The sequence below is a fragment of the Erythrolamprus reginae genome, chromosome 13 (assembly GCF_031021105.1).
Source record: "Erythrolamprus reginae isolate rEryReg1 chromosome 13, rEryReg1.hap1, whole genome shotgun sequence".
Taxonomy (NCBI): domain Eukaryota; kingdom Metazoa; phylum Chordata; class Lepidosauria; order Squamata; family Dipsadidae; genus Erythrolamprus; species Erythrolamprus reginae.
The window spans coordinates 1,456,193-1,526,413 of NC_091962.1; the positions used below are offsets into that span (position 1 = coordinate 1,456,193).

The 70,221-nt window shown below is 45.5% G+C and overlaps 3 protein-coding genes, 1 long non-coding RNA gene and 2 other non-coding genes across 7 annotated transcripts in view; 3 read left to right on the forward strand and 3 right to left on the reverse strand.

Annotated features, from left to right (window-relative positions):
* Positions 1-214: 214 nt before the first annotated feature.
* Positions 215-26,615, reverse strand: TM7SF2 (transmembrane 7 superfamily member 2). Its single transcript, XM_070766752.1, has 11 exons — positions 26,468-26,615; positions 21,011-21,190; positions 17,932-18,128; positions 16,152-16,206; positions 14,788-14,982; positions 9,984-10,087; positions 8,417-8,536; positions 7,899-8,067; positions 4,974-5,054; positions 1,463-1,585; positions 215-1,378 (listed from the first exon to the last, which is right to left on the reverse strand). Exons 2-11 carry the CDS (start codon positions 21,063-21,065, stop codon positions 1,218-1,220), a joined length of 1,260 nt encoding a protein of 419 aa, XP_070622853.1. The 5' UTR covers positions 21,066-21,190; positions 26,468-26,615; the 3' UTR covers positions 215-1,217.
* Positions 26,616-28,784: 2,169 nt separating this feature from the next.
* LOC139175548 (uncharacterized) lies at positions 28,785-39,634 on the forward strand. Its single transcript, XR_011560530.1, has 5 exons — positions 28,785-28,836; positions 30,190-30,307; positions 32,650-32,769; positions 34,721-34,782; positions 38,333-39,634. It is a non-coding gene; the product is annotated as an uncharacterized lncRNA (long non-coding RNA).
* Positions 32,847-32,924, forward strand: LOC139175622 (small nucleolar RNA SNORD126). Its single transcript, XR_011560544.1, has one exon. It is a non-coding gene; the product is annotated as a small nucleolar RNA SNORD126 (small nucleolar RNA).
* Positions 36,765-36,909, forward strand: LOC139175621 (small nucleolar RNA SNORA79). Its single transcript, XR_011560543.1, has one exon. It is a non-coding gene; the product is annotated as a small nucleolar RNA SNORA79 (small nucleolar RNA).
* A 1,102-nt stretch (positions 39,635-40,736) lies between the features above and the next one.
* Positions 40,737-48,575, reverse strand: LOC139175265 (toll-like receptor 5). Its single transcript, XM_070766270.1, has 2 exons — positions 48,489-48,575; positions 40,737-43,762 (listed from the first exon to the last, which is right to left on the reverse strand). Exons 1-2 carry the CDS (start codon positions 48,523-48,525, stop codon positions 41,838-41,840), a joined length of 1,962 nt encoding a protein of 653 aa, XP_070622371.1. The 5' UTR covers positions 48,526-48,575; the 3' UTR covers positions 40,737-41,837.
* A 10,402-nt stretch (positions 48,576-58,977) lies between these two features.
* The window catches only part of VPS51 (VPS51 subunit of GARP complex), a 31,787-nt gene continuing 20,543 nt past the window's right edge, over positions 58,978-70,221 (reverse strand). For both annotated transcript variants that reach the window (XM_070766271.1, XM_070766272.1), the window contains exons 7-10: positions 69,491-69,709; positions 67,779-67,891; positions 63,815-63,902; positions 58,978-59,629 (exon numbers count right to left, since the gene is read on the reverse strand). In XM_070766271.1, coding sequence (XP_070622372.1) covers positions 59,369-59,629; positions 63,815-63,902; positions 67,779-67,891; positions 69,491-69,709 — 681 coding nt within the window. In that variant the 3' untranslated portion in view covers positions 58,978-59,368. The remainder of the gene's footprint in view (positions 59,630-63,814; positions 63,903-67,778; positions 67,892-69,490; positions 69,710-70,221) is intronic.

Genomic DNA, 70,221 nt, shown 5'->3' on the forward strand with positions numbered 1-70,221 from the left:
CCTCGAGGTGATGAGGGCATGAGTGACCGTGAGCAATGACTCCCGGTCCAAATAGGGCCGCAACTGGCGCACCAGGCGAACCTGGGCAAACGCCCCCCTCGCCACAGCTGAAAGGTGTTTTTCTAATGTGAGCTGTGGATCGAGGAGGACGCCCAAGTTGCGGACCCTCTCTGAGGGGGTCAATAATTCCCCCCCCCAGGGTAATGGATGGACAGATAGAATTGTCCTTGGGAGGCAAGACCCACAGCCACTCCGTCTTGTCTGGGTTGAGTTTGAGTTTGTTGACACCCATCCAGGCCCCAACAGCCTCCAGGCACCGGCACATCACTTTAATAATAACATGTTGTTAAGGCTTGTTCTTAACTTGGAGGTTCAAGCTGAGACGGGTGTTGCTTCTGGAAGTTATGGCTGTTCCATTACTGGTGGTTTTAAGAAAAGGCAGACCACCATTTGTCCGAAAGGATACAGGGCAGTTTTGGCGAACCTTTTCGCGCAAAAACATTACGCGCATACTCATCAGGGCCGCCCTCCGGAAAAGTTGAACTTCTGGGTTCTAGTGTGCAATGCGCACCTGGCGATCAACCGAACAGCGCACATGCACAGGCTGGTTTTCGGCACTGCCGCTGATGCAAAGGGATCGTGCTTCGGTAAAGCCGAACTTCCGGGTTTTGGCGGGTATGTACACCTGACAATCAGCTGGCCGGAGCACATGCACACACCAGTTTTTGTCGCTGCCACATGTGTACGCACGCCAGAAACCTGGAAGACTAATAGGCAAGGTGCTTCGTGTGCCATTGCCAAAGGTTTGCCATCGTGGATATAGGGTCTCCTGTATGAGCATTGAGGTGGGCTAGAAAACCTCTCAGGGCCCTTCTACCTCTGTTATTCTGCACCCTAATAATCAGTTTATTGCGATAAAAACGATTCCAGATGTCTTTTTTTTCCTGTCTCCAACAAAATCTAGACAAATGGAAGACAAGCGATGCAGTCAATGGAAGACGATCTCCAGGCTACGTAAAAACCAAGAGAATGTCTATTGATAGAAAAATCCAGCCATCTCGGCGTCTTCGGAGAGGGGCAGCATACAAATCTAATAAATTATTATTATTATTATTATTATGAATGGCTGATATGTTTTCCCGGCTTCTTTCTGGCACTGGCACAAAGCCAGGAGTCCATTCCGCTCCGAGACCTTCTGGAAATGGGGATTTAAGAATTCAGTAGAGATACGGGAAAATCCGGTAGGGGACACGCCGGCAGTATTCATGCCACGCCAGTCCGTACTTCCTGAGACACTGGTGCTCGTCCCGGGCGTCCCGATGAGCCAGCAGCAAGGTGAAATAGATGATATAAAAATAAGGCAAGATGTGAGTGAACCCTGCAATGAAACCAAAAAGGAAGCCGGTTTAAGATTGGTGCGGAGAAACGAAACCGGAGCCTCTCCTAGACGGCTGACACTTACCGCAGGGCAAGGACCACGCAAAAGCCATGATGAGGTCTCCTAAATAGTTGGGGTGTCGCACAAAACCCCACCAGCCAGAGACCAGGAGGCGCCGACCGGTTGCTGTAGGGATTGTCCGGAGCCCTGGAGGGGGGGAGGAAGAGTGAAAGGGGGATATTTCATTAAATCCTATAATAATATACATGTATTAATTAATTACAGTAATATTCTTATTATTTCATACCATCACAAAATCTCTATTCAAACCATTCATATTTACATATTTATATTCTTTATTGATCTTTATGTATATTTTAATTCCTATTTCTTAACTCAATCCATCTGTGCCATCGTGCCCATATTTCATAATACTCGGAATCTTTTTGGCCCCTTAATTCCATCGTAGGTTTGTCAATTTCAGAACAATTACATATTTTATTACTGTTTTTTCTGAGGGGGATTCTGTATTTTTTCAATATTGGGCGAAGGTAATTCTGGCTGCAGTCGTGATATGTAATATTAGATATCTTTGGCTTTACTATATTGTTTTTTTATTATTCCCAATAAGAACAATTAATTAATATGTATATTACAGGATTTAATGAAATATCCAATGTAGTAATGCAGAAATGCTGAATGTTTGCTGATTTATTATTTATTTATTATTTATTACTTAGATTTGTATGCTGCCCCTCTCCGAAGACTCGGGGCGGCTCACAACACGTGGAAACAAATCATAAATAATTTGACAAATTTAAAAATATTTAAAGATTTAAAACAGACCCCATATACTAACAGACATACACACAAGCATACCATATATAAATTAAACATGCCCAGGGGGAGATGTTTCAGTTCCCCCATGCCTGACGGCAAAGGTGGGTTTTAAGGAGTTTACGGAAGGCAGGAAGAGTAGGGGCAGTTCTAATCTCCGGGGGGAGTTGGTTCCAGAGGGCCGGTGCCGCCACAGAGAAGGCTCTTCCCCTGGGGCCCGCCGACCAACATTGTTTAGTTGACGGGACCCGGAGAAGGCCCACTCGGTGGGACCTAATCGGTCGCTGGGATTCGTGCGGCAGGAGGCGGTCTCGGAGATATTCTGGTCCAGTGCCATGAAGGGCTTTAAAGGTCATAACCAACACTTTGAATTGTGACCGGAAACTGATCGGCAACCAATGCAGACTGCGGAGTGTTGGTGAAACATAGGCATACCTAGGTAAGCCCATGACTGCTCTCGCAGCTGCATTCTGCATGATCTGAAGTTTCCAAACACTTTTCAAAGGTAGCCCCATGTAGAGAGCATTACAGTAGTCGAACCTCGAGGTGATGAGGGCATGAGTGACTGTGAGCAATGAGTCCCGGTCCAGATAGGGCCGCAACTGGTGCACCAGGCGAACCTGGGCAAACGCCCCCCTCGCCACAGCTGAGAGATGTTTCTCTAATGTGAGCTGTGGATCGAGGAGGACGCCCAAGTTGCGGACCCTCTCTGAGGGGGTCAATAATTCCCCCCCCCAGGGTGATGGACGGACAGATGGGATTGTCCTTGGGAGGCAAAACCCATAGCCACTCCGTCTTATCCGGGTTGAGTTTGAGTCTGTTGACACCCATCCAGGCCCCAACAGCCTCCAGGCACCGGCACATCACTTCCACCACTTCGTTGACTGATATTATAATTTTGTTGTTGTTTTTGTTTGTTGTTTTGTTTGGTATTATTATTATTATTATTATTATTATTATTATTTATTGGATTTGTATTCCACCCCTCTCCATGAACTCGGGGCAGCTAACAACAGTGGTAAAAACAGCATGTGACAATCCAATACTAAAAACAGCTAAAACCCCTTATTTTTTCTTCATCGTTATTTATTTGTCTTTTTAAAAATATATTTGAAAACTAATACAACATTTTTTTTAAAAAAGAGTGAAAGCAGGGTCTCTGGTTTGAGCAGGGGGATGGACCAGACCAGTGGTCACCAATTGGTGGTCCACGAGCAAATTTTGGTGGTCCGCAGAAAAATTATTTGCATTTTTTATATTGCACTCAATCAATATGGATACATGCAATGGACGTGTGTGTTGCTGCACAGACTCTCCCCCTTCAGGGTCTTTTTGTGTGGGTCAGAGTGGGCAGAAATTCCAACTTGGGGTCTGCTTCGGCCTCCTGGTGGGGGGCTTTGGGCGAAGGCTGGAGGGAAGCACCACTAGCGGCGAAGAGGCAGGGGGCCTCGTTCCAGTGGGACTGCAACATGGCCTGGAACTGGCTGACCATCTCAGCCTGCTGAACCTCCAGGTGCCAGGACCTGGCCTTGCACTCCCTCAGGTCTTCCCTCTGCTTGAAAAGCCTATGCTCCTAGTCCTCAGTGAGGTGCTTTTGCTGAGCCTCCTTCTCAGTAGTCAGCTCCAATTTCAGCTGAGCTGTTTTGCCAACTCTTTCTTGTGGTGACTGCTTAGCACCAGCTTGGTGTTTATTTATTTATTTATTTATTAGATTTGTATGCCGCCCCTCTCCGCAGACTCGGGGCGGCTAACAACAATAAAAAGACAACGTAAGCAAATCTAATATTAAAAAAATCTAAAAAACCCAATTTAAGAGATCAGTCATACATACAGTCATACCATACATGAATTTTATAAACCTAGGGGGAAGGGAATATCTCAATTCCCCCATGCCTGATGACAGAGGTGGGTTTTTAAGAGCTTACGAAAGGCAAGGAGGGTGGGGGCAACTCTGATATCTGGGGGGAGTTGGTTCCATAGGGTCGGGGCCGCCACAGAGAAGGCTCTTCCCCTGGGTCCCGCCAAATGACATTGTTTAGTCGACGGGACCTGGAGAAGGCCAACTCTGTGGGACCTAACTGGTCGCTGGGATTCGTGCGGCAAAAGGCCGTCCTGGTGATATTCTGGTCTGGTGCCATGAAGGGCTTTATAGGTCATAACCAACACTTTGAATTGTGACCGGAAACCGATCGGCAACCAGTGCAGACTGCGGAGTGTTGGTGTGACATGGGCATATTTAGGAAAGCCCATGATAGCTCTCACAGCTGCATTCTGCATGATCTGGAGTTTCCGAACACTTTTCAAAGGTAGCCCCATGTAGAGAGCATTACAGTAGTCGAGCCTCGAGGTGATGAGGGCATGAGTGACTGTGAGCAGTGACTCCCGGTCCAAATAGGGTGTTGGGGACCTAAGGAGCCTGGGCGGGCAGGCGAGTAGTGGTTGGCAGAGGAAGGGCGAGTAGAGGCCAGCGAGCCACCCCTCGATGTGAATGCCATCAAGTTGGCCACGCTCACCCTGTCACATGACCACCTAGCCACGCCCACCCTGCCAATCATTAGGAAGATCATATTAGTGGTCCGCGAGATTTAAAATTATGAATTTAGTGGTCCCTGAGGTCCAAAAGGTTGGAGACCCCTGGTCTAGGTTAAACAGAAGCAAGCCCCACCATGTTGTGTGAATGCACTTGCCGAGTTTCGAACTGGGTTAAGTCTCTCTTGTGGACCCAGCCCCACAAAATGAAATGTGTGAAGCTACCTACCAGCCACTCTGGGATCAGTGGGATTCCGTCGGAAGGTGTTTTTCTGGGAATTGGCCCCGCGGAATATGGAATACCCCAGGCCTGCAAAACGAAAAAACGATACTGAGATGACCATGGTATCTTGAATCATGGCATCCTGGAGTTAGAAGGAACCTCTGAGGGAATCCAGCTCAACTTTTTTTTCTCCAGACAGGGTCCTTTAGATCAGTGATTTTCAACCTTTTTTTGAGCTGCGGCACATTTTTTACATTTACAAAATCCTGGAGCACACCACCAACCAAAATGACACTCTAAGATAGTACGTATTATACATGTTGTCCCCCCCCCCTGTGTGTGTGTGTATACACACTCTTGAACCATTTCCAAAAAGAGGTGAGGGCTGGGGGGGGGGGTTTCTCTCTTATTCTTTGGGTGCTTTTTATCATATGCTTTAAATCAAGGGTCACTTCTCTCTTTTGTTTCTCTCTCTTTCCTCTCATTCTCTGCCTCAATCATTTTCTCATTTCTCTTTTTTTCTCCCCTTTTTTCTCACATTTCTCTCTCTCCCTCTCCTTCTCTCTCTTTCTTTCTCTCTCACACACAAACTCTCTCTCTTGCTTGCTTGCTTGCTTTCTCTCTCTTTCTCTCTCCCCCTGCTCTCTCTTGCTTTCTCTCTCTCTCGCTTGCTTTCTTTTTCTCTCTCACTTTCTTTATCTCTCTCTTTCTTTCTCTTTTTTGTTTCTTTCTCTCTCACACTCACTCTTTCTCTCTCTCTCTTGCTTTCTTTCTCTTTCTCTCTCTCTTTCTCTCCCCTCTTGCAGCACACCTGACCATGTTCCACGGCACACTAGTCTGTCGCGGCACACTGGTTGAAAAACACTGCTTTAGATCAGTGTTTCCCAACCTTTTTTGAGCCGCGGCACATTATTCATATTTTCAAAATCCTGGGGAACATTGAAAGGGGGGGGGGGGCCTAAAGAAAAGTTTGGACAAAAAAACCCTCTCTCTTCCTCCCTTTCGCTCTATTTCTCCCTCTTTCTCTCTTTTCCTTCCTTCCCTTCTTTCTCTCTCTCCATCCGTCTTTCTTTCTTCCTCTCTTTTTTGCTCTCTTTCTCTCTCCCTCCTTCCCTTCCTCTGTCTTTCTCTCTCCCTTGCTCTCTCTCTCTGTCTCTCTTGCTATCTCTTTCTTGCTTTTTTCTCTCTCTCTTTCACTGTCTTGCTATATGTCTCTTTCTTTCTCTTTGCCTCTCTTGCTATCTCTCTTTCCTTCTCTTTCTCTCTCTCTCTGCCTCTCTTGCTAAGTCTCTCTTTTTCTCTTGCTATGTCTCTCTTTCTTTTTCTCTCTCTCTGCCTCTCTTGCTATGTCTCTCTTTCTCTCTCTCTTTCTCTGCCTCTCTTGCTGTCTCTCTTTCTTGCTATGTCTCTCTTTCTCTCTCTCTCTGCCTCTCTTATATGTCTTTCTTTCTTTCTCTCTCTCTCTCAATTGACCGCCACGTCAGAGCTCCCGCTTGCAGTCAGCTGAGAGAGAGAGAGAGCGCTCCCTCTCGCCGCCGCCTGGAGCTCCCTCTCGCCGCCGCCATCTCCCTGCGACTGCCTGCGGCCGCTGCAGCCCCCCCCTCCCACCGGGCCACAAAGGACATTTGCCGCCGACGCCAGTGAAGCTTCAGCTGGGCGGGGCGCTGCCGGTACTTCCCTCCTGGGACTCCCGCTCGCAGCTGTCCCCCGGCTTCTGCTCGATGCCGCGGTTTTCGGCGCTGTCCTGCTGTGCCCCAAAGAAGGAAGGCGGGAAAAAGGCGAGAAGAATGGAGCTCTCCTCCTTCCTGCCTTCCGTCTTTGGGGCCCAGCAGGACAGCGCCGAAAACCGTGGCATTGAGCAGGAGCCAGGGGACAGCTGCGAGCGGGAGCTCAGTGCAAGGAGCCGCTGACTGCGGGCCCCAATTTGCCTGGGGCCCGGTAGCGCGCTCCCTGTAGTACTCGTCTATCGGCGGCCCTGGCTTTGCGCCATGAAGAGAAAACGGCAGCAGGGAAAAGTCGGCCGTTTTCTCTTCATGGCGCAAAGCCACACAGTCCCGGACTCTCGGATTCCTCGCCCCAAGGCAGGAGGCGGTGGCGGAGAAGAGTGGGCGGATCGGGCAGGCAATGGGGCAGGACGGAGAAGCCAGGGGCGCGTTTGGCCGGAGGCACCGTGGGGAGCAGGGGCAGGGTGGTGCGGCAGTAGGAGTAAAGGGAGCCACGGCTGCCCCTGCCTCCCCACGGTGCCTCCGGCCAAACGCGCCCCTGGCTTCTCCGCCCTGCCCCATTGCCCGCCCGATCCGCCCACTCTCCTCCGCCGCCTCTCGCCGCGGCACACCTGACAGTGTCTCGCGGCACACCGGTTGGGAAACGCTGCTTTAGATCAATGCTTCCCAAAAATTGGCAACTTCCAGCTATATGGACTTCAACTCCCAGAATGCTGATCAATGACCACGTTGACTGGAATTCCGGGATTTGAAGTTCACATGGACAAACTGTTCAGGTTGGGAAACCCTGAGTTAAATACTGCATAGAGAGGGGATGAGAGAGGGAAAGGGAGGGAGAGCGATAGAGGCAGAAAGACACCGGGGAGCAGGAGGTGATAGGTGGGGAGAGAGAGAGTGAATGGTTTTCTGGCTGGGTAGGCGTGGCTAAGGGGTCATGTGGCTGGGCGGGAGTGATTGACATCGAGTTGGCCACACCCACCCAGATTTTGTGGCTCCCGGTGTGGTTTTTTTCTGTGGGAAATGGGTCCAAGTGGCTCTTTCAGTGTTTCAAGGTTGCTGACCCCCTGGGATAGGATAATAAAAGTGGTAAGGGACCTTAGAGACCTAGTCCAAATCCCTCTCTTTCCCCCCCCCCACTTCACTCAAAGCAAGAGACGACAAAAGTATTCTGCACATGCTCAGAGGGCCCGTTTGCAGCCTCACTCACCATTTAGCAGCACGATGCCCCCCGCCAGGGGCAGGCTCAGCTTCTGGGGGTGAGTTACGAGGAAGCAGGACTGCAGGCTGTATAGGAATGGCACCCAGGCCAGGTCCCCGTAAGCGAGCATGAAACCGAAGCCGTCGTGGATGATATCCATTGTGGTGAGAACGGCTTCCTGCAAAATATTCACAAACATCAGCCACCAAATTGCTTTCTCAACTTTTAAGAATGGGAATCCAGCTGGGGAATTCTGGGAGTTGCAGTCCACCCATCTTCAAGTGGTCAAGGTTGAGAAAGACCGCTCTGGCTTCATCCAGCCGTGTGCATACGGGTGTCGATCACTCAAAGTAGTGAGTCAAGCCAGATTGCGCGACCAGCCTTTATACCTCTAAAACTATTGGCTAGCCTAATGATTTGGGAGTTGACGAGTTGGGGAAATAATATTTCTTTCTCCCACGTTGCAAGGGTAACGTTAAAAAAAAATTACCCCCTCCCCTTCCCCTGCTGGCCACGGTTTAACCTACCTCATGCCAGAAGGCATCCACCACGTAGAGAAGTTGGAAGGCATTAACCAGGATCATGGCCAGAGACGGGCTGCCTCTCAGCTCCGTCTCTTTAACCAACATTGCCATGTTGATCAGGGCCTGTGAGAGGGAGGAGAAAGAAACATTTATTTTGTTTATTTATTCGGATTTGTATGCCACAAAACTTATTGATCCTCCTTCCTTCCTTCCTTCCTTCCTTCCTTCCCTCCTTCCCTCCCTCCCTCCCTCCTTCCTTTCTTACTTACTTACTTATCTGAGTTATTCACTTTCTGGGTTGTGCCAACAGATTCTTGCGGATATGAAGACAGTGTATGGCTGATGAAGCTTGTCAAAGTTTCCAAATCCCAAGCAAAACACAGAATATCAAATAAGGGGCCCCTTTGAGGTCTTCTAGTCCAGCCCCCTATGTAGGATACCCCTGGACAAATGGCTGTCTTGTGAGTTTCTCCTTGGGCAGCCACAAGTTCTGGAGGCAAGTGTTAGCAAGAGCTAGACAGCTTGGAGGTTTTGGCCTGCCACATTATTATTATTATTGTTGTTATTGTTATATTTATTTATTATTTTTTAGACTTGTATGCTGCCCTTCTCTGAAGACTCGGGGCGGCTCACAGGGTACAATATAAAACAATGTGTACACAAATCTAATTAATTAAAACTATAGGCTAAGATCCCACTACCGTATATTAAAAACAGTCAACCAACTCAGTCAGAACCACAGATCAAATTGGTAGTCAGGGGGGGCTTGATCTAATTGCCCCATGTTTGGTGACATAAATAAGTCTTAAGACTCTTGCGAAAGGCAAGGAGGGTGGGGGCAGTGGGAATCTCCAGGGGGAGCTGATTCCAGAGCCAGGGCCATCACAGAGAAGGCTCTTCCCCTAGGCCCCGTGAAGCGACATTGTCTGGTCGACGGGACCTGGAGAAGCCCAACTCTGTGGAACCTAACTGGCCGCTGGGATTATTGTATTGTATTGTATTTATTAGATTTGTATGCCGCCCCTCTCCGAAGACTCGGGGCGGCTAACAACAATATAAAAAGACAATGTAAATAAATCTAATATTAAAAACAATCTAAAAACCCCAATTTAAAGAACCACTCATACATACAAACATACCATGTATAAATTCTATAAGCCTAGGGGGAACGGAAATTTCAATTCCCCCATGCCTGACGACAGAGGTTATGCTATGTTCTTTTGGAATGTTTCTTACTGGGGGAACTTGGGAACACTCCTTTTGGGTTCTCAAGGTCAGCCTTTGTTCAGCAGCTGGACGGAAGCTGCTGGGAGTTGCAGGATACACTGGCAGAAGATGTACGGTTCGTGTGATGGGCTTTTGGGAGGAGAGGCAAGGAAATGAACTCTAACCCGGGTGGAGATACCCTCGTGACTTTAGATTTGGGTTTCTCCAGTTGTGCTAACATGGCCCTGTTAATTGGACCGCTGGCAGCAAGCTGTTCCCAGGATAGATAATTCTTCTCAGAAGGCCCTTGACAAATATGCCTCTTTCTTATTCTCCTCCTCACCGCCATGACAAGCACGCTTACCCAGCCAAGGAGACCCGGGCGCAACTCGCAGAAGAATTTGAGGTCGAAGACCCCAAGGCGCGGGTTCAACTCATGGCCCATGAAGAAGTCATAAATGGGGTTTCCTGCAGCAGGAGAGGGAAAAAAACAAGAAACACAACTTTTTCGGAAACTGTCAAAGATGCCTTGGCTGAGCGGAACGACCTTCGTTCCTCTCCTTCTTCTCAGGGAAACTTCCCAATATGGATACACTTGGTCCTCAGGTTATGACCGCAATGGAGCCCCAAATTTACATTGCTAAGTGAAACATTTGTGAAGTGAACTTCGTCCCATTTTACAGCTGCAGTTGTTAGGTGAATCACTGCAGTTGTTCAATGAGCCACACGGTTTGTTAAGCAAATCCGGCATCCCCATTGACTTTGTTGTCAGAAGGTCAACAAAAGAGGATCGTGTCAGCCCGGAGACACTGCAACAGTCATAAGTACATGCCAGTTGCTGTTGTGGTTCCGTCTGAGGCCCCTCCGGGAACGGCTGACCTTCTGTCGGTTTCCAGCTCAGAGGGAGAGGCTGAGGAACAGGAGGTGCAGACAGACGAGGAGGAGGAATCCCAGGCTGAAGAAGAGGGAGGACAGCCAGAGTCCCACCAGGGGGAGCTCTCCCCAGCAAGCAGCCTGGATTCCTTAGAGGAAAGTGCACAAGCCATAATTGATCTGCGACAACGAAGAGCTACTCAGAGACGGAATCAATTGGCTAAATACTTTCAGCATTAAAGTGGCAACAGCTGGGTTTGGGTGTGGTGCTCTTGGGAAAGGCTAAAAGGCAGACCCACCCTTCCTGGCTTGTGGAGTTTTATCTTTGAGAGTCGTGGGACCTGACTGTGAACTTTGGCGTCTTGGAATCCTGGTTTGTGCCTTTGACTATTGAAACCTTGGGGGGGTGTGCCAGCAAGAAGCTTGCTGTATTGACTGGACATCAGGACCCTGCTGTACCGTATTATATCCTGTCTGTTGGGAAGAACAGGTTTTCCTCTGTGCTTATTTTTTCCAGTTATAAAATACTTTTGGCTTTTACCAGAGTGTCTGGCTGTTTTTTCCAGTTGGTGTTGAGGTCTGAGGGAACCCAGACAGAACAGTTGCCAAGTGTCTGAATTTGGATCATGTGACCAGCAAAGGCAGTGACCGTGAAAAACAGTCATAGGTCACTTTTTTCAGTGCCATAGTGAGCTCTGCCCCAAGGAATGTGGAGGTGGATGTGGGGGAAACATCCACATGCCACAGGCCTGTTTTGCTCCCGATAGAATCTGCCGACGAAGCCTCCTCTGACAAAGGAAGCGTGAGTGACAGGGAAGAGGGGAGTTTGGCCGACAGCCCAGGAGGAGATCAATCATCTGTATCATCCCTGGATTCTGAACAAGAATTAATGACACATCCACGCATGCGTACAGTGATGCATAGGAGAGAACAACTGAAGGATTATTACAGGAGATAAGTGAGGCCACCTGTGGTTGGGTGGGGCTGCTATAATTAGTGCTACAGATAAAAAGAGCAGCGTGCTGGTTTAGCCTTGTGGAAGTTTATCTGATTCATAGTTTCGTCAAGATCGTGGTTTTGCTGTTTCCCTGTTCAAGACTGTGTGTGGACTTTCTGGACTTTGGAATTGGACTCAATTTCCCAGTTACTGGGTGAGCAATTGGATTGCATTTAACCTGTGCCTTGTGTGTACCAGAAAATCCCTTTGACATTTAAAAAGGGAGTTTTTTCTGCTTTTCTGTTGATAACGACTTTTGTTTTCCTTCTATCGTGGTGTGTGTGTGTCTGTTTGGGACTAATTACCCTGTCATTACGGGCGGTTGGGACACGCCGGCAGAACACATAGTAGCTTTGAATGGCCACTAAATGAACTTTTGTAAGTCGAGGGCTACCTATAGCCTTCAGTTTATGACCATAAGAGAGTCTGGAATGTCTACTGTAAGTCGTAACGGTTGTAAGCTGAGACACTCATGTGACCAGACTTGGTTTTATGACTCCTTTTGTAGCAGTCATTAAGTGAATGCTACAGTTCTTAAATGAATGAGATGGTCATCGCTCTATTACTTTCCCAGCAAGGAAACGCAGGTAGTCCTCAACATAATGGAGTCTGGGATTTCCATCATAAACCATGCTGGTCATAAATCGAGGCATCATGTGACCAAACCTGATTTTAGGCCTCTTTTTGCAGAGGTCCCTGTCCCAGAGGTTCCAGGTAGGTTCTGTTCTTGATTACTGTATTTTTCGGAGGATAAGACACACATTTTCCTCCCTAAATGAGGCCTAAAATCTGAATGTACTCTGAATGTAGCTTTTTTCAAAGATTCCCCCCCCCCCCCCAGCTCTAACTGGGTGCTAACGATCTTCCCAGCTCTTACCTTGCAGGCTCTTTCATCATTACTCTCTGCGAATAATGTTTTTCCAGCCCTAAGTCTTTGCAGGCTTCTTTTCCATTGCTCTACTTGCTCCGAATAAATTTCTTTCCAGCCCTAACCAGGTGCTAACGATGTTCCCAGCTCTTACTGGCTTGCAGGCTCTTTCATTGTTACTCTCTCCGAATAAGGTTTTCTTTTAAGCTCTAACCAGGGGATAAAATAATGTGCTGAAGCTGACCAGACTAAGGACTCTAGTCAAATATGGTAGGCAGATTTTTCCCACCTATTTTCTTCCCCCAAAACTAATACTCCAATAAATAGGGTAGTTTGCAAACATTGCTTCTTGTTCTACCTTCTGGTGCTTTGGAGAATAGCTTGACTCCCTCTTCCGTTGTGGGTGCTCCGACAGTAGAGGCTTTTAAGAAGAGAATGGACGGCCACTTTACTTGTCTGAAATGGACTAGGGCCATGATGGTGAACTTATGGCACATGTCCCACAGGTGGCACGCAGAGCCATATCGTCAGTTCCAATGCACATGTGTGCACTAGCCAGCCGATTTTCGGCCTTGGGGAAGGCTGTTTCACCCTCTGGAGGCTTCAGGGAAGCTTCCCTGAAGCATGGAGTGCAAAAAACCACCCAACGGGTGTTCTGCCGGCGTGTTTCAACCGCCCGTAATTACAGGGTAATTAGTCCAGGAAGATACACACCACACGATAAAAGGAAAACCCAAAAGTTTTTATAAACAGAAAAACAGAAACAGCTCCCTTTTTAAATGTCAAAGGGATTTTCTGGTACACACAAGGCACAGGTGAAATGCAATCCAATTGCTCTCCCAATAACTGGGAAATTGAGTCCAATTCTAAAGTCCAGAGAGTCCACATACAATCTTGAACAGCACAAAAACCACAATCTTGACGAAACAATGAATCAGATAAACTGCCATGAGGCTAAAACACCAGGTTGCACTTTTATCTGTAGCACTAATTACAGCAGCCCCACCCAACCACAGGTGGCCTCATTTTCTCTTGTAATAATCCTTCAGTTGTTGCCTCGTATGCATCACTCTACACATGTGTGGATGTGTCATTAATTCTTGTTCAGAATCCAAGGATGATACAGATGATTGATCTCCTCCTGGGCTGTTGGCCAAACTCCCCTCTTCCCTGTCACTCACGCTTCCTTGGTCAGAGGAGGCTTCGTCAGCAGATTCCATTGGGAGCAAAACAGGCCTGCGGCATGTGGATGTTTCCCCCACATCTACCTGCACATTTCTTGGGGCAGGAGCTGGGCCAAAGCTAACCACAACAACGGGAAAACTGGAAGTTTGGAAAAACAGACTTCCGGTTTGCCCATTGGGCTGTTTTTGCAGTCCTGAGCTTTTAGAGAAGCTTCCTGAAGCCCTAGAGTGAGAAAAAACAGCCCAACAGGCAAACCAAAAGTTCAGAAAATGGACTTTGCCCGTTGTGCTGTTTTTCGCACTGAAGGCTCTGGAGTGTGAAAAACAGCACAACTGGCAAACCGGATGTCCATTTTTCTAAACTTCCAGTTGGCCCATTGAGCTGTTTTTTTTACCATCCCAGGCTTCAGTGAGGCCTGTGTCAGGAATTAAAAATCCTGAGATAATATCTTGATGCAGAAGATAGGCCTTTGTTGTTCATTCTGAGGCAGTTGAGCATGCAGCAACCTAGCAATTATGGGAAAAGTATTTAACTATGCAAGAGCTTCTTGCTCTCTCTCTGACTCCTGATCCTGCTCTGTGTGAAGTGTGCTCTTAAGCTGCTGTATCGCTGTATTAATCTGTTGGTTCCTGTGAGTTATTGTAACTGAAATAGTTGTAGTGAGACACTAGTGAGATACTAGTGTGATGTGTGTATAATATATAGTATACAGTAGTAGTGTAAATAAGAGGTAAATATATATTTTCCAAGACTTCCTACTGCTGCTGGGTTTCATTGAAGCCTTCAACTCCATATCTACTGGTCTGTGGCTGGCTGGTTGGGTTGGTTAGCTGGTTGGGCTGACCTAGTTTCCGCAAATGCAGCTCTGATAGCCTGTGCGAATTGTGCACATGCACAAAGGCAGTGAAGAGGTTGTGCGCATGCATGGGGGAAGGAATGGGTGTGGGAACATGCGCACGTGCTAACACATGCACACCTTCCCTTTTGGCATGTGAATCAAAAAAGATTTGTCATCACTGGACTAGGGTCCCCTTATTGAGCAGGGGGCTGGACTAGAAGATCTCCAAGGCCCCTTCCCACTCTGGTATTCTACCATCTTAAAGTCGCCACGGGGGAGAAACTCTACGCTAGTCTTTCTTCAGAGAGGCAGGCAAGACTGCAACAGGGATCGAGACCCTTCCTCCAGGTTTTTCCTCATTTCACAGCCTCCCGTTCAGTTTTTCCAGGTTTTGGCGGGACCCTCACCTGAATTTCCACCGGGAGCCAGAGCCGTCTCGGGGGCCAGCAGAGCCTTCAAATAGAGAAGGGCGCTGAAGCCGAAAGCCAGGACGGTCGCGGTGAAGGCCAGCTGTAGGATGTGATCGTAGATGTAACTCAGGTGCAGCCCCCCAGCCAATCCGACGCCCAGTGTCAGGGCTGTGACCAGCATGGCGTAAAAACCTACCCAATATGAAAAAAAGCAGGGAGGGATTTGTACCCCAAACAGCATTAGCATTTAGACTTATATACAGTGGTAACTCAACTTATGGATTTAATTCGTTCTGTGACCAGGTTCTTAAGTAGAAAAGTTTGTAAGAAGAAGCAATTTTTCCCATAGGAATCAATGTAAAGGCAAATAATGTGTGCGATTGGGGGAAACCACAGGGAGGGTGGAGGCCCGGTTTCCTCCCAGGAGATTCCTAGAGAGGCCCCACGGAGGCTTCTCCCTGCCTTTTCCGGCCCTGTTTCCTCCCAGGAGATTCCTAGAGAGGCCCCACAGAGGCTTCTCCCTGCCTTTTCCTCCCAGGAGATTCCTAGAGTGGCCCAATGGAGGCTCCTCCCTCCCTTTTCCGGCCCTGTTTCCTCCCAGGAGATTCCTAGAGAGGCCCCACAGAGGCTTCTCCCTGCCTTTTCCGGCCCTGTTTCCTCCCAGGAGATTCCTAGAGTGGCCCAATGGAGGCTCCTCCCTCCCTTTTCCGGCCCTGTTTCCTCCCAGGAGATTGCTAGAGAGGCCCCACAGAGGCTTCTCCCTGCCTTTTCCGGCCCTGTTTCCTCCCAGGAGATTCCTAGAGTGGCCCAATGGAGGCTCCTTCCTCCCTTTTCCGGCCCTGTTTCCTCCCAGGAGATTCCTAGAGAGGCCCCACGGAGGCTTCTCCCTGCCTTTTCCGGTTACAGTTTCGGAGGCTCGGGTTTGTAAGTGGAAAATGGTTCTTGAGAAGAGGCAAAAAAAGTTCGTAAGTAGAGGTGTTTGTAGGTAGAGGTACCACCGCATACCGCTTCACAGTGCATTACAGCCCTCTTTAAGTGGCTTGCAGAGAATCAGCCTATTGCCCCCAACATTTTACCAACCTTGGAAGGCTGGAAGGCTGAGTCCACCTGCAACCTACTGAGATTTGATCTACCAAACTACTGGCAGCCGGTGAGCAGTAGAAGTAGACTGCAGTACCGCACTCTAACTACTGCACCACCATGGCTCTTTTCGTGGGTTCATCCACGGCTGATGAGGCCCTTGGCTCAGTAGTTCTCTCTGGAAACACTAAAAGACCCCTCTCGCTCACCCCATTTGTCCCCCGTCCCATTTGATTCCTTCATTTTTTTCTAAGCCTTTTCATGGTCCCGAAATAACCTACCGTTAATGCGATATTGCAGCCGGCTCTTGTCCCGAAGAGGGCTTCCTTCCGTGATCTGTTGGGGAATAAAAAAAATAATAACTAAAATCTTGAGAGTTTCATCAGATCTTTGCCAGGAGTCCACCTGGTCAAACAAAGCAGAAATTAATACCCACCCAAATGGGGCACTTGAGAATTAAAAGATTGATTTAATCCAGAAGTCAGCAGCAACTCACGGCTTTGGAGCCGCGTGTGGCTCTTTCATTCCTCTGCTGCGACTCCCTGTCGCTCAAACTATGCGCCACAGCCACCAATGTGCGACACCCACCGACATGCAATTTAAATATGCTACATTTTTTAATCACATCTTATTTTACTTTTACATTACTATTCTTTACTTCTATTCTCTAACTAGTTGTACCATACGCTCCCAATCAGATAATATTCAGTTTCTCGTCTTTTTTTTATTTCCATTCTCGGCCTATCCATATCTGCACATTCTAGCACTTTCTTTATCATCATTCCACCAGAGGGTGAATAGAACAGATAAGAATTGAATATGTATATCAATAGAATAGAACAGAACAGAATATGAATATCAATAGAATAGAATAGAATAGAATAAGAATAGAATTCTTTATTGGCCAAATGTGATTGGACACAAGGAATTTGTCTTTGTTGCATATGCTTTGTGTACATTAATACATATATATATATTAACATATATTTTTCCATTTTTGCGCTTAAGCAATTCTAGCCGCTGTTATTATATATAATATTGTTGTGGTTGGATCTGGCCCAGCTCCTGCCCCAGGGAATGTGGAGGTGGATGCAGGGGAAACTTCAACATGTCACAGGCCTGTGTTATTGCCGACAGAATCAGTGCAGAGTTTAGTTTCCTGGGACGAAGAAGAAGGTGGGAGTGACTCGGCAGAGGGGGGCTTGGCACACAGCCCAGGCAGTCAATCTCCATTATCTTCCATTGATTCGGATGAAGACGTTTTGGACCCACGCAAGCGCAGAATTATGCATAGAAGAGACCAAATGAGAACATATTACAGGAAATAAGGGAAGAAACCTGTGTTTGGGTGGGGCTCCAGTAATTAAGGCTGCTGCTATAAATAGCAGCATGTGGGTTTGGCCATTGTGGAAGAGTATGTGATCGCAGTTCGTCAGGAATCCTGTGTTTTCTGGACTTTGTTGCTTTTTCACGCCTTTGAAAACAAAGCAGAGCAATGTGTGTGTGTGTCACTTCGTTGGAAGAAGAAGGGGTGTGAAGTTTCTTCACAGCTGCTAGCTAGGTACTTAATGACTGCTTAAGGGAAATTGTACAGACTACCTGGTTGTTTTGGGATGAGTGCTCTACAAAAAGAGTGCTTAGTTTATTTTGAATTTTGTGATGAAGAACATTGTTTTGAATTTTCAAACGTGTGTGTGTCTGAAATTTGTACCCTTGAATTTTTGGGAGGCTCCTATCAGAGAGCCCGGCAGAACATAATATGATATATTGGGGTGGGTTTTTCCCCCCTATATTTACATATTAATATACCTAATAAAAATAACTTCGGTTGTAGGTCTATTTGTTGTTTTGTAATTTCCTCCAACCCCTTCTTAAAATCCTGCAGATGGAACCCTCACTGGAAAGATGGGAGGCAACTTTACACCCAGCTAACTAATAGTTCTCACTGTTAAGAAATTTCCCCCAGAAAAATACCCTTTGTCTTCTTCCAGATCTCCCACCCCATACAACGTTTCCTCCCATTATAGAGATGAGGAAAACTGAGGCTAGCAAGACACTTACCTTCCCCAGGGGCAGCCGGTAGAGCAGGGCTTGGAAAGCCAGCCAGCCCAGGACCAGAGCAAAGTCTTGGGGGCTCCAGAGGGAGCGGAGGGAGGGCAGCGGCCAGGGGGGGCTCAGCGCACTGGCCTGCTCCGTCCTGCAGACCAGCAGGAGGTAGAAGACGGTGCCGGGCATCAGAACCATGAGGGCGGCTACTCCTGTAAGGAGGAGGAGGGGGGGGAGAGGAGAAGAGAGGAGAAGACAGAGAAGAAGAAGTGGGTGAGGAGGAGGAAAAGAAGGAGGGGAGGAGGGGGAGGGGGGAAAGGAAGAGAAGAAGAAGGGGAGGAGGAGGAGAAGGAAAAGAAGAAAGAAAATGAGAAGAAGGAGGAGAAGAGGAGGAGGAGAAGAAGGGGAATAAGGGGAGGAGGAGAAGAAGATGGAGAAGGGGAGGGGAAGGAGGAGAAGGAGAAGGAAAAGGGGAGGAGGAGGAAGAGGAGAACAAGAAGGAGTTTCAAATTTCTGGGCACTTATATCTCGGAGGACCTCTCATGGACTATGAATGTTAATATGCTTGTGAAGAAGGCACAAAAGAGGCTGCACTTCCTGAGAATGCTCAGGAAGATAAATTTATCTCAGCATCTACTGTTGTCCTACTATCGCAGCACCATTGAGAGTGTCCTGACATACGGCATTCTAGCTTGGTATGGGAGCAGCTCTGTAGCGAACAAAAAAGCTCTACGGAGAATTATTAAAACTGCCCAGAACATCATTGGGCTCCAGCTACCCGCCCTGGATGACATCTTCCCACCTCGCTGTTCTGGGAAGGTGCATACTATTCTCAAAGACTCTTCTCATCCTGCTTGTAATCTCTTTGAATTGTTGCCCTCTGGCAGAAGATACAGAACAACTAGAACTCGGACCACACGTTTACGGAATAGTTTTTATCCCAGAGCTGTACTCGCACTTAACAACGAACTAAAGGGTCACCATCAGTGAACTGTTGGACAATATTACTCGGTTTGTCATGTAGATGGTTGAGTGGTTCAGGGTGGGGAATTTGTAGTGGGTGGGACATTCTATTTTTTATTCTTTTTTTTATTTTATTTTTAAATTTACCTATTCTGATTTTATGTATGGAGGGACTGGTCTCTGGGTGTCACACAACTTTCGTTGCCAATGACAATTCGTTGTTTTGACAATGACAATAAATTTATTACTACAGTGTTCCCTCGATTTTCACAAGTTCGAACTTCGCGGAAAGTCTATACCACGGTTTTTAAAAAATATTAATTAAAAAATACTTTGCGGGGGTTTTCCCTATACCAAGGTTTTTCCCACCCAATGACGTCATATGTCATCGCCAAACTTTCGTCCGCCTTTAATAAATATTTTTTTAAATAAACTTTAATAAATAAACACGGTGAGTAATAATCTGAATGGTTGCTAAGGGAATGGAAAATTGCAATTTAGGGGTTTAAAGTGTTAAGGGAAGGCTTGTGATACTGTTCATAGCCAATAATAGGGTATTTACTTCCGCATCTCTACTTCGCGGAAATTCAACTTTCGCGGGCGGTCTCGGAACGCATCCCCCGCGAAAAGCGAGGGAACACTGTATTATTATTGTTGTTGTTGTTTTGTTGTTGTTGTTATTATTATTGTTGTTGTTATTATTATTATTATTATTATTATTATTATTATTATTATTGATAAGGAGGGGACAGCCCTTGTTACAAAACTGGGCTCAAATCCCCCCTTTCCCATTCCAAAGGCAATCAACACAACCGTCTTTTTACAGGGTCATACAATCAATGTGGTCCATTTAATCAAGATGAATTTTATAAATAAATCAGTCGCCCAGATTCACTTTTGAATAGTGAGATGGTTGGCAGATCGATCAATTTAATAACTCATTTTTTAAAAAAAATAATAAATAGACAAGCTTCAAAGAGCCGCCTCGGATTGTCAAATGGGGGGCAGATAAATTTAATAAACCGATCAAGGAATAAATAAACTGCCCACTTTGCATAATGAAATGGACAGCATATTAAATTAATAAATAAATCAATGAAAAATGATTGGCCCCCGTGGAGATCATCATTTTTCAGCCTTTCCCACTACAGGGTAGTCCTCAATTTACAACAAATCATTTAGCGACTGTTCAAATTTACAACGGAATTGAAAAAAAGGTGCCAGGGAGTCATTTCTCATACTTAACGACCGTTGCCGCATCCCCACAGTCACGCTGTGATTCATTTAACAACTAGGGGTGAGAAAGGTTGCAAAATGGGACAAAACTCGCTTAGCATTTGTCCTGCTTAGCAACATAAATTTTGGAGCTCAACTGTGGGCATAAATTGAGGACTGGCTGTAATCTGGTTCTTAAAGGAGGAATTAAGTGTGGTCGGGCAGTAGGAAAAGCAAGTAGGATGCTTGGCTGCATAGCTAGAGGTATAACAAGCAGGAAGAGGGAGATTATGATCCCGCTGTATAGAGCGCTGGTGAGACCCCATTTGGAATACAGTACTGTATTCAGTTCTGGAGACCTCACCTACAAATAGATATTGACAAAATTGAACGGGTCCAAAGACGGGCTACAAGAATGGTGGAAGGTCTTAAGCATAAAACTTAAAAGGAAAGACTTCATGAACTCAATCTGTATAGTCTGGAGGACAGAAGGAAAAGGGGGGACATGATCGAAACATTTAAATATATTAAAGGGTTAAATAAGGTCCAGGAGGGAAGTGTTTTTAATAGGAAAGTGAACACAAGAACAAGGGGACACAATCTGAGGTTAGTTGGTGGAAAGATCAAAAGCAACATGAGAAAATATTATTTTACTAAAAGAGTAGTAGATCCTTAGAACAAACTTCCAGCAGACGTGGTTGGTAAATCCACAGTAACTGAATGTAAACATGCCTGGGATAAACATATATCCATCCTAAGATAAAAATACAGGAAATAGTATAAGGGCAGACTAGATGGACCATGAGGTCTTTTTCTGCCGTCAGTCTTCTATGTTTCTATGTTTCTAATTAGAAGGGAGAATAAAATTTGAGAACTGGGATATATCAAAGCTCTGGGCTCCCAATTCTCCACTTACCAAATACACCCCCAAATTCCAGTTCTTTAGTGCGAAGAACCTTCAGACGATCCATTTTTTCCTTCTGAGCTTGGATGCCAAAGCCTCTTCGGTTGAGATTTTTTCCCCCACCCACTGAGAATTCTCCTGTCTCCTGTTTTATGTCTCGATCTCCATTAAATAGCTGGGTACCATCTCAATCTGCAAGGCAAAAATAAAAAAAACCACGTTTCAACAAATGGCTGTTTGACAATACTGGGCTGGAGTGAGAAATTCAGGAGACCCGGAATATTCCCGCTTTCTCCACCTGGCCAAAGGATCCCCCCCCCCTTCCCATTTAAATCCAACTACCGTATTTTTTGGAGTATAAGACACACTTTAGTTTTGGGGGAGGAAAATAGGGGGGAGATCTAACTACTAGGTATTCACCTGGTTAGAGTCCTTAGTCTGGTCAGTTTCAGCATATTATTTTATCCCCTGGTTAGGGCTGGAAAAAATATTTGGAGGGAGTAGCAATGAAAACAAGCCTGCAAAGATTTAGGGCTGGATACAAACTACTTCGGAGGGAGTAGCAATGAAAACAAGCCTGCAAAGACTTAGAGCTGGAAAAAAACTACTTTGGAGGGAGTAGATTAGATTAGATTAGATTTATTGGATTTATATGCCGCCCCTCTCCGTAGACTCGGGGCGGCTCACAACAATGGTAAACAAAACATAGTAACAAATCTAATATTTCGCAATCTAAATTACAGTTTTAAGTTAAAAATCCAAAAGAGCCCCAATATATAAAAAACAAGCACACAATCGAATCATACACAAAAACTACATAGGCAAGGGGGAGATATTTCAATTCCCCCATGCCTGATGGCAGAGGTGGGTTTTAAGGAGTCTCCGAAAGGCAAGGAGGGTGGGGGCAATCCTAATCTCTGGGGGGAGCTGGTTCCAGAGGGTCGGAGCCACCACAGAGAAGACTCTTCCCCTGGGTCCTGCCAGACGACATTGTTTAGTCGACGGGACCCGGAGAAGGCCAACTCTGTGGGACCTAACCGGTTGATGGGATTCGTGCGGCAGAAGGCGGTCCCGGAGATATTCTGGCCCGATGCCATGAAGGGCTTTATAGGTCATAACCTATAGCAATGAAAATAAGCCCGCAAAGACTTAGAGCTGGGGAAAAAAACCTACTTCGGAGGGAATAGCGATGAAAACACGCCTGCAAAGACTTAGGGCTGGAAAAAAACTACTTCGGAGGGAGTAGCAATGAAAACAAGCTTGCAAAGTCTTAGGGCTGGAAAAAAAACTACTTCGGAGGGAGTAGCAATGAAAACAAGCCTGCAAATACTTAGGGCTGGAAAAAAACTAGTTCGGAGTGAGTAGCAATGAAAACAAGCCTGCAAAGAATTAGGGCTGGGGAAAAACCTACTTCGGAGGGAGTAGCAATGAAAACAAGCCTGCAAAGAATCAGGGCTGGAAAAAAACCTACTTCGGAGGGAGTAGCAATGAAAACACGCCTGCAAAGACTTAGGGCTGGAAAAAAAACTACTTCGGAGGGAGTAGCAATGAAAACAAGCCTGCAAAGACTTAGAGCTGGAAAAAAACTAGTTCGGAGTGAGTAGCAATGAAAACAAGCCTGCAAAGAATTAGGGCTGTGGAAAAACCTACTTCGGAGGGAGTAGCAATGAAAACAAGCCTGCAAAGAATTAGGGCTGGAAAAAAACCTACTTCGGAGGGAGTAGCAATGAAAACACGCCTGCAAAGACTTAGGGCTGGAAAAAAAACTACTTCGGAGGGAGTAGCAATGAAAACAAGCCTGCAAAGACTTAGAGCTGGAAAAAAACTAGTTCGGAGTGAGTAGCAATGAAAACAAGCCTGCAAAAAATTAGGGCTGGGGAAAAACCTACTTCGGAGGGAGTAGCAATGAAAACAAGCCTGCAAAGAATTAGGGCTGGAAAAAAACCTACTTTGGAGGGAGTAGCAATGAAAACAAGCCTGCAAAGACTTAGGGCTGGAAAAAAAACTACTTCGGAGGGAGTAGCAATGAAAACAAGCCTGCAAAGACTTAGAGCTGGAAAAAAACTAGTTCGGAATGAGTAGCAATGAAAACAAGCCTGCAAAGAATTAGGGCTGGGGAAAAACCTACTTCGGAGGGAGTAGCAATGAAAACAAGCCTGCAAAGAATTAGGGCTGGAAAAAAACCCACTTCGGAGGGAGTAGCAATGAAAACACGCCTGCAAAGACTTAGGGCTGGAAAAAAAACTACTTCGGAGGGAGTAGCAATGAAAACAAGCCTGCAAAGACTTAGAGCTGGAAAAAAACTAGTTCGGAGTGAGTAGCAATGAAAACAAGCCTGCAAAGAATTAGGGCTGGGGAAAAACCTACTTCGGAGGGAGTAGCAATGAAAACAAGCCTGCAAAGAATTAGGGCTGGAAAAAAACCTACTTTGGAGGGAGTAGCAATGAAAACAAGCCTGCAAAGACTTAGGGCTGGAAAAAAAACTACTTCTGAGGGAGTAGCAATGAAAACAAGCCTGCAAAGACTTAGAGCTGGAAAAAAACTAGTTCGGAGTGAGTAGCAATGAAAACAAGCCTGCAAAGAATTAGGGCTGGGGAAAAACCTACTTCGGAGGGAGTAGCAATGAAAACAAGCCTGCAAAGAATTAGGGCTGGAAAAAAACCTACTTCGGAGGGAGTAGCAATGAAAACACGCCTGCAAAGACTTAGGGCTGGAAAAAAAACTACTTCGGAGGGAGTAGCAATGAAAACAAGCCTGCAAAGACTTAGAGCTGGAAAAAAACTAGTTCGGAGTGAGTAGCAATGAAAACAAGCCTGCAAAGAATTAGGGCTGGGGAAAAACCTACTTCGGAGGGAGTAGCAATGAAAACAAGCCTGCAAAGAATTAGGGCTGGAAAAAAAACTACTTTGGAGGGAGTAGCAATGAAAACAAGCCTGCAAAGACTTAGGGCTGGAAAAGAACTACTTTGGAGGGAGTAAGAATGAAAAAATCCTGCAAGCTGGGAAGAATATTAGCACCTTGTGAGGGCTGGAAAAAAGAGGTGAAAAGTTATATTCGGAATATAAGACACACCCATATTTTCAGTCTCTTTTAAGAGGGGAAAAGGTGCATTTTATACTCCTAAAAATACGGTAAGTGTGGAGGATAGGTTTTACGTGGGCATCACTTTTTCTGTGTGCAGCTGGGCTTGTAATTCAAGTGTTGTCTTCTTTTTTTAGAAATTAATCACAAAGGGAGCACGCGAAAGTCTCCCGCAGGGCTAGCAAAGGACAGCCAGAATGGATCTCTTTCCTCTCGTTGGGATTTTTTTTAAACCTCCCGTTTGGATTCAGGAATATTGTGCAAAACACGTTTTTCCGCAACACAGCTCTCCTGTTTGGATCCCTGGGTTGTCGTACATTACACCACGTTGGTTGTGCATTTTGCCGGTGCCTGGAGGCTGTTGGGGCCTGGATGGGTGTCAACAAACTCAAACTCAACCCAGACAAGACGGAGTGGCTGTGGGTTTTGCCTCCCAAGGACAATTCTATCTGTCCGTCCATTACCCTGGGGGGGGGGAATTATTGACCCCCTCAGAGAGGGTCCGCAACTTGGGCGTCCTCCTCGATCCACAGCTCACATTAGAAAAACACCTTTCAGCTGTGGCGAGGGGGGCGTTTGCCCAGGTTCACCTGGTGCACCAGTTGCGGCCCTATTTGGACCGGGAGTCATTGCTCACAGTCACTCATGCCCTCATCACCTCGAGGTTCGACTACTGTAACGCTCTCTACATGGGGCTACCTTTGAAAAGTGTTCGGAAACTTCAGATCGTGCAGAATGCAGCTGCGAGAGCAATTATGGGCTTCTCTAAGTATGCCCATATCACTCCAACACTCCGCAGTCTGCATTGGCTGCCGATCAGTTTCCGGTCACAATTCAAAGTGTTGGTTATGACCTATAAAGCCCTTCATGGCACCGGACCAGAATATCTTCGGGACCGCCTCCTACCGCACGAATCCCAGCGACCGGTTAGGTCCCACAGAGTTGGCCTTCTCCGGGTCCCGTCGACTAAACAATGTCGTCTGGCGGGACCCAGGGGAAGAGCCTTCTTTGTGGGGGCCCCAACCCTCTGGAACCAGCTCCCCCCTGAGATTAGGATTGCCCCCACCCTCCCTGCCTTTCGTAAACTCCTTAAGACCCACCTTTGCCGTCAGGCATGGGGGAACTAAAACACCTCCCCCTTGCCCATGTTGTTTTGTTGATTGATTGACTGTGTGCCTGTTTTTTATATATACTGTTTTTTATGAGATTATTAATTTAAATTGGAACTGGATGGGTGGGCATTGGATTTGGTATTGTGTACTGTACTGTTTTTTATTATTGTTGTGAGCCGCCCCGAGTTTGCGGAGAGGGGCGGCATATAAATCCAATAAACCTAAACCTAAACCTACACGTCCTCTTTTGCAGGCGGTCCTCGATTTACGACCACCCAAAATATTCTGTGGCTAAGCGAGGCATTTCTTCCGTGAACTTTGCCCCATTGGACGACCTGCCTTGCCACAGTGCTTAAGTGAATCATGGCAGTTGTTAAGTGGGTAACCTGGATGTTAAGTGAATCTGGTTTCCCCCCTGGACTTTGCTTGTCTAAAGGTTACAAAAGAGGATCATGTGACCCCGGGTCACGGCAACGGTCATAAATATGACTCAGGTTTCTGAATTTGGATCATGTGATCATGAGGAGGTGTCATGTGAAAACCGGTCATAAGCCCATTTTGTCAGTGCCATTGTATCTCCGAGCGGTCACTAAATGAACCATGGCAAATTGAGGACCCTTGTAAATGCCTAGTTTCTCCAATTGCTCTGCGAGGATAGAAGGCAATTCACATACACAGTCCCAACCAATCAGAATAAAGCCGAAAGGGACCTTGGGGGTCTTCTAGTCCAGCCCCCTACTCAAGGGACTGTTTGAAATTACAACCGCATGGAGCGGGGAAGTAACTTTGCAGCTGATCCTCACTCTTACGACCATCACCATGGTCACACCATTAAAATTTGGGCCCAGAAGTGGGGACAAACCAAGTCAATGGAGGAAGCCAGATTCACAATAGCCATCTGATTTACTTAACAACAATGGTAATTTGCTTAACAACCGCTGCAAAAAAAAGTAGTAAAATCAGCCTTAGAGTCACATTGAATAGAATATAGAATAGACAATAGAATAGAACAGAGAATAGAAAATAAATAAATAAATGGGAACAGAATTGAATAGAATGGAAAAAATAATAATCAAATAGAATATAAAATAAAATAAATAGGAATAGAATAGAATCTCTGCTCCAGGATCTTGAATCTTGCAAATTCACAGGATTCCCTCCCCCCGCCGCCATTTAAAACCCACCCACCCCTTTCCGAATCCTCCTCCTGATTCTCTTCAACGGCCCCATGAGGATACAGACACCCACACCCACATCTCCCCTTAGGGAGGCTCACCTGTGCCAAGGATACAATAGAGGTGCACCTGTCCTGCAGAGCGCCTGGCCGGGGAGTCTGACAGCCGGCCCGCCCACTCTCTGCCCATGCTGGCCCTAGGCAAGGAGAGCCAATCGCCTCCCAGGAAGAGAATGAGGTCACCGGGAAAAGAGCCTATCCTGGTGGTAGGAGGTTGATTTTATTCCTTTCCGCTCTTCTGGAGAAGGAAGGAGGGAGGGAAGGAAAGAAAGAAGGAAGGCAGGAATAAAGCTAGAGAAAGAAGAAAGAGAGGGAGGGAGGGAGGAATTAAGTAGAAGAAAAGAGGAATGAAAGAGGAATTAGGGGAAGAAAATGGGAGGGAGGGAAGGAAGGAAAGAAGGAAGGAAGGAATAAAGCTAGAGAAAGGAGGGAGGGAGGAATTAAGTAGAAGAAAAGAGGAATGAAAGAGGAATTAGGGGAAGAAAATGGGAGGGAGGGAAGGAAGGAAAGAAGAAAGGAAGGAATAAAGCTACAGAAAGGAGGGAGGGAGGAATTAAGTAGAAGAAAAGAGGAATGAAAGAGGAATTAGGGGAAGAAAATGGGAGGGAGGGAAGGAAGGAAGAAAGGAAGGAATAAAGCTAGAGAAAGGAGGGAGGGAGGAATTAAGTAGAAGAAAAGAGGAATGAAAGAGGAATTAGGGGAAGAAAATGGGAGGGAGGGAAGGAAGGAAAGAAGAAAGGAAGGAATAAAGCTAGAGAAAGAAGGAAGGCAGGAGAGAAGGAGTGGAGAAGGAAGGAAGGAGTTAGGTAGAATAAAACAGGAATGAAAGAAGAATTAGGGGAAGAAAATGGAAGAATGGGAGGAAGGGAGGAAAGAAAGAAGGAAAGGAAAGTAATTAGGTAGAAGAAAACAGGAATGAAAGAGGAATTAGGGGAAGAAAATGGGAGGGAGGGTGGGAGGAAGGGAGGAAAGAAGCTAGAGAAATAGGAAGGCAAGTAAAAAGGGAGAAGGAAAGAAGGAAGGAAAAATAGGAAGGGAGGAATTAGGTAGAACAGGAATGAAGGAGGAATTGGGCGAAGAAAATGGAAGGAAGGGAAGGTGGGAGGAAAGGAAAGAAGGAAGCTGGAGAAAGAAGGAAGGCAGGAAAGAAGGAAAGGGAGAAGAAGGCAGGGAGGAAAAATAGGAAGGGAGGGATTATGTAGAAGAAAATAGGTTTGAAAGAGGAATTAGGGGGAAGAAAATAGACAGAAGGAAGGGAAGCAGGAAAGAAGGAGGGAAGAAGGGAGGGAGGAAAGGAAAATAATAGAGCCGGGGGAGCACAGCACGTAGAGTGCTATACTGCAGGCCACTGAAGCTGACTGTAGATCTGTTAGTCAGCGGTTCAAATCTCATCACCGGCTCAAGGTTGACTCAGCCTTCCATCCTTCCGAGGTGGGTAAAATGAGGACCCGGATTGTGGGGGCAATAGGCTGGTTCTGTTAAAAAGTGCTATTGCTAACTTGTTGTAAGCTGCCCTGAGTCTAAGGAGAAGGGCGGCATAAAAATTGAATGAATGAATGGATAGATGGATGAATGGATTAATTAATTAATTAATTAATTAATTAATTAATTAATAAAAAAGGAAGGAAGCTAGACAAAGAAGAAAAGAAGGAAAGAAGGAAAGGAGAAGCTAGAAAGAAGGAGGGGAGGGAGGGAGCCTGGAAGAAATGGAGGGAGGGAGGGAGGGAGGGAGGGAAGGAAGGAAGGAAGGAAGGAAGGAAGGAAGGAAGGAAGGAAGGAAGGAAGGAAGGAAGGAAGGAAAAATAGGAAGGGAGGAATTCGGTAGTAGAAAACAGGAATGAAGAAGTTAGGGGGAAGAAAATGGAAAGAATGGAGAAAGGAAGGGAGAAAGAAAGAGGGAAGGAAACAAGAGGGAAGGAATGAAAAAAGGAGCAAAGAAGAGAAGGGAAGGAGGAGTACAGGAGGGAGGAAAAGAGGGGAGAGGAGAGAAGGGAGGAAAAATAGATAAGGGAGTGAGGGGGGAAGAAAAAGAGGAGAACACCCTCCCTCAAAAAAATGGCTCCCAAAGGCTATAAATTGTTCCTTTGCCTCAGATGCGCCCAAGGGGGAAAAAATGCCCCTCCCCCCCCTTATCAGTAGAGTAGTTTTCTCCCTCAAGGCAAATTCGTCACAGAAAGCTGCAGGAAGAATTCTGGGAGTTGTAGTCCATACGGCTGAAACTTGCCCAGGTTGAGAAACACCGGCAAGTCTCTCTCTCTCTCTCTCTCTCTTTCTCGTTCCTAATTGGTGCAAAAAAATACTCCCGCCTCAAGTTAATACAACAATTGGCTTGGCTTCTCGACCAATAGCGAGGCAGATCTCTTCATTTCCGGCTCCTCCTGCCTGCTTCCGTTTTCTTACAGATCTTGCAGGTAAGGCGGGATGGTTCGTTCGCGCTTAATCCATTAAAAATCTTAATTTTCTTTTTGCCATCCGCGCTTGTTATAACCTGGGAAATGTTTTAGCCAACGCAAGGAAGAAATCCCCAGCAAGCTCTTACCAGATTATTAAACCCTTTGTATATTTTAAAGCCATGATTCCCAAACGGGGTTTGTTCCATGCTGGATGCCTGGGATGGTTCCATGCTGGCTTTTTAAAAATTATAAAATTAATCAATCAATTAATTAAATTTTATGCGGAAACGAAATCCAAATTCTACTCCAAAACCCCAGATGACAAATCAAATTTAAATTCAACTATATTGATTATTTAATATGTAATTATGTATAATATATTTATTGCTTGGCATTGGGTATAAGGCATAGAATTTTTTTTTAATTTTAAATTTTTAAATTAAAAACATGGACGGGTTTAAAAACCCGTTTAAAAATCCCCAATGTTGGGATTTTTATGTTTAAATCGGATGAGACGCCTTTAATTCTACTTCCTTGCTTGTAATGTGTAGCTTTGTAAAGTATAATGGTATTCTAGTTTATTTTTTTAATCTATTGAAGATATTTTTACAGGCAAAACTCCCAAAGGCCTCTTGTAACTAGTAACTGAAATGTTAGTTGTTTATAGTCCACTAACCCCATTTAAAGCTTCATAATTAGAATCCAGAACTTTGGTAATGGTACAAACCATAGACTAGTGCATGGCAGGCAAAATACAAAATTTTTAAAGCTAAACAGAATATAAAATACACAGTTAATGAAACTAAACAATAAAAACCAAATGTAAAAAAGGGATAAGTAAATATATAAACATAAACTTTAATATGTGGCAAACTAAATTGTAATGATATGTAGTATATAATATACAATACATAGTTAATAAAACAAACAAAAAATGAATTTTTAAAGAAAATAATAGGAAGGGGTAAGTAAATATAAACATAAAAATTAACATATGGCAAACTAATATATAGCTTGGGATAATATATACAAAATGCATGAGTTAAAACTAAAATAAATATAAAAACCAAATTTTAAAAACAAACCGATAGGAAGGGATAAGTAAATATAAACATAAAAATTAATGTACAGCAAACTACATTGTAATATATAGGATAATATATACTTATATATTGAGATTTATACAATATAAGATAATATATATGATTAATGTATTCAACCCTTTTTTCAATGAAGTCTACGGAGAGGGGCGGCATAAAAATCTAATAATAGTAATAATAATTAAGTCAAATTGATACAATAATACAATACAACATTGTATTGTGTTGCTTGAAAATAGATCTGTCTTAACCCTTTTTCCTTTGTTTACAGCCTGAAAATGGTTTGTCTGTGTTTAAGGTGTCTCCTGGAGTGCAGTGACGTCCCTTTACAGCAAACTAGCATCTTCTGGGTCTGCAAACCAAGATGTCTTTATTCCTCGTCTATTTGGGTAAGGCCTGGGTAGAAGGCATTTCTATGCTTTCTAATTTTACGGAACTTTATGGAAAAATACATTGTGCTTCTAGAGCAGTATTTTTCAACCTTGGTTGACTTTAAGATGGGTGGACCTCAACTCCCAGAATTGCCCACCCAGTTTTTGCATTGGCATCCTTCAGTCTCAAAAGACCATGGTATGCTGTGGATTCCCCAGAACATGAAACCTGGGTAGGTTAGATCTGCTGCTTGGGTAACAGTCTAACCTCCATACTAACCCACCCAGTATGCTTCAAGATCTATATGGACTTCAATTCCAAGAATTCCCCAGTCATTGGGTTTTAAGACATGTGACCTACAACCAGAATTCCCCAGCCGCCATGCTTTAAGAAGTATGGACTTCCAATTCCCAAATTTCCCTAGTCATTGTGTTTTAAGACATGTGACCTACAACTGGAATTCCTCAGCTGCTATGCTTTAATACAGTGGTTCTCAACCTGGGGGTCGGGACCTCTGGGGGTTGAACGACCGTTTCACAGGAGTTGCCTAAGACAATGGGAAAAGACAATTTCCCCCTGGTGTTAGGAACTAAAGCTTCTATTCTGGCACCTTGGATCATATTTTTACAATCCGACCAAGGCGTTTACAGTGGGGGTGTCCCTCTGACCTTCCTGCCAATCAGCTTCAAGCTCTATTGGGAGAATTGGTGCTAGACTTATGATTGGGTGTCACCACAACACAAGGAGCTGTATTAAGGGGTTGCGGCATTAGAAAGGTTGAGAACCACTGCTTTAAGATATATGGACTTCCTCGGAGAGGGGCAGCTTACAAATCTAATAAATAAATAAATAAACTTCCAGAATATGGCTAACGGGAATTTCAGAAATAAGTTTATTTCTTGAAGTAATATTACAATGCAAGAAAATGGTCTGTAACCATAGGAAAGGCTGATGTAAGCCATAATCAGTATGCAATCATGGGTTTATTAATTGTGCTGCAACCTGATTGGCTGTAACCTATATAAAAGAAATAACATCCTCGCATGGGTGTGGTTTGTGGTGAGTTGTGAATGGTTAGTGGAGGGTTGCAATGGTGGATGCAATAGGAGTTGTATGATTAATAATAATAATAATAATCAATTATTAGAGTTGTATGCCACCCCTCTCTGAAGACTCCGAATGATGGTATTGTGGGTGGTTTGCTTTACTGACGAAATGTAAAGGTGATAGTTTATTTAGAAAAAAGCCTTTTTCTAAAAAGAAAAGTAAAATATATTTTTACAAGAAAGCCTGCTGCAGTGTTTTTCATTGAAGTTTTCAATTAGGTATAGTGGTGAACTGTGGGTAGTTGGTGGGGTTAACTTCCACTTGCGCAAAACTCCCAATACTTCCGGGAGTGGTAGGTCACATGTCTTTAAGCACAAACCTGAGTCGACTCCTTGTCCTCCGTTGTTCTCCTCTCCTAACTGCTCTGCACATACTTATACAGTGATATCTTATCTTACAAACTTAATTGGTTCCGGGACGAGGTTCTTAAGGTGAAAAGTTTGTAAGACGAAACAATGTTTCCCATAGGAATCAATGGAAAAGTGATTAATGCGTGCAAGCCCAAAACTCACCCCTTTTGCCAGCCAAAGCGTCCGTTTTTGCGCTGCTGGGATTCCCCTGGGGTCCCCTCCATGGGAAATCCCACCTCCAGACTTCTGTGTTTTTGCGATGCTGCAGGGGAATCCCAGCATTCCCAGTGAAGGGAGCATCAGTGAAATTGCAGCATCGCAAAAACACGGAAGTCCTCAAAACCCCACCTCCGGACCTCTGTGTTTTTGTGCTGCTGGGATTCCCCTGCATCACCACAAAAACATGGAGGGGAGCCTCAGGGAAATCCCAGCAGCGCAAAAACGGGTGCTTCACTGGCAACGGAAGTCCGGAGGCGGAGCATCCCAGTGGTGGCGGTGGGTTTGTAAGGTGAAAATAGTTTGGAAGAAGAGGCAAAAAAAATCTTAAACCCCAGGTTTGTATCTCGAAAAGTTTGTATGACGAGGCATTTGTAAGACAAGGTATCACTATCTGGAACAGGCCCCAGCTGTTTTTCCTCCTCCCTCCTAGCTGCCTCTTTGGAAGTTGGGAAATGTCAAGATGGCCCTGGCTCTATCTCTGTGTCCGATGTAGAGCATCCATCAGAGGCTTCCCCAGGCTTCAGCAGCACTGGCCCAAGTTCCTCCTCCACCAACCTCCTCATTGTCCAAGTCTACTGTCAGTTCTGCCAGCAGCTGGCGGGCCACAACGTTTTTTTAAAGACCGTATCAAGAGTCTAAAAGTGCGAAGATATTTTTCTGATATCTAATCTTTTTCTCTACAGAGCTTGAGTGCTACAGGGTCTTGAGGAAGCAGCTGGATCACAAGGTGGGCTGAAGGAATTTGGAAAGTCACCCAACTCTTCGGGAGTTCGTTATATTTGGCACGAAGAGGATGGGAAAAGGTATCTTGGGTTTTTGGTTTTTTTAATTGGCTTCTGAGTTTTGTTTTTAACTTGGAAATCTAAATGGGCTTTTCGGTGGCCTGCTGTGATGAGTTGCATGTTCTGTCCGTGTTTCACCTGATAAGCCATGATTAGAAACATGCCCTGAGCAGAGCCGGTTTACGCACGGCTGTCTTCGCGGGGATGGGGTCAGTTCTTGGGCGCATCCCTCTTGAGCGAAATGATTTACAGGTCGTTTTCGACTTAACAACAATGGAAAAAAGTTTTTTTCCCAGTTACAACCTTTGTAGCATTTCCATGGTCACATGATCTGAAGTTAAATCAGGGTCCGAGGCAAAGTACAGTGATATCTCGTCTTACAAACCCCTCGTCATACAAACTTCAAGATACAAACCCGGGGTTTAAGATTTTTTTGCCTCTTCTTCCAAACTATTTTCACCTTACAAACCGAAGCCGCCGCCACTGGGATGCCCCGCCTCCGGACTTCTGTTGCCAGCGAAGCGCCAGTTTTTGCACTGCTGGGATTTCCCTGAGGCTTCCCTCACTGGGAAACCCCACCTTCGGACTTCCGTGTTTTTGCGATGCTGCAGGGGAATCCCAGCAGCGCAAAAACGGGCGCTTCACTGGCAACGGAAGTCCGGAGGTGGGGTTTCCCAGCGAGGGGAGCCTCAGTAAAATCGCAAAAACACGGAAGTCTGGAGGTGGGGTTTCGAGGACTTCCATGTTTTTGTGATGCTGCAATTTCGCTGAGGCTCCCCTCGCTAGGAAACCCCACCTCCGGACTTCTGTTGTCAATGAAGCATCCGTTTTTGCACTGCTGGGATTCCCCTGCTGGAATTCCCCTGCAGCAGCACAAAAACATAGAAGTCTGGAGGTGGGGTTTCCCATGGAGGGGAGCTTCAGGGGAATCCCAGCAGCGCAAAAATAGGCGCTTCGGCTGGCAAAAGGGATGAGTTTTGGGCTTGCACGCATTAATCGCTTTTCCATTGATTCCTATGGGAAACATTGCTTCGTCTTACAAACTTTTCACCTTACAAACCTCGTGCCGGAACCAATTAAGTTCGTAAGATGAGGTATCACTGTATTCCTGAAATTTATTAGCAGAGCCATGTTGGCACATCTGGGAGAAACCCAAATCTAAAGCCATGAGGGTTTCTCCACCCAATTTAAAGTTCATTACCCCACAAGTTCATCACATTGACAGTGTTCTTCATGGCAACATGTCCGTTACTCCCATCAGCTTCCAGACAGGTGCTGAACAAAGGATGAGCTTGGAATTTGTTATGTCTACCTCCCTCATGCAACAACTCCTCCCAAATTTCCATAGCAAGAATACACTCTTAAAGCATAAAGTGTGGCAGGCCAAAGTCTCCAAGTCAATGATGGCTTCAGCTTGACACATATTTGGCCTGATGGTCACAGTGTCCTGAGGTCACCTGATTTCCCCCTGGCCACATGATGAGAATTCGAGTGCTTGGCAACTGGCTTGTACTTATGACGGTTGCAATGTTCCCAGGGTCATTTGTGACTTCAGCTGGTTTCCATCTAGTGAAGTCGGTGTGTGTAGGAAAAGCCAGATTCGCTTTACAGCTGCGAGATTCACTTTTAAGTGCAATGATTCACTTTAACGACTGTGACAAAGAAGTCATAAAATGAGGGAAAACTCAACAATTGCCTTGTTTAGCGGCAAAATTTGAGCTTAGTTGTGGTCGTAATTCCAGAACTAATGGGTTTCTAAACTTTAGTTTTGAAGTAGAGAAACAAAATTGAAAATTAAAGATTATTATATAAATATTCTTTAAAATTGAACATGTCTCACTCTGAACCTGCCTTTGATAATAAAAGATGAAGAAAAGAATCATTTCAGTATTACATCTTTTTTTTACTGCCAGTAGATCATAGTATTTGGTTGCTAACTCAAGAATTTATGTGTTCCTTTTTTTTTTAAAAGAAAGAGAAGATTCCAGCAAAAATTGGGTGACAACCATCCATTTCCCTCCACTTTGAGAATGTGTAAGTGTGGGGTGCTTTTTTCTTGGTTAACAGGAGACAAAAAATTGCATCTCAAAAAGAGGTTATTGATATACTAGAATTAATTTGAAGTGGTTAAAGAGGGGGATTGTTATAGAAAGTTATTTTCATCGCCTTCTCAGGCTCACAGTCTTAAGGCACAGTATCAAAGGGAAAAGAGAGGGGGCATGGCTGGTACCAGCGTTTCAGCATTTAAGATGAAAATCTGAAATACTCCAGGTTTCATTCTGAGAATATTCGCTTAAAATTTTGGCTATCTCTCCCTCATAGTTATAGAAACAATCCATTCATTTATTATTATTATTATTATTATTATTTATTAGATTTGTATGCCGCCCCTCTCCGCAGACTCGGGGCGGCTCACAGCAACGATAAAAACAATATACCGTAACAAACTTAATATTAAAGTTTAAAATAACAATTTTACATTAAAAAGCCTAAAAAACCCCAATACAGTGTTCCCTCGATTTTCGCGGGGGATGCGTTCCGAGACTGCCCGCGAAAGTCGAATTTCCACGAAGTAGAGATGTGGAAGTAAATACACTGTTTTTGGCTATGAACAGTATCCCAAGCCTTCCCTTGACACTTTAAACCCCCTAAAGTGCAATTTCCCATTCCCTTAGCAACCATTTAGATCATTACTCACCATGTTTATTTATTAAAGTTTATTAAAAAAATATTTATTAAAGTCGGATGAAAGTTTGGCGATGATATATGACGTCATCGGGCGAGAAAAACCGTGGTATAGGGGGAAAACCCGCAAAGTATTTTTTAATTAATATTTTTGAAAAACCGTGGTATAGACTTTTCGCGAAGTTCGAACCCTCGAAAATCGAGGGGAACACTATATAAAAAAAGCATACACGCAAACATATCATACATACAGCTACATAGGCAAGGGGGGGGTGTCTCAGTTCCCCCATGCCTGACGACAGAGGTGGGTTTTAAGAAGTTTACAAAAGGCAAGGGGGGGGGCACTTCTGATCCCTGGGGGGAGCTGGTTCCAGAGGGTTGGGGCCGCCACAGATAAGGCTCTTCCCCTGGGTCCCGCCAGACGACATTGTTTAGTCGACGGGACCCGGAGAAGGCCAATTTAAATGGAATAGTGCAATGTCACCTTGAAATTTAGCTAAGCTCTACTACCTGCAGTGACTAGTTTAATATGCAACACAAATATTCAGATACATTGCACACAAATGCAGAAAATACTGAATATAAAACTAGAGCATAGAAAGGTCCTATTTTGGGACATCTAGATATGTTACTTTAGATAGGCCCAGAAGGCTGGGAAGTTTATTTAAGAAAATCAAGCAGTTGAGTAGCTTTGGCCATGCTTTTACGCTTGGTTAATAAGAAAACCAAACTACTAAAGCAATATCCCTAATATTTCTGCTCTAGTAGAATTCTGGGAGTTGAAGTCCACAAGTCTTAAAGTTGCCAGGTTTACTGACTGGGGAATTCTGGGAGTTGAAGTCCACTAGTCTCATCTCCAGGACCGCCTTCTGCTGCACGAATCCCAGCGACCAGTTAGGTCCCACAGAGTTGGCCTTCTCCAGATCCCATCGACTAAACAATGCCGTCTGGCGGGACCCAGGGGAAGAGCCTTCTCTGTGGCGGCCCCGACCCTCTGGAAACAGCTCCTCCCCAGAGATCAGAATTGCCCCCACCCTCCTCACCTTTCGTAAGCTTAAAACCCATCTCTGTCGTCAGGCATGGGGGAATTGAGATAATCCTTCCCCCACAGGCCTATATATTGTATATGCATGGTATGTTTGGCTTTTAATAAGGGTTTTTAGTTATTTTAAATATTAGATTTGTCACATGCTGTTTTATTATTGTTGTTGTTAGCCAACCCGAGTCTACGGAGAGGGGCGGCATGCAAATCTAATAAATAAAGTCTTAAAAATTGCCAGGTTTGGGGACCCCTGATGTAAGCAGTCCAAAGGTTTTATAAATGCTGGAAATGATGACTTGTTCCTCTCGCTGTTCCAAGCCTCAAACAGTGGGATTTTATGTCATCAGATACTACCATGACTTTTCTTCACTCAGAGTGTCTTTAGATGGGTGGCCCGTCTGTGGCACGGCTGAACTTTGTGGGGTCACACATTTTTAAAAGACCAGAAATGTGACGTATGAAAAGTCTTTGAAGAAGCTGTTTTCTGTTCTCATACAACACAGAGAAGGCAAACTTGTGATCAGAAATTAGCGCCTGTGCACAGATAAAACTGCTCTGTACATTAATGGCCTATGGAGATTCTCAAGTCCTCCAAAAGTGACAAGTTGTCAAGAGACAACTGGACCTCCTTGTTTTTTTTCTTTTGAGGACATTTCGCTTCTCATCCAAAGAGCTTCCTCTGCTCTGACTGGATGGAGGGGAATGGAAGGGTTTCTACTCTACTTTGCAGCCTTTTGGAGAGTCGTTGAAGCACTTGGAGGTTTATCTATGTTCTTTAGAATAGAATAGAATAGAATTTTTTATTGGCCAAGTGTGATTGGACACACAAGGAATTTGTCTTGGTGCATATGCTCTTAGTGTACATAAAATAAAACATACATTTGTCAAGAATCATGTGGTACGACACTTAATGATTGTCATAGGGGTCAAATAAGCAATGAAGAAGCAATATTAGTAAAAATCTTAGGATACAAGCAACAAGTTACAGTCATACAGTCAACATGGGAGGAAATGGGTGATAGGAATGATGAGAAAAACTAGTAGAATAGAAGTGCAGATTTAGTAGAAAGTCTGACAGTGTTGAGGAAATTATTTGTTTAGTAGAGTGATGGCGTTTGGAAAAAAACTGTTCTTGTGTCTAGTTCTCTTGGTGTGCAGTGCTCTGTAGCGACGTTTTGTGGGTACGAGTTGAAACAGTTTGTGTCCAGGAAGTGAAGGGTCAATAAATATTTTCCCTACCCTCTTTTTGACTCGTGCAGTATACAGGTCCTCAATGGAAGGCAGGTTGGCAGCAATTTTTTTTTCTGCAGTTGTGATTCTCCTCTGAAGTCTGTGTCGGTCCTGTTGGGTTGCAGAAACAAACCAGACAGTTGCAGAGATGCAGATGACAGACTCAATGATTCCTCTGTAGAACTGTATCAGCAGCTCTTGGGCAGTTTGAGCTTCCTGACTTGGCGCAGAAAGAACATTCTTTGTTGTGCTTTTTTTTATGATGTTTTTGATGTTAGGTGACCATTTTAGGTCTTGAGATAGGACAGAACCTAGAAATTTGAAGGTCTCTACTGTTGATACTGTGTTGTCTATTATTGTGAGAGGTGGTAGGGTGGAGTCCATGTGGCCTCAGCGACACTCTTAAAAAGGATACAAATGACCAGTTGTCTGCAAGGAGTAGAAGTCCATCCATCCCTCTCCATCCAGTCAGAGCTGAAGAAACTCCTTCTGAAGACTAAAGAAAGAAACGAGAACGTCCAATTGCCCCTAGAAACAAAAGCACTTTGGGGACTCCTCTCTCTGTTGCTTTTTTCATAACTTGAATTATATCTAAATTTCTGCATTGTTCTTTCCTCCCCCCACCAGGTGTTGTGGTTGGCTCCGGGCCAGCTCCTGCCCCAAGGACTGCGGGGGTGGATGTGGGTGAATCTTCCCAATGTCAGGGGCCAGTTTTGCTGCCGACTGCTTCTGACAGCGAAGTGTCTGTATCAGATAATGGAAGTGAAAATGGGATCCTCAGAAGAGGTAGCCCATTAGATAGTCGCCCCGTGAGTGATTCATCATCATTGTCATCGCTGGATTCAGAAGAGGAGACATTCATTGACGTGCGCAGACGCAGGGCAATGTCAAGGAAAGAGCAACTGCTAGTAAATACTACAGGAAATAAGGGAGATCACCTGTGATTGGGTGTAATTAGACTAATTGGGGCTGCTGTTAAATTACCTTCTGGCCTCTGGGCGTGGAAGTTTATCAGTTTGGTGAAGGAGTAAAGCGTATTTCGAATCAGGACTTTTTGAACTGTCCAGGACTTTTGAACTAAATCATAGTGAAGTTTGTGACTTGAGAACCCTTGAAGGAGAGTAAGGAGAGTGGCTGTGACTTAGAGGTGTTCACCCATCCATAACCCCAGAGCCATGGCCCTGTCCTCAGCTGTGGGTGCAGCTGCCAGGGTTCTGTGGCCTGGGTGTACATTATGTACATCTGCTGGAAGTTTGTTCCAAGGATCTACTACTCTTTCAGTAAAATAATATTTTCTCAAAAGCAACATGAGAAAATATTATTTTACTGAAAGAGTAGTAGATCCTTGGAACAAACTTCCAGCAGACGTGGTAGATAAATCCACAGTAACTGAATTTAAACATGCCTGGGATAAACACATATCCATTCTAAGATAAAATACAGAAAATAGTATAAGGGCAGACTAGATGGACCAGGAGGTCTTTTTCTGCCGTCAGACTTCTATGTTTCTATGTGTCAGTACCAGTATGCGGCTGGCCGCCCGAGCTGTTTGAAACACCCTGGCCATCTCGTTTCCCTGCCGGGCTGCCCCAACCAGAGTCCTTGCATTTGTGGTGAGCGTTTCCCTTGAGGTCCTCTGAAGCCGGTCCCCTTGGCGAATGCTTGTGCATTCTGGCTCTCCAGGGACGCTGTGACCATCCCAGGCAGCCGCGTTGTGAAGCATCGGTGTTTCCGCACCCGCTCGCTGGAAGGGAAGAAGAAACCACTGGAGATCCCCAAGTGGTCTTCACAGCTGCTGGTTATCTGCTTTGTGTTTGTTTATTGTTCTTCACAGCATTCAAGGCTTTGAAGGTGGTGAGCTCTTTGCCTGACTAAATGTGTGTTTGGCTCATATTTTACATTCAATAAAAAACAGTGCTATTGACTTTACAACTGTGTGTATCTGAATTCCTACCTTTGAACTTAATTGAGGGCTCGTGCCGAGAAGCCCAGCAGAGCACCGGAGAGATGGCGTGAATATATTTTGGCAGGGAAAGCGTCCTTCCTTGGCTAACCGTTCCAAAGAAATCACAACCAGGAAGTAGAAGAATTAGCCACGATGTGTTGGGAGCCTTCTACGAATGAGTAAACAGTGCCTCACATTCATTTACCAAAGTGGTAACTTCAGTACATCTCTTTGTCTGAATTTAATGCAGTTTGGGATTGTTCCAATTAACAGCTAGACAGTGTTGGTTGGCAGGTCTTAGGAGGAGAGCCTTCTCTGGGGGCCCCAGTCCTGTGGAATCAACCCCCCCCCCCCCGGAGATTCGTACTGCCCCCACCCTCCTAATTTGGAAGACTCCTTTGTGCCGCCAGATTTGGGGCTATTAGGTTCTTTCCCCCTGGCCAATGAAAGTTGATTGAATGGGAATGACTGGTTTTTATGGCTTGGTTTTTTTTAGATCTTATATTTAATTAATTGGATCTAGAATGTTACACATCGTTTTATTATATGTTGTAAGTCGCCCCGAGTCCTCGGAGAGGGGCGGCATAAAAGTCCAATAAATAAATAAACAGACGCTCAAATCTGACTCGAACACGGTGACATGTGTCATTTATGTACCCACTTAGTGAGCTGAGCTAAACTGGTGGCATTTGCTTCGTGGATTGGATTCTCGTGTCAGAACTTTGCATAAAGTAAAATATACGATGTATTTGTGAGTCCTTTTTCTGTTTTTCAGCTGACCTGGCTATAAGCACTTGGTGATCTTGTCTGAGCTGCAAATAGAAAACTAGTGTTGAGTGAACCGAACCTGCACAATTTGGGTCCGTACCGAATTTTGTGGTGTTCGGCATACTGGACCCAAACCTGAATTCTAAAACACTTTCAAAACATTAATATTAATTATGTTGTGTGAATACAGCCAATAGGGAGCCCCATAGGACAGCTTTAAAAATTATCCTCCTAATTCCACGCCTATTTAAAATTTCCAAAGGCTGCGGCAATTAAGCCTGGTTTTATTTCCTTTGAAAGAAATTATTAAGCAGAATGTTATTTTCTAAAGTGCCGGTTTATTTACAAATATACAAAGCTCAGCTCAGTTGCAACATACACAAATTACAACACCTCTCTTTTTTTTTTTCAGATCACACTGCATTGTTACATTGCAATAAATTTTCCTAGCATGATAGCTTATCATGTATATTTTGTACTTTACAGTAGTCTTCCACTTACAACAGTTCCATTTACTGACCACTAACAATAGCACTGAAAGAAAAGACCATTTTTTACACAACCATTGCAGTATACCATGGTTGCCATGATCAAAATTCAGAGCCTTGGCAATTGGTTTCTATTTATAGCTGTTTCCCAGGATTGCATGGCCCCCTTTTGCAAGCTGACAAATATCCATAAACAATATAACAACTGCATTGATTCACTTAACTGTCAAGAAAGGTAAAATGGGCCAACATTTACTTAACTTGCTTAGCAACATAAATTTGGGGGTCAAATATACATTGAGGACTACAGTGTTCCCTCGATTTTCGCGGGTTGAAACTTCGCGAATAGCCTATACCACGGTTTTTAAAAAAATATTAATTAAAAAATACTTTGTTGTTTTTTTTCCTATACCACGGTTTTTCCCACCCGATGACGTCATATGTCATCGCCAAACTAATAATTTTTGCAAATAAATAACAAAAAATAATAATTATTGTTAATAAATAATTATGTTTATAAATATCAGGATCACTAAGTGTCTTATTCAATGGTGAGTACCAGTAATAATGGTGAGTAAATGGTTGTTAAGGGAATGGGAAATGGTAATTTAGGGATTTAAAGTGTTAATGGATGGCTTGTGATACTGTCCATAGCCAAAAATGGTGTATTTACTTCCGCATCTCTACTTCGCGGAAATTCGATTTTCGCAGGTGGTCTCGGAACGCATCCTCCGCGAAAATCGAGGGAACACTGTATTTACATTCTAATTGCAATTCCTCTTTTTCCAGCCAAATTGTTCTCGCTGCTGGGTTTTCAGGAGAGGGGAAAAAGTCCTGCCATCCTAATTTCGTGTAGGCTGGGAATTCTGAGAGTTGTTGGCCCAGGAAGATGGGAATCTCCTACATGCAGAGGGGAAACATGTCCGTTGTCTTAAGAGAGACACTTGTGTAGGAACTGAGGCAAGGGCTGACTCTGGAAATTAGAGCTGACCTGAATGCAAGTCAACTCAGATGCCCTCAGAGTCGTGTTGGGGTTCTGTAGCCAATCGCTGAAATTTTTGAGGCCGCAACTGCAAACTAAGGATAGTTCCCTCAAATCCAGGAAACGCAGCCGCCCCATTGGTTGAAATGAGGAAGGTGAGAGGGTCATCAGCGGATTCCCGCCGACACTCAGACCAAGCAGGGATTTCAAACTACGGAAAATCCCTTCTGGGAGTTTGTGCAACCTGTTGGCCCCGAGATCCAGGATTTCTAAAGACCCCAAATTCTGGAAGAGATTCCCAGGCAAGTCTCGAAGGTGATTGGAGCTGAGATTCAACACCCGGAGGTTCTCCAGATCCTGGAAGAGATCCGTGCACATCTGGGTGGCCCAAACGTTTCCCAGATCGTTGCGGGAAAGGTCCAGTTGTGTAAGTTGCCTCGGAGACTTCTTGACGTGCGAACATGACGTCAGGTAGTTGTCGGAAAGATTCAGAAACCGTAAGCTGGGAATCTCAGCGAGGTAAGGCCAGACATTCTGCAGGTCCTTTAGACGGTTGGAGGAGAGCTCAAGATGGACCAGGTTTGGGCCAAGTTTTTCTATGCCCCAGGTATGTGTGATCCTGTTTTGCCCCAAATTAAGAGTCCGCAAGGAAGGGAGATTCCCAGAGGGAACTCTGCCAAGAGCGTTGTCTTGCAGGTCAAGGAACTGCAAATGTTTTAGACCCGTCAGGGCGTTATGCTGAACAATCCCAAGGTGGTTGGACTTCAGAATCAGACGGCGTAGAGGAGAGGACTTCAGATCCTCCAGTGCTTCTGCGTATAGCTCTCCGAGAAGATTATTGGACAGATCCAGAACTTGCAGCTTGCTTAACCCCGAAAACGCCCCCTTTTGAATCCGATTAATCTGGTTGGATCTCAAGAGCAAGGTATTGAGATCTGGCAAGCTGGAGAAGACCGAGGCCTGTAGCGTGTTGAGGAAACCATGAGACATGTCGAAAGTCCCGATGTGGCTGTGACGCAGCCCGGAGAACGTGGTGTCTGAAATATCCTGTAAGTTCTGGAAGCCGAACCCGCTGCCGATGGCTCCTGAATGTTGCATCTTGAGGTTCTGGATCCTTGTGCCGTTCAGGCTTTTGAGGAACTCTTCGGCGCGCGCCACATTCCACGGGTTGGAAGAAATGTCCAAGGTGCCCAGGGTGATGTTGAGAAACGGGTTGGCGCAAGAAGGACGACCGCTTGAGAGTCGATTGGAGGACAAGTCGAGGAAGGTCAGGTGACGCCCGCTGAGATATTGGAGGTCATCCCCGCAAATGGTCCTGATTTTATTGAGACTCAACCGAAGGATGCTTAATTTTTTCAGTCCTTGGAAGGTGGGATCTGGGCTCAATCGATGGAGATTGTTTCCTCGAAGGTCCAAGGTTTCCAGCGAGAAAAGGTCTTGGAAATAACCCTTCTCCAGGATCCCGTTGTCGAAACCACTAGTGTCTAAGAGTAATACCTTGAGTTTGGTCAAACCTTGGAATGCTTTGGGATGCAGTGACAGGTTCCGGTTGCCTCCCAAATCTAGGAAGGTGATGTTGGACACCTTTGCGAAGGCCCCCTCTCCGACGTAGAGTGGTTGTCCCAGCTGTTTCCCCAACGACAGCACCTTCAGGGCGCTCATCCGTGGGAACGAAGACGCCTGGATGGTGGTGAAGGAGTTAAAATTCAGCAGGAAGACCTGAGTGGACGCGTCCACCTTGGGGATGGCCGTGAGGCCTTGGCCTTGGCAGTTGGCCACCAGGCGGTTGTTGATTTTGGTCGTGGAGCATCGGAGAAAGACGGCGGTGGCCGAACTCAAGGCTGCAGCGACGAACACAATTGTGATGATGGAGGCTGGAATGAAAGGAAAGAAAGAAAAAGGGATTTATTCACTTCCTAGTCTTATTGGCCATTGTCAAATTGCTTTTTCTAGGAATCTGTGGGTCAGGTGGAGCCTTAACAATTGATCGCATGGCTTGTTAGCAATAGCAGTAGCATTTAGACTTATACTGTAGAGTGCTTCATAATGCTTTTACAGCCCTCTCTAAACGGTTTACAGAATCAACCTCTTGCCTCCAACAATCTGGGTCCTCATTTTTACCCACCTTGGAAGGATGGAAGGCTGAGTCAACCTTGAGCCGGTGGTGAGGTTTGAACTGCTGAACTACAGCTAGCAGTTAGCTGAAATAGCCTGCAGTGCTGCACTCTAACCACTGCACCACCCCAGCTCTTGTTGGTAGATCATGCAACTCAACTACATAGCATTAATGTCCAATGCAGCAGTGGTCACCCACTGGCTCCATGAGAAAATTTTGGTGGTCTGCAGAAAAATTATTTGCATTTTTAATATTGCACTAAGTACTATATCTTTTTTTAAAAAAAAAATCATATTAATGGTCCCCAACATTTAAAATTATGAATTTAGTGGTCCCTGATTTCCAAAAGGTTGGTGACCCCTGCAGTACAGTGTATCTCAACTTTGGTGACTTTAAGACATGTGGACTTCAACTCCCAGAATTCTTTAAGATGTGTGGACTACAATTCTTTAAGACATGGACTTCAACTCCCAGAAGTCCACACATCTTAAAGGTGGCCTAGGTTGAGCACAAGAACAAGGGTAGAACAAGAAGCAATGGGTGGAAACTCACCAAGGAGAGAAGCAACTTAGAACTAAGAAGAATTTTCATGACAACAATTAATCCGTGGAACAGCTTGCCTCTAGAAGTTGTGATTTTTCAACTGGAAGTTTTTAGGAAGATGTTGGATAATCATTTGAAGTAGTGGAGGGTTTCCTGCCTAAGCAGGGGGTTGGACTAGAACAGTGATTTTCAACCTTTTTTGAGCTGCGGCACATTTTTTACATTTACAAAACCCTGGGGCACATTGAGCGGGGGTGGTGGGTGGTGGTGGCTAAAAAAAGTTTGGACAAAAAAATTCGCGCTCTCTCTTCCTCCCTTTCGCTCTATTTCTCTGTCCCTCCCTCTTTCTCTCCCTCTTTCTTTCTCTCTCTCTGCATCCCTCTTTCATTCTCTTCCTTCCTTCCTCTCCCTTTTGCTCTCTTTCTCTCTCCCTCCCTACCTCCCTCTATGTCTTTCTCTTTCTCTCCTTCCTTCCCTCTCTTTCTTTCTCTCTCTTGCTTTCTTTTTCTTGTTCTCTTTCTCTCTCTCTTGCTTTCTTTCTCTCTCTCTCTCTTGCTTTCTTTCTCTCTCTGAGCTTCGCGGCACACCTGACCATGTCTCGCGGCACACTAGTGTGCCACGGCACACTGGTTGAAAAACACTGGACTAGAAGACCTGTAAGGCCCCTTCCAACTCTACTATTCTATTCTATTTTCTATTCTAATTCTTATTCTTTAAGATCTGTGGACTTCAACTTCCAAAAGTCCACACATCTTAAAAGTGACCAAGTTGAGAATCTTCCTTCCTTCCTTCCTTCCTTCCTTCCTTCCTTCCTTCCTTCCTTCCTTCCTTCCTTCCTCTTCCTTCCTTTCTTCCTTTCTCTTCCTTCCTTCTCTCTCTCTCTCTTTCCCTGTTTATCTTCTAGAGGTGCAGGAGGTGAAAAATAGGCTGGTTTTGCCCATTTTCTGGCCTGGAGCATCTGTACCCCTTTTTATCCTTCCGTCGCCTCCAGAAGCATTCTACAGGCAAAAACAGCCCGGCGTTTTTTGGCCAAAAATGGGGCCTTTCCCCCCAGGTTTTTTTGGCCTCCTGGGGCATCTCTGCGCCTCTGCTCAAGTCGGAGACCCTGTGTCATTTCAGACAAATAGCTATACAATCTCCTTCCCTTGATGGAGTATTATCCACAACTTCTGGTGGCAAGCAGTTCCACTGGTCAATTGTTCTGACTTCTTAATTCCAGGTTGCTTCTCTGCTTTGATTTAGTTTCCATCCATTGTTTCTCGTCCTGCTCCATGTGCTTTGGAAAATAGGTTGCCCTCTCTCTCGTTTGGGGCAGCCCCCTCAAATATTAGATTAGATTAGATTTATTGGATTTATATTCCGCTCCTCTCCGCTGACTCGGGGCGGCTCACAACAATGGTAAAAACAGTACATAGTAACAAATCTAATATTTAGCAATCTAAATTACAGTTTTAGGTTAAAAAGTCCCAAAAAAAAGAAAGAAACCCCAGTACAGTGATCCCTCGATTTTCGCGATCTCGTTCTTCGCGAAACGCTATATCGCGATTTTTCCCACCCGATGACGTCACTCTCTTCCTTCCTTTCTCATCTTTCTTTCTCTCTCTCTTTCTCTATCTTGCTTCTTCCTCTCTCACACTCTCTTCCTCCCTCTCTCATCTCTTTCTTTCCTTCTCTCTCTTTCTCTATCTCTCCCCCTCTTGCTGGCGGGCGGCGGGCGAGCGGGGGCATCAGCGAGGAAGACCCAGGGAAGGTTCCTTCGGCCGCCCAGCAGCTGATCTGCTCGGCAGCGCGGTAGCAGCGAGGAGCCGAATCGGGGTTTCCCCTTTGCGTGGGCGGCGGGGAAACCCCGATCTTCGTCTGCTCGCTGCTGCTGCGCTGCCAAGCAGATCAGCTGCTGGGCGGCCGAAGGAACCTTCCCTGGGTCTTCCCCGCCGCCCATGCAAACTCCACCATCTGCGCATGCGCGGCCATGAAAAAAAAGGGTGCGCATGCGCAGATGATGTTTTTACTTCCGCAACCCTACATCGCGAAAAATCGATTATCGCGAGGGGTCTTGGAACGGAACCCTCGCGATAATCGAGGGATCACTGTATATAAAAAACAAGCACACAATCAATCATACACCAAAACTACATGGGCAAGGGGGAGATGTTTCAATTCCCCCATGCCTGATGGCAGAGGTGGGTTTTAAGGAGGGTGGGGGCAATCCTAATCTCTGGGGGGAGCTGCTTCCAGAGGGTTGGAGCCACCACAGAGAAGGCTCTTCCCCTGGGTCTCGCCAGACAACATTGTTTAGTCGACGGGACCCGGAGAAGGCCAACTCTGTGGGACCTAACCGGTCGCTGGGATTCGTGTGGCAGAAGGCGGTCTCGTAGATACCCTGGAAAATGCTATCGTGTCTCCCCTGGTCCTTCTTTTCACTGGACTAGGCGTACCCAATTCCTGCAACTGGTTTTCATACGTTTTAGCTTTCAGCCCCCTAATTATCCTTGTTGCTCTTCTCTGCACTTTTTCTAGAGTCTCAACATCTTTGTCACACCATGGTGACCAAAAGTGGAGGTCTCCCCAGTGCAGCATAAAGTGGCCCAGCAATCAAGAAAAATGTATTGTGTACGTGTAGGCAAGTGGCCGACATGCTCTCGCCAACTTAAACCTTAATAATTTTCTAATTCATGTAAAATATATAGACCACTGGGCCTCTTACACATTACATTTAAGTCATAGTTTGTTTAGTCACAAACAAACTTACTCACAAACAAAGTTTAGGGCACTGCACACCAAGACAACTAGACACAAGAACAGTTTTTTCCCGAACGCCATCACTTTACTACAGTGTTTCCCAACCTTGGCAACTTGAAGATATTTGGACTTCAACTCCCAGAATTCCCCAGCCAGCGGATGCTGGCTGGGGAATTCTGGGAGTTGAAGTCCAAATATCTTCAAGTTGCCAAGGTTGGGAAAAACTGCTCTACTAAACAAATACTAATTCCCTCAACACTGTCAAACTTTTTACTAAGTCTGCACTTCTATTTCTACTAGTTTTTCTCATCATCCTATCATCCTTTTCTTCCCACTTGGGACTATGACTGTAACTGCTTGTATCCTAAGATTTTTTTAATTAATATTGTTTCTTCATTGCATATTTGACCCCATGACAGTCATTAAGTGTTGTACCAGATGATTCTTGACAAATGTATCTTTTTCTTTTATGGACACTGAGAGCATGTGCACCAAGACAAATTCCTTGTGTGTCCAATCACACTTGGCCAATAAAATTCTGTTCTATTCTATCTTGAATCCAATACCATTGGCTGGGGTCATTGGCCGATAAGACATTGTTTACAAACCGCCATTGGGCGAGTCGACACGATTAAACCGCAAACAGGTCAGCCAAAACGGAGTTAATACAACACGTAGCATGCTCCCAATAATAATAATAAACAGAGTTGGAAGGGACCTTAGAGGTCTTCTAATCCAACCTCCTGCTTAGGCAGGAAACCCTACACTACTTCAGATGGATGATTATCCAACATCTTAAAAACTTGCAATGTTTGAGCATTCACAACTTCTGGAGGCAAGCTGTTCCACTGGCTAATTGTTCTGCCAGGAAATTTCTCTTTCTTGTTTAGTTTCCACCCATTGCTTCTTGTTCTACCCTCAGGTGCTTCGGAGAATAGCCTGACTCCCTCTTCTTTGTGGCAATCCCTGAAATATTGGAAGACTGCTATCAATGTCTCCCCTGGTTCTTTTCGTTAAACTAGCCATGCCCAGTTCCTGCAACCGTTCTTTGCATGTTTTAGCCTCCAGTCCCTTAATCATCTTTGTTGCTCTTCTCTGCACTTTTTCTAGAGTCTCAACATCCCTTTTTTGCATCATGGCAACCAAAACAAATTTAAAACCAATTCTGAATTTCCATTTTTGCCTTTGGTTTTGGACCTCACCTTTGTGAATCTTCCACCGCTGAAGAAAGTCACCCATGCTGTTGTGTTGTGGAATGCAACAAATCCTCCCGCTTTGGATGGCAGTTGTCGAGTGCATGTGGTTGGCCTCGTTCCCCTTATAAATGCCCCTGGAACCACCCACCCTACGTCAAGAGGTGGACAAAAAGCGAGGCGTTGCACAACGAGGAAGTGGCAGGGAAATTCTCCCCGAGCCTTTTTTGTGATTGTTGCTCCACGCAAACACCGTGTGGAGGCCTTTTCGGGTCATATATTTACAAACGGCTCAAATATAACTGAGTCACGTTGAGTGGGGCCAACAGATGCCGCTTGACTTTCCATTATTGAGTAAAGCAGTACACTGCATGCTACACCGACGTTGTTACGTTTATTCAAGATACTATATTATCATTTTATGGCAATATTAAACTTCCTAGTTTCTACCTCTACTATCCCAACCGTTGAGCAAACAAATCCCAAGGTCGAAAATATTCGGTGTGTTCTTTTTGGTTTTATCTTCAATGTTAACCTGTCCATTTCTGCACAGTCCGGTATTTATTTTTTATTTATAGTTTTATTTATTAAACTTTGCAAATTAAAAATATACACATCACAATCATTTTTTACAACTTTACCCATTTCCTTATGTATCTGATTTTACAGTGTTATATACATACACGTTTGTTTACATTTAAAAAGATAGATAGTTGGATATAGTTATATAAGTGCATAGATATTTAGATATAGATATATAGGTGTATAGATATATAAAGAGATAGATAGATAGATAGATAGATAGATAGATAGATAGATAGATGATAGATAGATAGATAGATAGATAGATAGATAGATAGAGGGAGAGACAGACAGATGGATAGATAGATATAGATAGATAGAAGGAGAGACAGACAGATAGATAGATAGATAGATAGATAGATAGATAGATAGATAGATAGATAGATAGATAGATAGATAGATGGAAGGAGAGACAGACAGACAGATAGATAGATAGATAGCTACAGTAGATATCCATATTTGGATCTGCTGGGTGATTTGACAAAAAAACATTTAAATTTCCCCTGGCTCAACTGATAAAAAATGAGTAGAGCCTGTGGCCTGTAGTTAGAACCTTTAACCCAGGTTTGAATCCTGAGAGTATGGCTAACTGACGAGAGCTAAAAAACTTGAAATAGATCTATCCTGGTCTCCCTCTATTTCTTTATCAGTTATTTACAAATTTGAAGATATCTGTATAGATAAATAACTAGATAGATAAATAAGTACACAAATAGCTAAATTTATATATCCATCTGTTTTTGTATACCCTTTCACATTATATATTTCATATTTAGCTGTTTATCCATAAATTATTGCTTTATTTCTATTCTCTATCCACTTGTACCAATTATTCCACGTCTCATTAAATTCTGAATCACTTGTTCTCTTAAATTCCATTGTCATTTTGTCCATTTCTGCCCATTATTAAATTTAATCTATAGTGTTATTTACTGATGGAGTCATTTTGTTTTTCCAAAGTTCAGCACGAGATATTCTAGCAGCAGTTACTATATGCATCATTAAATACTGAGTTCTTTTGGAATATTTTTTTTCCATATTCTGAGTAGCATACCTTCTGGGGTAAAATCTGGGGTAAGTAGTTTTTTTAAATTATTTCTTTTTTCTGGGGAGCTGTTTCCTAATTTTTCCAGTGGTTGCGTAAATACAATTCTTGCTGTCAAAAACATGTAATATTAAATAGACATTCCCTTTATGATATTTCTCTAGTAATACGCCTAACAAAAAATCTGATTTAAAATCTATATGCTGCTTTAAATTTTTTCCCCTAAACACATAGGCATTTTCACCCAAATTTTTATTTTATTTATTTATTTGGCTTTTGGACATTTTTATTTATTTATTTATTTATTATTTAGATTTGTATGCCGCCCCTCTCCGCGAACTCGGGGCGGCTCACAACAAGGCATAAACAGATCGTACAAATCCAAATAGATTCAAATAAATTTAAATATTTTAAAAAGTTTTTAAAAAGAACCCCAATATACTAACAAGCACACACACAAACATACTAAACATAAATTGTACATGCGAGTTCATGTGTACATGTTTCATGTGTACATGTTCATGTGTACATGTTTCAGTTCCCCCATGCCTGACGGCAAAGGTGGGTTTTAAGAACTTTACGGAAGGCAGGGAGAGTAGGGGCAGTTCTAATCTCCGGGGGGAGTTGGTTCCAGAGAGTCGGGGCCGCCACAGAGAAGGCTCTTCCCCTGGGGCCCGCCAACCGACATTGTTTAGTTGATGGGACCCGGAGAAGGCCCACTCTGTGGGACCTAATCGGTCGCTGGGATTCGTGCGGCAGGAGGCAGTCTCGGAGGTATTCTGGTCCAATGCCATGAAGGGCTTTAAAGGTCATAACCAACACTTTGAATTGTGACCGGAAATTGATCGGCAACCAATGCAGACTGCGGAGTGATGGCGAAACATGGGCATACCTAGGTAGGCCCATGACTGCTCTCGCAGCTGCATTCTGCACGATCTGAAGTTTCCGAACACTTTTCAAAGGTAGCCCCATGTAGAGAGCATTACAGTAGTCCAACCTCGAGGTGATGAGGGCATGAGTGACTGTGAGCAATGAGTCCCGGTCCAGATAGGGCCGCAACTGGTGCACCAGGCGAACCTGGGCAAACGCCCCCCTCGCCACAGCTGAAAGATGGTTTTCTAATGTGAGCTGTGGATCGAGGAGGACGCCCAAGTTGCGGACCCTCTCCGAGGGGGTCAATAATTCCCCCCCCCAGGGTAATGGACGGACAGATGGAATTTTCCTTGGGAGGCAGGACCCACAGCCACTCCGTCTTATCCGGGTTGAGCTTGAGTCTGTTGACACCCATCCAGGCCCCAACAGCCTCCAGACACCGGCACATCACTTCCACTGCTTCGTTGACTGGACATGGGGTAGAGATGTAAAGCTGGGTATCATCAGCGTACTGATGATACCTCACCCCATGCCCTCGGATGATCTCACCCAGAGATTTCCAGCACATGTGATAATATGTACCCAAAATTTCCAACATTTAACAGAAACATTATTGGAACATTTTAGCTAATTGCCTGCGGAGGTTATGAGAGCTCCAACACTTGAGACTTTCAAAGGGAGATTGGACAGTCATTTGTCCAAAATGGTGTAGGAACTCCTGCTTGAGCTGGGGGTTGGACTAGATGACCTACAAGGTCCCTTGCAACTCTAATAATCTAATTAATCTAAATCATAATTAATCTAGACAGTATGCTGTTCACTAAGCACTTTGTACAAAATATATAAATAAAACTAAAAAAAAAGAGATAATTTCCTCTTCGATTTTAAGCTTCACTCCATTAAATGTACAAGTCATCCTACAAAAGCACCTACTGGTCAGTTATGGACAGCCATGGTTGTTAAGTTAAGAACGAATGTGTAGGTTAGAAGTCTCCTCTATTCCCAAAGAGATGGGAGGTCTCCACCATTATTTTTGATGTCTTTACATGGTGCTACCCAGTTGTAAATTCCTTCCAGCAGGTGGGAGAGGGATACAGATACCATATTTTTGGAGCATAAGACGCACCTTAGTTTTGTTGGAGGAAAATAGGGAAAAAATAATCTGTCTACCAGGTATTAATCTGGCTAGACTGGTCAACTTCAGCACATTAGTTTGCTGGTTTTGAGCCCATGCACTTGCTTTTTATCCCCTGGTTGGGGATAAAAAATAGTTTCTAAAACACTTCTCTCTCTCCAAAAAGAGAAACAATGAGAAAATCAGGCAAAGGGAAGATCATTTGGCTAGCAAATGTTGTGATTCAGTCTGAGGCTCCTCAGGGAACGGCTGGAACTCTGCCGGCTCCATGCTCAGAGGGGGAGGATGAGGAACAGGAGGAGGAGGAGGACCAGGCAGACGGGGAAGAGGAATGTCAGGAGGAGGAGGAGGGAGAACAGCCTGAGACCCCCGGGGGGGAGCTCTCCCCAGCGAGTAGCCTGGAGTCATTAGATGAGAACGCACAAGCCATCATAGATATGAGGCAGCGAAGGGCAGCACAATGAAGGGGACAATTAGCCAGGGATTTCCATCCCTAATAGGCAACAGCTGGGTTTGGGTGTGGTTCTCCTCAGAAAGGTTGAAAAGGCAGGCCCGCCCTTCCTGTATTGTGGAGAGTTATCTTTTGGGAGTCCTGTGACGTTGCTTCGATCCTTGGCGTCTCTGATTCTGGCTTGTGGCCTCGAAGGCTGAAAACTTGGGGGAGGCGTGGGTTTTATTATCTACAGTGGTGTGTGTGCCAGCAAGAAGCCTGTTGTATTGTCTGGCCGTCGTGACTCTTCTGTGAAGCTTCATAGCATTCCAGTTTGTAAGAACAGTTTTTGTTATCTGTGTTTGTTTTCCAAGATATAAAATGACTTTGCTTTTTACCAGCGTGTCTGGCTACTCTTTTTAGTTGGTGTTGACGTCTGGGGGAACCCAGACAGAACAGCAAAGGACAGATGATAGCTTCTCTCGCCGAAAAAAAAAGGCATAAGATTGCTTGCTAGCAAAGCAGCTTCAGTGTTAGCACCTCATTAGGGCTGAAAAAAGCCTTGTTGGAGGGAGCAGCAATGAAAGAATCAGGCAAAGGGTAGATCACATTAGTACCTTGCTACGGGTTTTTTAAAAAGCTTAATAAAAGATACATTTGGAGTATAAGATGCAGCCAAATTTTCAGCCTTTTTAAGGGGGAAGAAAGGTATGTCTGATACTCCAAAAACATGGTAGGTCTTGACCACAATTTAGCTCAAACTTTTTGTCATTGAGTGAATTTTGCCCCATTTTACGAGCTTCCCCTGCCACAGTCGGGGCCTGGATGGGTGGCCTGGATGGGTGTCAACAGACTCAAACTCAACCCGGATAAGACGGAGTGGCTGTGGGTCCTGCCTCCCAAGGACAATTCCATCTGTCCGTCCATTACCTTGGGGGGGGAATTATTGACCCCCTCGGAGAGGGTCCGCAACTTGGGCGTCCTCCTCGATCCACAGCTCACATTAGAGAACCATCTTTCAGCTGTGGCGAGGGGGGCGTTTGCCCAGGTTCGCCTGGTGCACCAGTTGCGGCCCTACCTGGACCGGGACTCATTGCTCACAGTCACTCATACCCTCATCACCTCGAGGTTCGACTTCTGTAATGCTCTCTACATGGGGCTACCTTTGAAAAGTGTTCGGAAACTTCAGATCATGCAGAATGCAGCTGCGAGAGCAGTCATGGGCTTACCTAGGTATGCCCATGTTTCACCATCACTCCGCAGTCTGCATTGGTAGCCGATCAATTTCCGGTCACAATTCAAAGTGTTGGTTATGACCTTTAAAGCCCTTCATGGCACTGGACCAGAATACCTCCGAGACCGCCTCCTGCTGCACGAATCCCAGCGACCGATTAGGTCCCACAGAGTTGGCCTTCTCCGGGTCCCGTCGACTAAACAATGTCGGTTGGCGGGCCCCAGGGGAAGAGCCTTCTCTGTGGCGGCCCCGACTCTCTGGAACCAACTCCCCCCGGAGATTAGAACTGCCCCTACTCTCCCTGCCTTCCGTAAAGTTCTTAAAACCCACCTCTGTCGTCAGGCATGGGGGAACTGAAACATCTCCCCCGGGCATGTACAATTTATGTATGGTATGTTTGTGTGTGTGCTTGTTAGTATATTGGGGTTCTTTTTAAACTTTTTTAAATATTAAATTTATTTGGATTTGTTACGATTTGTTTATGCCTTGTTGTGAGCCGCCCCGAGTCCGCGGAGAGGGGCGACATACAAATCTAAATAATAAATAAATAAATAAATAAACAGTCATTTTAAGTGACTCGCTACAGTGGTTAAATTAGTAACACGGTTGTTAAGTGAATTGGGGTTTTCCCATTGACTTCAAAGGTCGCAAAAGGAAGGTCACATAACCACCGTAAAGGACTTTGATTGCATGACCGGGTTGTGTGTAACCATGATTTGAACTCAAAAAGTTTGTTCTTAAGCAAGACAGCTGTCAAAGGTGGTGCAGAAGTTGGTGAGAAATCAACGGCTTGCCACACTATCTATATGTTTATGGGAACGTGGGAGGGGTGATTTTCACAAGGGAACAGATGCAGCCACAAAGCATTCTTTTGAGAGATTCAAGGCCATCCTATGCCCTCCCACCTGGGTGGAAGCAGGAGGACTGGCTACGTTGGCACAATTTGAGTGGGCAATGTGACACATTTGTGGGTGGGGGGACAAGGGATGTGAACTTTCAACTGGGTGGGAAACTCAATTCAGGTTTCCTTGTGTAGGTGCCAGGATGGTTCTGGGAATAATTTGGAACTTTGAGGAATGCTCTGATTTAAATTTGGATGCTACCTGGAATCATGACAATGGTTCTTTTTTAAAAAGAGGGAAGTGCAGGTAGTGTATAAAAGAAAAAGGTACATTTTATCATCAATGGTGGACCTGTTCAGAGGTCAAAAATTGTTGGAACAAGGTAGGGGAATGGATAAAAGAAATAATGAAGAAGTGGGGAAAAAACAGAATTACATTTGCTGGGTATTCTCAACAAGAATTTTAAAAAAGTACGATACTTGATTATTCTCATTTTGACAGCGGCAAAGATTGTATATGCTCAACAGTGGAAATCCGATAAAATACCTGAAGAAGGGATGATTATTAAAAAGGTGATGGATTGTGCAGAGATGGACATGCTGTCAAAAAAGCTAAAGGGGAAAGAAGACTCAAAATATTATAAGATATGGGAAATTTTTTATAATCGGCTAGAGGAAAGAAATAAATAAAATTCAAGGATAAATATCCAAAAATGCAAATACTGTATGCAAAGCAGCACGTTAACACACACACAAAAAGGAAAAAAATTGGAAAATTCTCAGATTGAAAATTCTAAATGAGCAGGGAGGGCAAATTTCCCAAATGTATGTTTTGTTTGTCATTGAAATGTTTGTGTATGTATAAAAAATTAATACTAATAAAAAAGGACAATAGCTCTTAAGGACATTTGGCCTCATTTTATAATCTTTTGCTGCTTGGTAAAATCAATCAGACACCTGATTGTTAAGTGATCCTGTCTTCCCCATTGACTTTGCTTCTCAGAAGGTCGCATCTTTGAAGATGGTCTCGCTTCTCACCCATGGGGCTTCTTCAGTTCGGACCAGAGGGTGGAGAAGGGAAGGACTTATACTCCTTGCAGACAGCTGGTCATTTGCATCCTTTTAGAGGGTCATTGAGGCCTCTTGGAGGCTTATCTGGTGTAAATGGTTCCTGTACTCTGCAATTTTTCCCTGGTTCGTTCTATGTTATGTCATTTGTTCGATTTATTCAATTTTTTATTCAATTTTTTTAATGCCGCCCTTCTTTCCTTAGACCCAGGGCGGCTTACAACATGTTAGCAATAGCACTTTTTAGCAGAGCCAGCCTATTGCCCCCACAATCCGGGTCCTCATTTGACCCACCTCGGAAGGATGGAAGGCTGAGTCAACCTTGAGCCGGTGATGAGATTTGAACCGCTGACCTACAGATCTACAGTCAGCTTCAGTGGCCTGCAGTATTGCACCCTACCTGCTGTGCCACCTCGGCTCATGCATTTGTGAAGTGGCCGTTTTGTTTCCCCGTGGTACACCATCTATCTCCAGCCTACAACAATCCCCTTACCAGTTCCAAGGTAGCTTCTGTTGTAAGTGGTCCACGGCTGGCTCACCTGGTCATGGATTTCGAGGACCAGGAGAGGAGGAATACTGGCATCGCTGGCCATCTGAGTCTGAGGGTGAAGGGGAATTGGAGCCTGGGGAACCACCAGAGATTTAGCGGTAGTGTCTGAGTCAGAAGACGATGGAGACTTGAGGACCCTCTCTTAGATGCGAGGGTTAGAAAAATGAGAGCCAGGCATGAATATCTCTCTAGAAGGGGGTCTAGACATTAATTAGATCTATGGGACATTTAGCCACACCTCGTCAGTATATATAGGACAGGCTGATGGGAGAAGAGGTGTGGCAAACCACATTCATCATGAAGATGGTGCCTCGAGAGACTGCTTCTGACTCCATGGATTTTAATTCCTGCTTTTCCAGAAGCTGTTTAAGCTCTGAACAGTGAGTGAAGTGATAAATATAATTATGGAAGATTTATGCCTCTAGCTGGCTTGCATAACTGGCTTGTTGGCCTTCTCTGGGTCCCGTCAACTAAACTAAACAATGTCGTCTGGTGGGTCCCAGGGGAAGAGCCTTCTTTGTGGCGGCCTCGACCCTCTGGAACCAGCTCCCCCCAGAGATTAGAACTGCCCCCACCCTCCTTGCCTTTCGTAAACTCCTTAAAACCCACCTTTGTCACCAGGCATGGGGGAATTGAGATATCTCCCCCGGGCCTATACAATTTATGTATGGTATATTTGTATGTATGTCTGCTTAATAATGGGGTTTTTAAAAATGTTTTTTAAATTATTAGATTTGTTATAAATTGTTTTATTGTGCTGTGAGCCGCCCCGAGTCTACGGAGTGGGGCGGCATACAAATCTAATAAATAAATAAATAAATAAACAAGCAAAACAAGCAAACAAATAAATAAAAACAACAGACTGTTACCTATGCTCCTTAGCTGTCAGCCAGAAACGCCTTAGAATTCACTTATTTCTTGCTGGACTTGGTGTAAATAATAATCCTTTTGCCTCAATCACTCTTTCAGGCGTCTGGGTTTGCTTTCTAATAATTGACCTGGCCAGACAGAACAGCTCCACATCTCTTTTGCACTACTCAGGTCATCCTAAGGGTTGAAACACCTCCAAGTGACCTCAACGACATCTCTAAAAGAACCCACTGGGGATGCTGCAGTGGTCGGGCAACCTTGAAAAGTGGTCAATAAGTCACTAAATGGAGGACCACCTGTAATTGATTTTGCATGGCTCACGGAGAGGGCTCTCTGCAAATACAGTGGTGCCTCTACTTAAGAACTTAATTCGTTCTGTGACCAGGTTCTTAAGTAGAAAAGTTCGTAAGTAGAGGCAATTTTTCACATAGGAATCAATGTAAAAGCAAATAATGCGTGCAAACCCACTAGGAAAGAAAGAAACCCAGATAAGACGGAGTGGCTGTGGGTTCTGCCTCCCAAGGACAATTCCATCTTTCCGTCCATAACCCTGGGGGGGAATTATTGACCCCCTCAGAGAGGGTCTGCAACATGGGCGTCCTCCTCGATCCGCAGCTCACATTAGAGAACCATCTTTCAGCTGTGGCAAGGGGGACGTTTACCCAGCTTCACCTGGTGCACCAGTTGCGGCCCTATCTGGACCTGGAGTCACTGCTCACAGTCACTCATGCCCTCATCACCTCGAGATTCGACTACTGTAATGCTCTCTACATGGGGCTACCCTTGAACAGTGTTCGGAAACTTCAGATCGTGCAGAATGCAGCTGCGAGAGCAATCATGGGCTTCCCCAGGTATGCCCATGTCACCAAAACCCTGCAGTCTGCATTGGTTGCCGATCAATTTCCGGTCACAATTCAAAGTGTTGGTTATGACCTATAAAGCCCTTCATGGCATCGGACCAGAATATCTCCGGGACCGCCTTCTGCGATAGACACGATAGCATCTTCCAGGGTATCTCCGGGACCGCCTTCTGCCGCACAAATCCCAGTGACCGATTAGGTCCCCCAGAGTTGGCCTTCTCCGGGTCCCGTCGATTAAACAATGTCTGTGGCGGCCCCAACTCTCTGGAACCAGCTCCCCCCGGAGATTAGAACTGCCCCCACCCTCCTTGCCTTCCGTAAACTCCTTAAAACCCACCTTTGTCGCCAGGCATGTGGGAATTGAGATATCTCCCCCGGGCCTATACAATTTATGTATGGTATCTTTGTATGTATGTCTGATTAATAATGGGGTTTTTAAAATGTTTTTAAATTATTAGATTTGTTATGAATTGTTCTATTGCTGTTGTGAGCCGCCCCGAGTCTAGGGAGAGGGGCGGCATACAAATCTAATAAATAAATAAATAAATAAATAAATAAATAAATAAATAAAAGCTCGGAATTTGGGTGGGAGGAGGAGGAGGAGGAAGAAGAGGAGGAGGACAGTCGCTGTCAAAGGAAGAAGGTGAGAGGAATAAAAAAAATCCAAAACTTTAAGGCTTTAAAAATAAAAAAAGAGGGACTCTGAGACGGCCAGGAGAAGCACATGAGAGAGAGAGAGAGAGAGAGAGAGAGAAGCCCAGGGGGAATGGCAGGAAACTGGCCGGGCCTTCGTGCCGCTCTCAAATTTCCTGGGAAATTTTTCCAGGCTCGGGTTCTTAAGTAGAAAATGGTTCTTAAGAAGAAGCAAAAAAATCTTGAACACCCGGTTCTTATCTAGAAAAGTTCTTAAGTAGAGGCGTTCTTAGGTAGAGGTACCACTGTAACTGGTCTTGAAAATCTTTTACCTAAGAGCCTGCAAAGATACCTTGTAAAAAAAAAAATCAGAGAAGGAGCAAGGATCGTATTTTATTCAGAATTGCAATTTTGTGAAGGATGGGAGAGATCAGTAGGCTTGCAACAATCAATCCAGCATTCTTGAAGGCAGGAGAGAATTAAATTACTCTTTATTCGTCAGAATTTTCCCCGTTGCAGTTTCAAAGTTGCAGGGCGCAACCACATGGGGTGAACCCCATTTTCCCCTACATCACTTCGCGTACGGTAGAAAGAGAAATGTTTTCTCTTTAGAGCAGAAGACTTCAAACCGGGCAGCTTTTAAGACTTGTGGACTTCAACTCTGGGAGTTGAAGTCCACAAGTCTTAAAAAGTCCCCCAGCTGCAGGACCTTTGTTCCCGGGTGGTCTCAAAATTAAGACCCCGCCCTTTCTTATTCCTCTCTCCGCTCTACCCGCGTTCGCAGATGACCTCGATCACGCTCTGCTCCATGGGCACGGGGTCAAGGCACCGGTGAGCCGTGCTGCCCACGATTTCGTCCAGCAAAAAGTGCACCAGGTTCTCGTCCGAAACGAAGCGCCAGAGGTAGAGCTGCAGGTAGTAGCAGTCTACCTGGATCTGCTGCAGGCCAAAACGGCCGAAAGTGCGCAGGCGGACACACTCCAGGAAGGTCTTCAGGCTGATCTTGATGATGCCCGTCAGCACGGAGACCTGAGTGGAGGAAGAGGAAGGAGGGTTTGATTTTTTTAAAAAAAAATAATAATTAAAATTTAATAGTTTGTATTTACAATTGTGGAAAAATAACAATACAAAGACAATACTAACAAACAAAAAGGAAGAATAAAAAAACAATAGTGATCCCCCGGGTATTGCGATCCCGATCATTGCGAAACGGCTATATGGCGATTTTTGAACCCGGAAGTAAAAACACCATCTGCGCATGCGCGCCCTTTTTTCTATGGGCACGCATGCGTAGATGGCGCCGGGCAGATCAGCTGCTGGGCGGCTTCCCTGGGTCTTCCCCCTCTTGCTGGCGGGAGGGCGAGCGGCGGGCATCAGCGAGGAGTTTCCCCACCGCCCACGCAAACTCCTCGCTGCCGCTCGCCCGCCCTTCGCCCGCCCACGCCGTTCGCTCGCGCCGCTTCCCAGCTGAGTCCTGAAGCGAATTGGCTTCAGGACTCAGCTGGGAAGCGGCGCGAGCGAGCGGCGTGGGCGGGCGAAGGGCGGGCGAGCGGCAGCGAAGAGTTTGCGTGGGCGGTGGGGAAACCCCAGCGCCGCTTCCCAGCTGAGTCCCCTTCCCAGGAACCCCAATCTTCGGCTCCTCGCTAGCGCTGCGGAAGTAAAAACACCATCTGCGCATGCGCAGATGGTGTTTTTACTTCCGCAGCGCTACTTCGTGAAAACCCGATCATTGCTAGGGGTCCTGGAACGGAACCCTCGCAATGATCGGGGGATCACTGTACATCAAAACACATAGTAAAATGTAGGCAAGTACAAGACCAGTCTGCATATTCTTCACAACTATGTACAGTGGTACCTCGTGATACGAACCCCTCGTCATACGAACTTTCCGAGATACGAACCCAGGGTTCGGACATTTTTTGCCTCTTCTTCCGAACTTTTTCCGTCTTGCAAACCCGAACGCCGAACCCGGAAATTCGGCAAAAGTTTGGGTTCGGGTGGCTGCTGAGAAGGCCCGCCGCCAGGCTGCTGCCTTTTGAAACAGCCGGGGGGCTTCTCGGCGTCCTCCCGAACCCGAACGCCAAACCTGAACTTTTGCCGAACTTCCGGGTTCAGCATTCGGGAGGTCGCCGAGAAGCCCAGCCGCCCAGCGGTCGCCTTTTGAAACAGCCAGGGGTCTTCTCGGCGTTCTCCTGAATGCCAAACCCGGAGGTTCGGCAAAAGTTCAGGTTCGGTGTTCGGGTTCAGGAGGATGCTGAGAAGCCCCGCCGCCTGGCTGTCTGCTTTGCAAAAGAGCCGCGGAGCTGTCGGGCCGGTCGGTAGGCTCAAACGGAGGTGGGGAATCCCAATAGGGAATTCCATGGGCGGAGCTTTGACGTCACGAAGACGTCCTTCCTGGCCGGCCGAAACGAAACATTGTTTTGTCTTATGAACTTTTCGCTTTATGAACCTCCTCCGGGAACCAATTAAGTTCGTAAGGCGAGGTATTACTGTATATTGTCTTTAGCCCGGTTGTGGCTAATTTCAAAAACCTGTTTTAACTTTTGTAGATAACAAGAAATGGAAGCAAAACATATGTATAACATGGAAAACAAATAATAATTCATAACTTTATCTTATTTCATCTATTAGGTTTTCACCAGGTATGATTTTTTAAACATATTTAGGTGTTTACAATGTACTTAGCGAGTATTATTTCTATTTTCTAACCAGTGATAAAATAAAATTACAACAATCATAAAATTGTGTTTCCTCTTTACCTTTTATTTCTAGGGTCAATTTAGACATTTCTGCACATTGAATAATTTTTTCTAATACTAATTCTTCTTGTGGGATTTCTTCTTTTTTCCAAGTTTGGGCCAAGGCTAGTCTAGCCGCAGTGATGATATGGATAATCAAATAAATATAATTTTGATTAAAATGTTGGCAAATAATCCATAATAAAAAGCATTGTGGCGTTTTTTCAAGGTTTACCTCTAAGGAAGGAGGGTTTGAAAGAGTGCGAAAATCAGAGGCAGCATACATACATACATACAGTTTTTTCGGAGTATAAAGACGCACCTTTTTCCTCCCTAAAAAAGGCTGATAATTTGGGTGTGTCTTATACTCTGAATGTAGCTTCCCCCCCCCAGCCCTAACTAGCTGCTAATGATCTTCTTACCTTGCAGGCTCTTTCATTGTTTCTCTGTGCAAAGAATGTTTTCCAAGCCCTGTCTTTGCAGGGGTTTTCTTATTGCTCTAACTTGCTCTGAGTAAGTTTTTTTCCAGCCTAATCAAGTGCTAACAATGTTCCCAGCTCTTACAGGATTGCAAGCTCTCTCATTGTTACTCTCTGTGAAGAATGTTTTCCAAGCCCTAAGTCTTTGCAGGGGTTTTCTCATTGCTCTAACTTGCTCTGAGTAAGTTTCTTTCCAGCCCTAACCAGGTGCTAACGATGTTCCCAGCTCTTACAGGATTGCAAGCTCTCTCATTGTTACTCTCTGTGAAGAATGCTTTCCAAGCCCTAAGTCTTTGCAGGGGTTTTCTCATTGTTCTAACGTGCTCTGAGTAAGTTTCTTTCCAGCCTAACCAAGTGCTAACGATGTTCCCAGATCTTACAGGCTTGCAAGCTCTTTCATTGTTACTCTCTGTGAAGAATGTTTTCCAGGCCCTAAGTCTTTGCAGGGGTTTTCTCATTGCTCTAACTTGCTCTGAGTAAGTTTCTTTCCAGCCCTAACCAGGTGCTAACGATGTTCCCAGCTCTTACAGGATTGCAAGCTCTCTCATTGTTACTCTCTGTGAAGAATGTTTTCCAAGCCCTAAGTCTTTGCAGGGGTTTTCTCATTGCTCTAACTTGCTCTGAGTAAGTTTCTTTCCAGCCCTAACCAGGTGCTAACGATGTTCCCAGCTCTTACAGGCTTGCAAGCTCTCTCATTGTTACTCTCTGTGAAGAATGTTTTCCAAGCCCTAAGTCTTTGCAGGGGTTTTCTCATTGCTCTAACTTGCTCCAAATAAGTTCCTTTCCAGTCCTAACCAGGTGCTAACAATGTTAGGGAGGGAAGGAAAGAAGGAAGGAAAATAGCAATAGCCCTATACTGCTTGGTAGTGCTTTTACAGCCCACTCTAAGGGCTCCCAATAATCTGGGTCCTGGTTAGGGCTGGAAAGAAACTTACTTGGAGCAAGTTAGAGTAATGAAAAAAACTCTGCAAAGACTTAGAGCTTGGAAAACATTCTTCACAGACAGTAACCATGAAAGAACCTGCAAGATAAGAGCTGGGAAGATCGTTAGTACCTAGTTAGGGCTGGGGGGAGGGAAGCTTCGAAAAAAGCTGCATTCAGAGTACAAGATGCACTTGAATTTTCAGCCTCTTTTAGGGTGTGTCTTAATCTCTGAAAAATACAGTCCTTCAAATGACTCCTCCTGGTTCTGAAGGTCCTGGGCAAAGAGAAGAATTGGACTCCATGCAGCCTGCTTGTTGTTGTGGTTAGCTCTGGCCCAGCTCCTGCCCCAAGGAATGTGCAGGTGGATGTGGGGGAAACATCCACATGCCGCAGGCCTGTTTTGCTCCCGATGGAATCTGCCGACGAAGCCTCCTCTGACCAAGGAAGCGTGAGTGACAGGGAAGAGGGGAGTTTGGCGGACAGCCCAGGAGGAGATCAATCATCTGTATCATCCTTGGATTCTGAGCAAGAATTAATGACACATCCACGCATGCATAGAGTGATGCATAGGAGACAACAACTGAAGGATTATTACAAGAGAAAATGAGGCCACCTGTGGTTGGGTGGGGGCTCCAGTAATTAGGGCTGCTGCTATAAATAGCAGCGTGTGGGTTTGGCCGTTGTGAAAGAGTATCTGATCGCAGTTCTCCAGGAATCCTGTGATGCTGTTTCCTGGACTTTGTTGATTTTTCACACCTTTGAAACCAAAGCAGAGCAATGTGTGTGTGTGTGTGTGTGTGTGTGTGTGTGTGTGTGTGTCTCACTTCATTGGAAGAAGAAGGGGTGTGAAGTTTCTTCACAGCTGCTAGCTAAGTACTTAATGACTGCTTAAGGGAAATTGTACATGATTTGGGACGAGTGCTCTTTGCAATACAAAAAGAGTGCTTAGTTTATTTTGAATTTTGGGATAAAGAACATTGTTTTGAATTTTCAAACGTGTGTGTCTGAAATTTGTATCCCTTGAATTTTCGGGAGGCTCCTACCAGAGAGCCCGGCAGAACAGTTGTGCTCACCTTGTTAAACTCCGCGGGGCTGAAGATATCAATCCGCTCCGAGAAAAGCTTCTGGATGTTGCTCAGCAAATTGGTATCCATGGGGGCACTGGCCGACATTGCGGTGTGGGAAGAAGAAACAATCAATTACTGATAATCAGATGGCAAATAATATGCACTGATGATGTTCCCTAGTTGGTTGATGAAACGTCAGACAAGGAAAGAATCCGTTTCAGAAAGCACCAAGGATGCCACAAGTCCTCTTCCTCCTTTTCTCTCTCATTCCACAAGCTCCCTTCTAACACTGATGATGTTCCCCAGCTGGATTATGAAATGTCTGCAAGGAAATAACCAAGCTCAGAGGGACCCCACAATTTGGTCTGCTAGTATGCACTTGTTTGTCTGTGTAAGTAAGGATCCTTTTTCTGCTGAGGCACAAAAATGTTCTCTTAAAAGAACCAACGAGCAGCAATTAACTTCCAATTAAGGCTCAGACGCAGGGTGTTGAAATGAAATAGTCTATTGTATGCTGCTCAAAAAAAAATAAAGGGAACACTTAAACCACACAATATAACTCCAAGTAAATCAAACTGTTCACTTAGGAAGCAGCACTGATTGATCATCAATTTCACATGTTGTCAGCACATGTATTCAATGAGAATATTTCATTCATTCAGATCTAGGATGTGTTCTTTGAGTGTTCCCTTTATTTATTTTTTTGAGCAGTTTTCATCAGGCTTGTTGAAAAACACAAATTAGAACAAAGCAATGTCCTTCGGTTGCCAAAGCGAGCGGCAGAACTGATAAGCAAGGTTTCAAAACAAAGTTTCCAAAGCAAAATTACTCGCAGACTTCTTAACACTGTATTGTTCAGAACGGCAGAAAGATATGTTTGTACAAAAGGCAAAAACTCTTAACGTGCTTAACGCTCAAACATTGATTTTCTGCAAAGGGCACCTTCCAATCTCCTCCCCTTTAATACACCCTAGGATTATAGCCCATGCACAGCTGTACTCAAGTCCTCCTGAGTCTGCGTAACTGCTCTTGCCTCCCCTGCATCCTTCTCCCTCTTGCGTCCAGTATAGGGCTTCTCACCTCTTCCTCATCAGGGCCAGACAAAGCCCCAGTTGGGGGTTTTAAAGTCTCCGCAGAACCCTCACAATCTATCTCTCCCCGCTCCTCACTGTCCAACTCCTCTGACAGCCACACAGGCTGACCATGCCTTTTGTCTATGTGCCATTCCACACAACCCCTGCTCCCCTAAAAGACAGTGATCCCCCGGTTATTGCGTCCCCGACCATTGCGAACAGGGTAATTCGCGATTTTTCAACCCGGAAGTCAAAATACCATCTACGCATGCGTGCCCTTTTTTTCTATGGGCACGCATGCGTAGATGGCAACCGGGAGTTCAGCTGCTGGGCGGCTTCCCTGGGTCTTCCCCCTCTTGCTGGCATCAGCGAGGAGTTTCCCCACCGCCCACGCAAACTCCTCGCTGCCGCTCGCCCGCCCTTCGCCTGCCCACGCCGTTCGCTCCCCCTCTTGCTGGCGGGAGGGCGAGAAGCCCTCCCCAGCACCCGCTTGCCCGCCCTTCGCCGCTCGCCCACCCTTCGCCCTGGCCGCTTCTTCCCAGCGGAGAAATTCCAGCCCCCACCTGGTCCCGCCCGATCCTCCTCCCTGAGGCAGCTCGCCCTCCCATGGCCGCTTCCTCCACCCTCCATCGCAAGCCCTCGCCACCGCAGCCAACGCGCGCTGCGATCTTCAAGCCCGGCTCTTTTCGGCCCAGCATCCAGGGCCAAGCGGCTGCCTTCCGTGACTGAGCCTGGCTGGCCCGGAAGATCGTAGCGCGCGTTGGCTGCAGCGGCGAGCGAAGCCAAGCCGGCAGCAATGTCGCCGCCGCTGCAGCCAACGCGCGCTACGATCTTCCGGGCCAGCCAGGCTCAGTGACGGAAGGCAGCCGCTTGGCCCGGGATGCTGGGCCGAGAGGAGCCGGGCTTGATCCGCTGAGCCTGGCTGGCCCGGAAGATCGTAGCGCGCGTTGGCTGCAGCGGCGGCGACATTGCTGCCAGCTTGGCTTCGCTCGCCGCTGCAGCCAACGCGCGCTACGATCTTCCGGGCCAGCCAGGCTCAGCGGATCAAGCCCGGCTCCTCTCGGCCCAGCATCCCGGGCCAAGCGGCTGCCTTCCGTCACTGAGCCTGGCTGGCCCGGAAGATCGTAGCGCGCGTTGGCTGCAGCGGCGGCGACATTGCTGCCGGCTTGGCTTCGCTCGCCGCTGCAGCCAACGCGCGCTACGATCTTCCGGGCCAGCCAGGCTCAGCGGATCAAGCCCGGCTCCTCTCGGCCCAGCATCCCGGGCCAAGCGGCTGCCTTCCGTGACTGAGCCTGGCTGGCCCGGAAGATCGTAGCGCGCGTTGGCTGCAGCGGCGGCGACATTGCTGCCGGCTTGGCTTCGCTCGCCGCTGCAGCCAACGCGCGCTACGATCTTCCGGGCCAGCCAGGCTCAGCGGATCAAGCCCGGCTCCTCTCGGCCCAGCATCCCGGGCCAAGCGGCTGCCTTCCGTGACTGAGCCTGGCTGGCCCGGAAGATCGTAGCGCGCGTTGGCTGCAGCGGCGGCGACATTGCTGCCGGCTTGGCTTCGCTCGCTCGCCGCTGAGGAGCCGAAGATTGGGGGGAGGCGCGGCTCTTTTAAAACATCGCCGCCGACATGGGGGGCTTGCTAGCACCCCCCCAAACCCGGGTTGGGGGTTCGGGGGGGGTGCTAGCGAGCCCCCCATGTCGGCGGCGACGTTTTAAAACATCCGCGCCGCCCCCCAATCTTCGGCTCCTTGCTAGCGCTGCGGAAGTTTAAAACACCATCTGCACATGCGCAGATGGTGTTTTTACTTCCGCAGCGCTACTTCGCGAAAACCCGCTCGTTGCGGGGGGTCCTGGAATGGAACCCTCGCAACGAGTGGGGGATCACTGTACTTCCTTATCAGTTGTAAACAACCCTGGAGGGACCCTTAAAACTGCACGTAGGCAATGGCCCTTAAGCATTAACATGAATTGATCACTAACTGACTGTGAGGTGATCAGGAAGTTACCATGCATTTCTTGGCCAATGAACTCCTGTAAAGTGATCCCAAGTATCCAATGAGATGTAACTTGATGATTAATAGAAACATAGAAGACTGACGGCAGAAAAATACCTCAAGGTCCATCTAGTCTGCCCTTATACTATTTCCTGTATTTTATCTTACAATGGATATATGTTTATCCCAGGCTTGTTTAAATTCAGTTACTGTGGATTTACCAACCACGTCTGCGGGAAGTTTGTTCCAAGGATCTACTACTCGTTCAGTGAAATAATATTTTCTCACGTTGCTTTTGATCCTTCCCCCAACTAACTTCAGATTGTGTCCCCTTGTTCTTGTGTTCACTTTCCTATTAAAAATACTTCCCTCCTGAACCTTATTTAACCCTTTAAGATATTTAAATGTTTCGATCATGTCCCCCTTTTCCTTCTGTCCTCCAGACTATACAGATGGAGTTCATTAAGTCTTTCCTGATACGTTTTATGCTTAAGACCTTCCACCATTCTTGTAGCCCGTCTTTGGACCCGTTCAATTTTATCAATATCTTTTTGTAGGTGAGGTCTCCAGAACTGGACACAGTATTCCAAATGGAGTCTCACCAGCGCTCTATATAGCGGGATCACAATCTCCTCTTCCTGCTTGTTATACCTCTAGCTATGCAGCCAAGCATCCTACTTGCTTTTCCTACTGCCCTTGAGATGTAACTTGAGGACAATAAAAGGGGGTGCCTGGCTTCGTTCTGGGTGCCTTCACACATGACTTCCTGCCTGCAGTCTATTCATTTTGCAACAGTTACTTTCTTCTTAAACTCCTTACACGGAGGCCGCCATGGAGAATACCTGCAAGTATTTTATACAGAGGAGGTCAATTCTGCGCCTCCGTTTGCTATGTGGGCTTGACCCGTCGGCTCACCTGGGAGTGTAACTGGGTGCGTAGCGGCTCTGCTGCCTGGACACGGAGAAAGTCCGCTTGCTGGAATCGCTGCTCTGAGCTTTCCGTACGCCTTCCTCGTAGAGCAGGCCCACCTGGGAGAAGAGACAAGGGCAGGGAAGCGAGAGATGCTAGTATGGACACAGTGGCACAGAATACAGAGCAGAATAACAGAGAGTTGGAAGGGACCTTGGAGGTCATCTAGCCCAAACCCCCTGCCTAAGCAGGAGACCCTACATGGGTGGACTTCAACTCCTAGAATGCCTTGTGCTTCCAACATTCCAATGAGCCAGGGTGGCGCAGCAGTTAGAGTGCTGTACTGCAGGCCACTGAAGCTGACTGTAGATCTGCAGGTCAGCGGTTCAAATCTCATCACCGGCTCAAGGTTGACACAGCCTTCCATCCTTCCCAGGTGGGTAAAATGAGGACCCGGATTGTGGGGGCAATAGGCTGGCTCTGTTTTAAAAAGTGCTATTGCTAACAGGTTGTAAGCCGCCCTGAGTCTAAGGAGAAGGGCGGCATAAAAATCGAATAAATAAAATAAATAAATAAATTACAGCACTGCAGTATCGTTCTCTGGAAAGGAAAGGAAATTTGGTTAAAGTTCTTCGAAATTTTAACACCTGCAGACTTTGTATGAGCAGAGTAATCCTTGTTTACCAAGGTTGTGCACACAGAGAAACATTTAGATTGAGGTTCATTTATTTATTTATTAGATTTGTATAACTACTCAGCCACACACAGATACACTAACCTAAATTAAAATTTTCTTTGAGAAATAACGTATTAAGATAAACAGTCTAAAATCATACACATTATAGTCAAAATAACAATCCAAATATTACCAAGTACATAGTCTTTCTTATCAGTTGTCTCTGTAATAATCAGTAAACAAAGCTCTCAAGCCTAAGCACATTTTAGCTATAATACATGACTGCAATACAGAGAAAATGCAGACCATACATACAGTGAGTAGGTTAGACTAGTGTTTCCCAACCTTGGCAACTTGAAGATATCTGGACTTCAACTCCCAGAATTCCCCAGCCAGCATTTGCTGGCTGGGGAATTCTGGGAGTTGAAGTCCAAATACCTTCAAGTTGCCAAGGTTGGGAAACACTGCCCTAAACCAGTGATTTTCAACCTTTTTTGAGCCATGGCATATTTTTTACATTTACAAAATCCTGGGGCACATTGAGTTAGGGGGGGGGGGGGGGCGCTAAAAAAAGTTTGGACAATTTTTTTTTCTCTCTCTTTCTCCCTTCCGCTCTATTTCTCTCTCCCTCCCTCTTTCTCTCCCTTCTTTTTTCTCTCTCTCTCCACCCCTCTTTCTCTCTTCCTTCCTTCCTCTTTTTTGCTCTTTTTCTCCCTACCTCCCTCTATGTCTTTCTCTCTCCCACCTTCCCTCCCTCTCTTTCTTTCTCTCTCTTTCTTTCTCTCTTTCTCTCTCTCTTGCTTTCTTTCTCTCTCTTGTTCTCTTTCTCTCTCTCTTGCTTTCTTTCTTTCTTTCTCTCTCTCTTTCTTTCTGTCTTTCTTTCTCTCTCTTGTTTTCTTTCTCTCTCTGAGCTTCGCGGCACACCTGACCATGTCTCACGGCACACTAGTGGCACACTGGTTGAAAAACACTGCCCTAAACAACTGCTTCACCTTCTTCCCAGGAAAATCCAGGGCTCGGCTGGGCCTCCGCCTGTGCTCACCTGCACGTCGATCGAGGTGGCGTCTTCCACCACCCGCTTCATGACGGCGCGGACATTGCGCGGCTCGATGGTGGAGATCCAGTCGCGCGTCTCCACGCTCTTGCGCAACATCTGGGAGATGATCAGCCCCTGGACCTTCACGTAATGGTTCAGCAGCTTCTGGGCAGCCTCCCTGGCCTCGGTGCACAGCACGGTGACCGGCGTCACGGGGGAGTGGTCCTGTTGGGAGGGAGAAGGGCCAGTGAGAAAGGAGAGCACGGCGGTTAGAAGGACGGACTGACAGCTGGCACGCCGGGGTTTTTAAACGGCATCTCCTTTACCCCGGAAATTGTTTTGGGCTTTTGGGCTATTTAATCTTTCTTTATTCCATTCCACTCTACTCTACTTTACAGCAAGCTGTTACAGTATATATTTAGGATCATCGGCATGGGACCCTTCGTTAACCCTGGCAAGTCATAAATTAAATAATAATGGGGCCAGCATAAACCTTGCATTACCCCATTAGTTGTGTGAATCCTGTTAGTCAGAGCCTCATTAGCCCCATACCGTATCCTCAAACAGGTACCTGTGTAAAGGGCTTCAATCAAAGCCAGGAGTCTACGTTCTATTTTAAGAAATGTCGGTTTACTCGATAATCTCTGTTTACCACATCAAATGCTGCTGTGAGGTCTGTAAAAAGCAGCAAAGGGGGGTCTCCTCTGATAGGCATACTGTATTTGACAATTACAGTG

Excerpts from the sequence above, each read along its gene's own strand:
- TM7SF2 (XM_070766752.1), bottom strand. The coding sequence starts at position 21,065 with ATGGATCGTCTGAAGGTTCTTCGCACTAAAGAACTGGAATTTGGGGGT. Across the intron at positions 16,207-17,931 it reads ACCGGCTGCCCCTGGGGAAG|ATCACGGAAGGAAGCCCTCT; the intron begins GTAAGTGTCTTG and ends ATTCCCCAACAG. Across the intron at positions 8,537-9,983 it reads GCCCGGGTCTCCTTGGCTGG|GCCCTGATCAACATGGCAAT; the intron begins GTAAGCGTGCTT and ends TCCCTCTCACAG.
- LOC139175265 (XM_070766270.1), bottom strand. The coding sequence starts at position 48,525 with ATGGGTGACTTTCTTCAGCGGTGGAAGATTCACAAAG. Across the intron at positions 43,763-48,488 it reads GCGGTGGAAGATTCACAAAG|CCTCCATCATCACAATTGTG; the intron begins GTGAGGTCCAAA and ends CTTTCATTCCAG.